This window comes from Falco peregrinus, chromosome Z (genome assembly GCF_023634155.1).
Source record: "Falco peregrinus isolate bFalPer1 chromosome Z, bFalPer1.pri, whole genome shotgun sequence".
NCBI classification, from domain to species: Eukaryota; Metazoa; Chordata; class Aves; order Falconiformes; family Falconidae; genus Falco; species Falco peregrinus.
The window spans coordinates 35,208,616-35,280,704 of record NC_073739.1 but is presented as its reverse complement, the minus strand read 5'-3'; the positions used below and the strand labels follow the sequence as shown (position 1 = coordinate 35,280,704).

At 38.4% G+C, this 72,089-nt stretch overlaps 2 protein-coding genes across 3 annotated transcripts in view; both read right to left on the bottom strand.

The window, feature by feature from the left end:
• ISOC1 (isochorismatase domain containing 1) overlaps positions 1 to 4,258 on the bottom strand; it is a 16,011-nt gene extending 11,753 nt beyond the window's left edge. The window contains exon 1 of the mRNA XM_005241176.4: positions 3,893 to 4,258. Within this exon, the coding sequence (XP_005241233.2) occupies positions 3,893 to 4,192 (300 nt within the window). The 5' untranslated portion in view covers positions 4,193 to 4,258. The remainder of the gene's footprint in view (positions 1 to 3,892) is intronic.
• Positions 4,259 to 24,408: 20,150 nt separating this feature from the next.
• Positions 24,409 to 64,211, bottom strand: SLC27A6 (solute carrier family 27 member 6). 2 transcript variants are annotated; one of them, XM_005241177.3, is made up of 10 exons: positions 63,053 to 64,211; positions 54,712 to 54,918; positions 52,383 to 52,541; positions 51,226 to 51,350; positions 40,325 to 40,519; positions 32,220 to 32,310; positions 30,249 to 30,447; positions 29,622 to 29,719; positions 27,528 to 27,658; positions 24,409 to 25,497 (listed from the first exon to the last, which is right to left on the bottom strand). In XM_005241177.3, exons 1-10 carry the CDS (start codon positions 63,564 to 63,566, stop codon positions 25,321 to 25,323), a joined length of 1,896 nt encoding a protein of 631 aa, XP_005241234.2. In that variant the 5' UTR covers positions 63,567 to 64,211; the 3' UTR covers positions 24,409 to 25,320. The 2 variants fall into 2 exon arrangements, with proteins under 2 accessions (XP_005241234.2, XP_027647864.2); XM_027792063.2 differs by lacking the exon at positions 40,325 to 40,519.
• Between the last annotated feature and the right edge of the window lie 7,878 nt (positions 64,212 to 72,089).

The window sequence follows — 72,089 nt, the reverse complement described above, 5'->3', positions numbered from 1 at the left end:
AGCATTACACACACAAAAAACAATTTTCCCCCCGTATTTGTTATGAACAAGGAAGCAGAGAAATAATCCCATGTGACATCACTAGCCACCCAAACCCTCTTGCCGGGGTTACCCACCAAAAGGGCAGAGCAGAGGACCTCGCAGCTTTGGTATTTCAAGGATGGCATTTAAAACACAACAATGAAAAGCAGCTCGCTATCCTATTTTCTTCTCCTGTATTTCAAGGGAAAAATAGGTTACAAGTGTCTCAGTTTAGAAATATAAATATTTATTTTATGCTAAGCCAAAGTGCAGCCTTTTACATGTAATTCAGCATTTTAAAAGGACAGATTTAGTTAGGTAAGTACATGACGGTCATATAATTAAGACAGTACAAAATTCTTCATCAAAATCCAAAACAATCAAAATGCTTGCTACAGAGTAAAGATATACAAACAAGGAGTCTGGATTTGAAAAAACCTCTCTCAATATTTTCAGTCCTTTTTTCTCCTTCTTTAGGGTTCCCAGTGCTGGTTGTTTTTTGGTTTTTGTTTTGTTTTTTAAATATTTATTTAGAAACACTGTAATGTATCAGAATTTATAATTACACCTTTGGGGGAAAATGTAAACAACTCCCCTCATCTGACTCATATCCTACAATCTACGCTTTGCCTTTTCCTGATTTTCAGAAAATTGATTTAGGCTCCTGAGTTAATGTTACTTCGATTTTCAAAGCATCTGAATGCAGCAATATGGATACATGTAAAAAGACCGAAAATCTGTGTACAAATAGTTCTACTTTATTTACCTGTCTCTCAGCAACAATTAAGTATCATTCTGCAAGCAGCTTTCTGCAAGAACAATATGCTTGAGAGATCAACCTGTCTTTTAAAAACACCCTGAAGCAGAGGTGCTTTAGGCAATGATTTCAGTAATAATAAATTTACCCTTTCAGCTTTAGCATCTTCAGGTTACAAGTTTTTAAAAGCAGAGCACAAGTACTGCTGCAGAGAAGTCACCTTGAAGTTATAACAATGACTGTGAAATAGCCTCTCTCGGGCACATATTCGAATGCTGTCTGAACTCCTCTATTACACAGCTGTAATAAGCATAACTGTCATGTCTTCTAGTATCTCCAAAATGTTTTTTCTTACTGCTTCTCTCCTCCAAAGGCAGCTACAACAGTTACAGCAAAACACAACAGTTTTAACAGCACTATTTAACTGCAATTAGAGTTAGAAGAGGTTAAAGTGGTTCTGCATTTCCCCACCCCCACGATAAATAATATTCTGTTAAAACTTTTAAAACACATAAAATCCACAAAAAGCAGATGGCTCCCTTCTGCTAGCACTCAGTCCCTCAAGTTGCAAGCAAATGCTCTTCTCACCAGTTAGGAGAGGCCAAAGGAAAAGTCCCTCCTCACTGCAAGCCTGTGACTGCGGAGTTTCAAGAGCAGCAGCCAGGCTGAACATCAGGGTTTATACTGCATCCCACCAGCCTGCCTGACCCTGGGTGGCCATTAAAAGTTCAAGTGGCTGTTTCGCACCAGGACAGCTAAACCAAACTAATGTATGTATATGAGCACAGTACAAAGGCCTAAATATAACTAGAAAGCAAGTGCCCCTGCACAGATCGAGCCTTGAACTGAGCTGCGTGGAGTGGCTTTCCAAGGGCAGCATATGGTGCTTTCTCTGTGAGATTACTGCCCCCCTCAACTGCAGGGACAGGAAATCGAAAACAACCCTGTCAAACACCATTTGGCACTGATATTTCTTGAGCTATTGCAACATAAGTCATCCTTCCATGAAAGGTTTGCCCAGGAATCAAAACAGAAGGATCTCGTTCCAGAGACCACGGAACCTACTGCTCTATGGGTTAAAATGACACACCTAATTAAACACATACAGATATTTCATAAAGCACACGCATAAAAAATACTGAAATTACTGTCTAGGGATATGGATGCTAGTATCTGAATCTTAATTTTAAACTAAACATATCTTTCCAAATACACATCTTAATCACATCAGTGAGCAAAGGTCATCCCTCTTGAAAGACACGTCCAAAATGGTATTTCAACTGACTATGCCACACGCAGAGTTGACAAACCTATTTTATATGTAACTGCAGATAAAACACGGGGGAGGGGGGAAGCAGGGAAGGCACACAATAATGGCAGTGCATGAATCAACATACAGAAAGAAAGTATAATCTTCCCATCAGTAAATCCTAAAGGTTTTTAAAAGCCCATCTGTGACTGTACCAGACCAAATGTTCCCCGAACAAGTGATCTCTGAGCACCTGCCGGTGGCTTAAGGCAAGCTGACTGACACTGTTGTGCTGTCTCTAACTCATTCTCAGCTGCTGAAGCAAATCAAGGAGATAACAAAAATAATACACAAGTACCATATTTTTAATATCAAGAGTTGCTATTGTCACGGAATTGCAACAGTATTAATGAAAACGGCTGATCGGTTAGGCAATTAGTGCATTAAATATTGGTTCATCCTGAATCCCTGCAGTCACTTAAAGCTGCATAATGCCTCTGCACCCTGGGATCCTTCCATGTCTCAACACTGACCTTTTACACTGAGATATGTCCTGCTACAATGCTTGGGCTGCATTTATAGTTTCAGAGCAGAAGCCATCTGCAAGAGTCTTTGCAAAACAGTGATCTGCACGCACAAATAAGAAACAAAATTCTGACCTGTGCCACTGTTGCACGCCCCGATTACACAAATTCTGCTTAACACGCATACCAACTCATTTTGCAAGTTGGAGAGACTGTCCTTTCCAGGTTCTCTGGCTGGGCAACCATCCATTCTGTTTGCAATGCACAAAGGAGAAAGATTTTAAACTGAATACGATGAGTGATGAAATGTGTAATAAATTACAAAACAAGTTATTAAACTGGTTTGGTCTTCTTAACCACTCTTTCCACACACAGAGTTCAGGAAAGGCCAAAAGTCTCCAAAAGCATCCTTGAGGTACACTCTAAGTGAAAGGCCACCTTGAGAGTTTATGGGTTCGAGACACTACGATTAAGCAGGGTTTACAAACAGTGTGAATTAGGTTGTTTCTGCAAACATAAAGAGAAGATGAGCAATGTTTCAGTTTTTAGGACATCACTTTGTCAACTTATTAGTAATGCTGGCTCAAAACCCTAAAGCCTCTTAATTATAAGTGAAGAAGAATGTTCTGAATTAAACCAGTAACCGTATTGTGTTTTGGTTTTTTTTCTTTGGTTAGTTGTTTGTACTTTTTAAAAATTGAATTTGTTGCTGGAGAAAGGAAGAAGTGATTTTGCTTTGAGCGTAACTATCACAGCATGACTGACACGAATCTCCAGTGTGCATAAAGATATCTTAGTATGAAACACACGTACTGTATCTGTCTGGCAGTCTGGTTTCCCTGTTCACGGCCACAAAACCTGTGAGTTACGAACGTGTAAATGGGAAAGCACTTTTTGAGGCAAGAAGGGATACAGAAATCTTAGGAACCTACGAGCTGTGTGACCCAGCTCTGGCAGAGCCCACTTCAGGGGCACCCTTTGAGTTTCTACCTAGCAGCATTACCTCCGGCTAAGGCCGCTTGCTTTAAAGGAGAAGCGTTGATTGTCTCAGGCACCAGGCTATCTTCCCGTCGGCGGGGCCACGCAAGCGGTGACTCGCTGCAGCAGAGCCCGGTTACCACCCGCATGCGGCGCGGAGCGCACCTGCCTAGCCGCATCAGTCAAACAAAAGTTTCCCCGAAGAAGAGTCCGTGGGGGCGGGCTGCCCCGGCGGGATCCTTCGGCCGCCGCTTCTCCCGGAGGGCTCCGGGGGAGGCCGGGCAGCCGCGGCCGGCGGCGGGACGGGGCTGCCCGCCCCCACACACACCTGTGGCGGCCAGCGCTACCCGCCTCGGGTCTCACCTGTATCTGCAGCGGCACCAGGCGCACCTTGCAGCGCTCGCTGACCAGGAAGCCCTTCGGCAGGTCTATGTACTGGCTCCACTCCTCGGCGAAGAGCTGCACCACAAACTTACGGTGCATGTCTATCTGGTCCCCGTAGAGGCTGAGGAACTTCTGGATCAGCAGCTCGTAGCCGGCGCCGTGGGGCACGCTGGAGGGCCGCGCAAAGACGGAGAAGCAGAAGAGGACGGGCACCGAGCCGCCGCCCGCCGGCGAGCAACCCCCGCCGCCCAGCGCAGCGGCCGGCTCCGCCGCCGCCATCTTCAGGGGCAGCCGCGCCGATCCCCGCCAGCTCGCTGCGGCCCGCGCCGCCGCTCCTCCCCCCCCCCGCCGCCTCCTCCCCCCGGCTGGGCGGGCGGCGCCGGCCCTTCCCAATCCCGGCCGCGGCTGCCGCCGTTCCTCCTCCTCGCCATGGGGCCCGGCCCTGCCCCGAGAGCCCTCGGAGGTGGGCGCGCCGCCGGGGCGCCGCCGCCGGGCGGGCGTTACTTCTGCCGCCGCTCCCCCTGGGCGGGCGAGTGCCTCCCCCTCGGGCGGGCGGCGCCGGGAGCGGCCCCTCACGCCAGCGCCCGCCCGCGGCCGGAGCGTCCCGGAGCGGCGGAGGCGCCTCCCGCCGGGGGCAGCCCCGCCGCAGCTGTCGCCGCCGCCCGGCAGGGCGTTGCTGGCCGGGGCGCCCCACACCGCCGCCCAGCTGGCGGCAGAGCCTGCTGCGGCGAAGGGGGGGCGTGCGGCCGGGAGCCGCGGCGCTCTGTCGGGCGGGGGGCGGGAGCGGAGCGGGGCAGCCGGGCCGGGCCGCGCCCCGCGGAAGCTGGGGAGGAACCTGTTGACAGGTCCCGGAACACGCCGGGTGGCTGCCGAGTGTGGTACGGCCCAGCTCTGCGCCCGCACGGGGAACGGCTGTTCGCTCTCCCGGTGCCGAAACCGGCTGCAGAGTCGAGCCGGAGCCTTGCTTCGGGAGCGTCGGTCTCCGAGCAGCTGCTGCGCGCCGAGGCTCTCAGCCTGCAGCAGCATCCACAGATGAGAAGCGAGCAGGTTGCAGTGCATGCCCACATTTTATCCTTCCCAGCTTTGTGTTCCCTACAAAATTGCCAGAATCGTTAACCTTTTTTTTTTTTTTCCCCCACCGCAAGTGACTGGCAGCTGGAAGCATTGCCCATATTTTTGCCATAATTAGGAGATTTTCTCTTGCACTTCAGTGTGCTTGGGCGAAGGGATCCCACTGGTGTGTTACACTCATAGAAAGGAAATGCTCTCCGTTAAAAGCAAGTGGATGTTTTCATGTGCCGTCCAAGGCAGTGGCACCACCAGCAAGTTTAATGGATGGCTGCCTGGCTGAATGCCAACAAGCTGAAGCTTAAAGCTGTTCTCATGTCAGAACTCTTGAGCTGTCATGTTAAATGACAGTATTATATTTTCACTAGGTGGTGGTGTGGGTTTTTTTCCCAGAATATACATTGCTGTTACTGATTTCAAAATTCCAAGTGTAAGGAGCCTTTCACAGTTGTACATTTACACGCTTATATATCTATACACATACACACACTCACTAGGCACTGAAGCAGCCTGAAGTGATTATTTTATACACTCCCCAAGAAGCAAATGCGTGATGGCTTCTGCACGTTACAGGGAAAACATGCAAATTTTGCTGTGTCTAGGCAGAAATTACGCAAACTAAGGCCTTAGAAGGCTTCAATTACAAGTCTAAAATACGCATTGATTCTGCCTTCTTGTTCTGCCAGTGGCTTCATACAGAGCTTGCACCTTGTTTCCAAAGGAGGTAGTGGCAATCTGATTGTACTCCGTCTAACTGAACACATCTCTGTGATTAAAAATACTTCCTAAAGAGTGAAAATAACAGAGATCCTTTCCATCTGACTTCGGTTTAAACATTTGATCCTGTCCTGTCTGTGACAAAATTTATCTGAAAAAAAAAAGCAATTTTCACCTCTAGAAATACATATATAAATGTTCAGTGTATATACAACTCTGTTTCACCTGCTAACTATAAAAATATTCAGCAGCCAGGGTTCCGGGCTTATTTTAATTATTTGTCCATGCTTACTGTTCTGCTGATTTAATTTATGAATACAGCTGATCATTAATGCTGTTACAGGACAGGCATACAGGGTGATCAGTTTTATGGCCCAGTCATTAGCTGACTTGAGTTAATTAGTGTTTTCCAAGAGAAAAGTGAGAAATTCCATACTCAATGAATTCTATTTGTTTTCTGGGACTTAAATTGGTTTCCAGTTCTAATTTGTACTTTATTTTAATTAAGCGCAGTTCTAATATTCACTGTATTTTTAATCCATAGCATGGGTAGTGATTTTGTTGATTGATGGTGTCTGAAATGGGCTTCCTTTTTCTATTATAGTAAGATGGGGCTGTCTGTATTAACAGAACATACCATAGCAAGTTCTTACCTTTCTACAGTTGCTGCCTTCAATGAATACATTTGAATACAGATGACTCAGTTATTATGCAGAATACATAACTGATGATTTGGTAAGTTGGCCAGACTCAAGCTTATTTAAGTAACAGAAATATTTTTGCTAACAGGGTTAGATTTATGCAATAGCAAGGAAGTAGTATTTCGATTCATCTAAAATCTGGATTAGGAGGGGCTCTCCTGCAGCTGACTATTGCCCCCCTCTGTCTCAGGTTGAGGGATAAGCAGGTAGATGCGCCCAGGCATGCAGAGTGAGGGCCTTTCTTCCTCCCTCCCTCCCTCCCTCCCTCCCTCCCTAAGGTCTCACAGGCAGAGGAGCACAAGCTCCAGATCCCTGTGCACATATGAAGGTAAAGGCTGATAGCTGCTTTCTTTACCATGCAAACCATCTGTCCTCACCAATTGACACCTAACCTTGGCCTTGATCTGCATCTTAACTCCGCTCATACCATACTATACCACCTTAGATCTTTTTGCATTTCAAATTCTCTGTCTTTCCCCAGCAACTCCACAGTCAGTCTTTTCACATGTCGTTTGATTTTTCTTCTGAAAACACTTAAGTCTTTTTTGAGTAGCTGCCTGCGCTTGAGTGGTATTGTCCATTAGAGAAAGACACTTCTGATTGAAGGAGATCTCAGATTGCTAATTTTTTGTCCCCTGACTTTGGTCATCTGCAGTTTTCTAGGTACCACCCTGAGGAACAGACTTGGGAAGGGAGACTTTCCAAGCGTCACCAGCTGGATAAAAGTTAGATTCACTGAGCTTTTATGCGTCTTTCAATCATCTAGCTCCTGTGGCAATGCCAGGCCAGGCTGCTTTTAATAAAGTTGTAGAGGTATGGCTCCACCACAAATATAAGGCTCTAGCCCACCTAGAAAATCCAGTATAACATTTTTCACTTCACAGAAAGAGAAGAAGGTTTGATGTGCTACATCATACACAGGGAAAATGCCCAATGATCCACATTACATTGGCCTAAAACAAAGATGTACTTTTTACCTGGCTTCAACAACAGAAGTGTGTAAGAGCATTTGTGACACAAATCATTGGCACTTCGCAGTGCAAGTAATGTGTGTTCAGTCCTTGTACACAATAAGAAAAGTCTGTGTTACTGATCTCCGACTGTGATATTTTAAAATGCTGCCAATCTCACACTTAGAAACTCAGCATATGCTGAAGTCATAAAAAATGGGATATAATCGCACTGTATACACATCTTGGGTGATACATACAACAACACACTATAAAAAAAAATTGGTTGAAAACTGCTGAAGTATCAAAGATTTTAAGCAAAGGCCAAATTTCCTTAGCCCAACTCTGAAACATTCTGCTTATATCAAGACTTCCTACTAACAAGTCCATTGGCATTCTGCTCAGACACAAACCTCTGTCTGCCACATGGGACCTTCCTTTCCTGCAGCAGAACTGAACAAGGTCATCTGATCTGTAGCCTCTGGAAACCATTTTTTTTACTTGTTTGTTTTCAGCAGTTAAGCAGCACATCCCTCAAGAGCTAGGATGGATGAGGTGAGAGAGGTGGAAGCTCATTCTGTGTCCACTTTAAAAATAGAGGCATGCATTAGGTTTCAGATTGAAGGCCAGAATTCAGGGCATTAAAATGTGAACTTCTTAGTATGTAAAGAGAAAAGAATTTATATTTTTGTAAGATGAAACCAGTTAAGTATTCTAACTTTCAGATGAGGGTTTATGTTTCTCAATTCAAAGTTTCCAAAGTATATTTTCTGCCTGATTCATTTTACTTGTTTATTTCAGTCTGCCTGAAAGCCTATTATGTGGTCATCTTCTGTAGAATGAAACACAATGTTGAACTGAATCTACTAAAATTACACACTCGCCAAAGTACTCCACTGAAAATTGCAGTAAAATCTTGTATAGAGTAAGCCCCAAAGAAAAATATTTACTGCTCTGGTGATACCCTCTCTATCAGTGAGAAATATGTGAATGGTGAGCCATGTCCTACAGTTAACAGTTTTGTGCTTTGAAAGTCCGAAGTGAGCTGGTAGCTTTAAAATCAGAGAGAACTGACAGATTTCTTATAGTTCAAAATCCTCTTTGGCATAGCAACTGCCTGAAATTTACACAACATCTGCAATAGGAAGAAAGTCAAGGAAAAGGGAACAGTCATACTACTATATTTCATAAATTGGCATACGTAAATGCACTGCCGTTCTGCAGTTTCATTGATTTTCTATTATATCAGTGGTGCTCAGTTTCCCTGGCATATTTCAGAATTATTTTCATCTCATGTCCAAATTATTGCTTTTATTCCCTTCTGAGGGCATGTCACAGATTACATTGTTAAAATAATGGCGTTGCCACAAAAACCTTTGTTAGATCTCATGTCTTGTCCTGCAAACCTGTATTACACTACTTAGTAGCAATGTAACCACATTATCATGCAGCTCAGCACAGATTGCCTAGTTTTGCAGTCTTGGCTTTGCAGTCCCAGCTGAACTCTCTGTTGAGTTTAATATATCTGGTTAGATCTGCATTGCATTTTAAAACTACCCTTGACACTGGTCTTACAGCCAGATTTACTTGCTATCTGTGCTACATACCTGAAATAGTGTCCCTTGTGCTGGCTCTGTAGTAATTCTGCTGATACTGCTGGGGGTAGGACTGTGCAGGTGTGTGCTTTGCACTTCAGAGTCATGCCAACTGCCATGTGGACTTGCCTCAGCACCCCGTATTTGGCACAGCCACTTCCATTTATCTCATCTGCAGTAACATTTCATTAACTTCTGTATTTTTGCTGCAGTTGCCTATAATAGTAATCTGTGTATGGAGGAGTGGAGCCTTCAGGCATTCTGGATGTCAAACTGCCCCTGAGATCAGACAACTCAAGCATTGCCCATATGTGAGCTAATTAGCTTACAACTGTGCTGATGCTGTGTGTTTGAATGACAAACAGGTTTTTGCAGAAGTATGGGTGGATATAGGCGTGACTGGCAAAGAGCTCCTGGAATTTTCTGGAAGAATAAAGCACTCTTTACCTGGCCAGTTTTGCTTCCTTGCAAGGTTTGGGTATGGATTAACACTAACAATATTTTTAGCTTTACTTTTAATGTCATCTATCCCTGTCCTCCCTTTCTCAAGAATTATCAGACTACTTTATTTCTTTATTTTTAAGATTTCCCACTGCATAATGATACCTCAAAGTAGAAAGTACATTACTGGGACAAATCTCTGTCCACCATCTGATTTTGCAGCTTTATAGGTGTTTTAAAGCTCCACTGTTAATAATCAATTCAATACCATGTCATTTACGCTGTATTTTGATATCCTAAGTTCCTTTCATGTATAACAGCATTTGGAACAGCATAGTAAGATGTGACAATAATAACCATATAGATAAAATGTATAAATATAAAAGATAAAATGTGAAAAAAAAGAAGAGCTTACTCACTGAATAACTGTATGATTGTTTTCACTGTGATATGTAAAAATGAAATGTCTTAGATCTTTTTTTCAGATATGGTAGCCCTCACATTTCTACCAATATGATTAATTCATTAGAATAATTCTTCATTGCTGGCAATAAATGCGGTATAATACTTCTGCTAAAGAATGTTCGTAATGATCTGGTTATCTTTTACTTTAGCCTGAATCACAAAGTTCAACAGACACAGTTCTTAATATTAAACAATTATTTCTTCAAGATCAGGTATTTCTACCATATCTTTTCAAGGCACAAAATTACTTGGAATTACACCACAATTTCAGTTGGTCCAAAAATTTGGTTGTTTCCTTCTTAAGACAGGTTTATTACCAAACATTTTTTAAAAATGCTAATGCAAATGTACAAACATATGCTTTGCCAGTCAAACGGAATGTCACCAAATAAGAGAGGGCTTTTTTCATCCTCTGGCTTCAAGCTGGCTAATGACAGTGATAGAGATGACCAGTCATACCTGGTAGAATCCATTTGGTTGACTGAAGGCTGATGAACCTGAAAGCTTGTAGCATTTCCTTTATGATATAATTGATCTGCGTTTGTGGGTTATTTAAAGTTTCTGTTTAATTTTTACTTTGAATCAATAATGTTTGGTCACACGGGGCACCAGCTGCCATAGTGAAGGTAGTTTTGGGTGTTGTCTGTACTGTGCCTTTTGCTTGACCGACTATTTAATTTTATGTCTTTCGTGATTTGCATATTTTTGGGCCAAATAGGCATTAGTCACAAGCTACTCTTGAAAGAATTATCTGTGCAAGTCATCTTCAGGTTGTGTAGTTTGTCTCCAGTTCAGCAGAACTCTTCTAGTTCCTGTAATCCTGTTGTATATTCAGAAGTGATGTCTTTTACTTCTTTTTATTTTTTTATTATTTTTGTTTTGTTATGTTTATAAGGCAGAAACATTTTATAAACAGTTGCATTTGGGGGATCTGTGAAGTTTCCACAATGTCAGAAACCCTTCTGCGTTCATACTTGGAAGAGTTTGTACACTACCCAGCAGGCAATATGTTTTCGTGTAGTCACATGTCTGAAGTGGCACATTTTTTCTCTTCATTAATGATGTTAGCAGTTATGGAGTTTTCCAGTTTGTCTAATTGACCGGACAAAGATCTAGGGAGCTATCAGAGAAGTCTAGGTTCCCCAAGTAACCAGGTTTTTCAAGGTCTGACCATTTTTTGTCCTTCAAATGAACTGTTTGTTCATGAATGAGCAGTTACCAGTTCAGCTTGCTTCCCAGTTTTACTTTCATCTCTGCCGTTACACTCTGCTTTGTTGAATTCATGCTTTGGCATCCTGTCTCTGTCCCTAGCTGTCATGACTTTTGCTTTTTTGCACAGTATATGTAATAAATGTATACATGTATGTTGATATTGCTAATATCTAATAGGACATACTTGATGTAATAATACATATAGCTGCTGATTGTAGCTGTGGTAGGATAGGTACGATTTCCTGAGCAGTCATTTGTGTGGGGTGTGTGAGCCATAAATGTACGGAAGTTCATTCATGACTCTCAGGGACACTAAAGCATCACCCTGGAAGAAGGGCTTCCCCCAGCAGGAGGATGGATTGCAGAAAGAGCAGGTCACATTTAGAGGTGAAGGAGAAGAGTCACGGTTGCTGCCAGAAGGACTGGCCTCTCCCATCAGTACACTGTGGTAGCCTTTCCCACACTGGAAGATGTACATTGTGCTCAAGGACTTTTTGGTAGGGTGTGACACTTCTTCCACAAATGGGAGTAGTTCACTTTTTGAACTGTGCTGTCTAGTTTGTCCTTTGTAAGTGATGTGCATGGAATCACAAATGCTATTTATTTTCTCAGACAAGAACTATTTCATTATGTTAAGACCTACTTTGCTTCTAATTGTAAACTATATGACCTTTTTGTAATAACTAAGGCAGTATTTTACATTTACTGAAAAAAAAGGAAAGCCTTTGATGCATTTTGATAGTCAGGACAATGAAACACTTCTTTAGCTATCAAAGATAAGTTGAAATCATCCTGTGTTTGCAGTAAGTTTCTTTTTCCTCCCTAGTTTTACATAGTTCTTAGTCAGCTCCTCGAAGACATTAAATTAAGCCAATGGCAGTATTTAAATTAAAAGAAGCCTCAAGGAATAGTAACTAACATTATTTTTCTTAATGTACCCTTATGTACATTTATGTGTCTTTATGGACTGTAAAACCCTCTGAGCTGTCTGTTTCAGGATCCTAGAAATAACTGAATGCATGTGAAGCGTTTGCTTTGTATGGGTGGGCTGTTCCACCAAGGAAATACTGCTCAGGAGCTGGTGATGGCAGCAAGCCAGCCCAGAGGCTGTGCTTTCACCATCAAAGACATGGTCCTGCAGCAGTCAGACCAGAAGAGCAGAGCATTCCAGGAACAGCCAAGCCTCCGGTGATGAGGCGGATCCAAGGTCAAGCCAGGAAAGCTGGGACAGCAGGTCAGGGTTAGCATCAGCAGGGTACCTGTCTGGGCTCTGTGATACCCATAACGTGGCTCAAAGGCTTCACACTAGAAGCTGCCCGGGCCCCGCGAGGCTCCTGACAGCTCTTCCCCGCAGGATGGTGCAAGCCCTCGCGTCGTGTAGTGGGGCCGGCTGCCAGCACAGGCTGCTACAGCCCTCGGCGAGCGGCTTGCAGAGTGCATTGGTGCACACAGGGTTTTGACATGAGGCCTGTGGTTGTGTAGCACTAAGCACAAAGCCTACCTTCGGCAGGTACATCATCATGTGAACAAGTTAGCCTTTGACCTTTAAAAATAAGACTGGAATATTTAGAGCTAAACTCTGTAGTATTAATTTAGGTACAACAGAATTCTTGCCCTCTCTGCTTCTTCCTCTGTGTGAATGGCTACCCAAATCAACAACATGCTTCTATCACATTTTGCCTTTGCATTTTCTTTTGACAGGGTTTCCTTTTTGGCGTGCTTTCTGACCTACATTGGAAAGTGTAGCTCCACTCTTAGGAGGTGTATCAGCAAACTGTTACACAGAGGAAACATTTTTAAGGAGAAAAGAAGCATCTTCTGTCTGCTCTTCCACTGTCAGTATTCACTTCCATTGTATCTATTTTTACATCAATCAGCCCAGTCCTCAGCTTCCCAGTTCTAAATATTTTATTTTGACAATGTAATTTGCTAACTCAAGAGCTCTTTCAAAAGCTCTCTGACTTCATTACCGTCATCTGGAACATCTGCCTGACAAACTTCTGCATTAGCAGTTACTGAATCAAATGTGGTTTTCTTTCCTCAGGAGGTTTGTAGGTTTAATTCCAGGAATCCTTAATCCATGAGTGATTTTGTATTAACTAAAGAATTATCCTTTGCCTCCTGTTTCCTTAAAATGAACTTTCTCTTTTTTGTTTGTTTTTATTTTGTTAGAATTTAGAACATAGGAGAAAATTTTGTTAGAAAATAGAACATAGGAGAAAGAAGAGGTCCAGAGCACAGATATTTTTATCTAGAATCTGTGGTCAGTATCTTTGAGACATCACAATGAATAGCCTTATTATCACTCCAGGTCTGGCGACATATACACAGTTTATTATATTCATAAGAGCAAAGCTGAGTGGCAATTGACCCATTTTGCAAACAAATACATAAATGTCTGAGACATTTAGTAGATATAACAGTGTTTCTTGACTTGGGCTTTAATGCCCAAGAAAAGCACAAGATGATAAAAGGCTGAAGTAAAAAAAAAAAAAAAAAAGATACTTTTTGTCTTTTCAGGGATTTCTGCTACGGTAGGGTTTCTGAGACTATTTGTTCAATGATGGGCTGTAAAATGAACAGTTGTTGAAAGCTAGGGCTAAAAAATCAGTAATTTGAACAGGATTTTATTAATATAGAATGATGCAATGGAATATTAAGGGCAAAAATAATTCCCTGTGTGTTTTCAGTTGGTTTGGCTGAATGGCATTGGCAATGTTACTGAGAGTTTGAAATAGCCAAAATCCTTTCCCTTTTCCCTTGGTGTTTACCTCAAATGCAATGACCATGTGTATTATTTGGGATTTAGAAAAGGAAAGGGAAAGTAGAACTCCAGTGCTGACTGCAGGATTATGGCTTTGAGCCATCCATGTTTCTAGGCACAATGCCCCATCCTCTGTAAGGGTCTGCAGTGACAGAAGCTCTGTGGTGACCAGCAGCTGCCAGATGTGTGAATTAGCAGTTGTAATACGAATCCTAATTGTTCAGAAAAACTTGTAGTAGTATTAATAAAACCTGCAGTTTTGGAAACTGGACACAAATTTTTCAAATAGCTGCTTCTGGGTGACTACAGTCTCAATGTTACAGCAAATATATAATTCTCTTAAGCTCAAGAAACATCTATGTAGACCTATTTTTTCAACTGTATGACATCAAAATGAGTCATACATTGTGTTTTAATATTTCATTAAATGCAGCAGGCTCTCTGCTGTCTCATGTGTTGCTTCAGTTGATCTCACTGAGGAGTTTCAAGGTCCTGCCAGATCCTGTACTGAGAACATGTAACAGCTTTATTTATTAAACTGAGACAGGATGGCAGTGACACAAGGTGTACTGTGATTTATGGGATGCAGAAAACATTCTTTTTTTGCCTCAGTCTTCAGTAGTGAGACCAGTTGCCCTCTGGGTACTCAGCCCCCTGAGCTGGAAGACAGGAACAAGAAGGAGCAGAATGAAGTCCCCACAGTCCAGGAAGAAAGAGTTAGTGGCCTGCTGCTCCACTTAGACATGCACAAGTCTGTGGGGCTGGATGGGATCCTCCTGAGGGTACTGAGGGTGCTGGCAGAGGAGCTGGCCAAGCCACTCTCCATCATTTATCCACAGTCCTGGCTAGCTGGAGAGGTCCCAGAAGACTGGAGGTTAGCCAGCGTGATGCCCATCTACAAGACGGGCAGGAAGGAGGATCTGGGGAACTACAGGCCTGTCAGTCTGACCCCAGTGCCAGGGTAGGTTATGGAGCAGATCATGCTGAGCACAATCATGCAGCACATGCAGAACAGCTGGGGGATCAGGCCCAGCCAGCATGGGTTTATGAAAGGCAGGTCCTGCTTGACTAACCTGATCTGTTTCCATGACGATGTGACCCACCTAGTGGATGAGGGAAAGGCTGCAGATGTTGTCTACCTGGACATTAGTAAAGCTTTTGACACGGTCTCCCACAGAATCCTCCTGGAGAAACTGGCTGCTCATGGCTTGGAGGGGTGTACTCTGTGCTGGGTTAAAAGCTGGCTGGACAGCTGAGTCCAAAGGGTGGTAGTAAATGGAGTTATGTCCAGCTGGCAGCTGGTCACAAGTGGTGTTCCCCAGGGCTCAGTACTGGGGCCAGTCCTGTTGAACATCTTTATCAATGACATGGACAAGGGGATTGAGTGTACCATCAGTAAGTTTACAGATGACACCAAGCTGGGTGGAAGTGTTGATCTGCTTGAGGGCAGGAGGCTCTGCAGAGGGATCTGGACAGGCTGAACCAATGGGCCAAGGCCAACACTATGAGGTTCAACAAGGCTCAGTGCTGGGTCCTGCCCTTGGGTCACACCAGCCCCAGGCAGCGCTACAGGCTGGGGCAGAGTGGCTGAAAAGTGCCTGGTGGGAAAGGACCTGGGGGTGCTGGTTGACAGCTGGCTGAACATGAGCCAGCAGTGTGCCCAGGTGGCCAAGAAGCCCAACAGCAGCCAGCAGGATTAATGAAGCGATGGTCCCCCTGTGCTTGGCACTGGTGAGGCCGCACCTCAAATCCTGGGTTCCGTTTGGGCCCCTCACTGCAGGCAAGACACTGAGGTGCTGGAGCATGTCCAGGGAAGGGCAAGAGAGCTGGTGAAGGGTCTAGAGAACAAGTCTTCTGAGAAGTGGCTGTGGGAACTGGGGTTGTTCAGTCTGGAGAGGAGAAGGCTCAGGGGGGACCTTACTGCTCTCTACAGCTCCCTGACAGGAGGCTGTGGGCAGGTGGGGGTCGGTCTCTTCTCCCAGATAACAAGTGACAGGACAAAAGGAAATGGTCTCAAGTTACACCAGGGTAGGTTTAGATTGAATATTAGGAAAAACTTCATCCCTGAAAGGGTGGTCAAGCATTGGAACAGGCTGCCCAGGGAGGTAGTGGAATCACTATCGCTGGAGGTGTTTAAAAAAATGCGTAGGTGCAGTGCTAGGGGACATGGTTTAGTGATGGATTTGGCAGTTCTGGGTTAAGAGTTGAACTTGATGATCTCATAGGTCTTTTCCAGCCTAAATGATTCTATGATTTCTCTTTAAATTCTGCAGACCCCTGAACATACAGGTTCTGAGTTTAATTATGGGAATTGTCAAAAGGACATGTATAGTGCAGCTAACACAAGGTTAATTGTCATCCACTGCCTGGCTGTGTAAATAAGAACTCATCCAAAAAAGCTACTGGTAATTCACTGACAGTTATCATTGAAATGGTTTTTCTCTAGAAAATGTTTTTAGAAACTTTTATGTCCTTTTACAACACTGGTCTTTGCCTACCAAAGCAAGTCAGTGATTACTTTAACTAGGTCACATATTGTCTAAAAACAACAGTACTTGTACCGAACATTATATGAAGCAGTTCAAGAAAAATACAGACTATAGGATCTACATTCTAGTTAAGGAGGGCTTTTCATTTAGTGTTATGAGCTAGCTGAACAGAATGAGTGATCTCAAAAATATTTGATATTCTCCTTCCTTGTATGCCACATTTCTCTAAAGAAATTTAGTTTTACTATAGCACAAGAGGAAGCCAAAAGGTCTTTAAAAATAATCTGTACATCTGGTGAAAATTCACTACCTGAAGCTAGTTTAAAATATACCTGACAAATGGCATAGGGATTCCTCACTGTAGCAGAGATATACAGTATAAAAATGGAATAAAACAATGGTGGGGGTGGGTCATATTAAATGTTGTTTTGATATATGAATTTCCAACAAAACCAGTTTTTTAATGGAAGATTAGAGGTATTTGGGTAGAGGTAAGCTTCTCTTCACAAAAATTGGATTTTTGTGTCCAGCAAAATGGAAATGGAGTCATATTGCTTAGACTCCAAAAGATGTTTTCATCATTTTACAACAGAAATACAGCTTTGTTGCTGTAGTGATATATGACTGATTACAGTGCTTTCACATGATGTAAATAAGTAATTTCCTCTCCTATCTTTATTTTATAATTCTAATGAAATACTTGAATAGAAACTGAGCTAAATGTATATGACTATCTTTTTGCTGACAATCTGTAGCATTACAAGCATTTGCAAAAAATTTGGTTTTGTGTAATTCCAGGAGAGAGCTCAAATATATTTGTGCTCCCAGTCAAATGAGAATTAGATTCCTACATGCTGGCAGGAGACAGATTTAAGACATAATCCTCTTCTCACTCTTTCCCATGAGTCCGTTTAGGCAGTTCTTGTCTTTGAGCTGACTTTTGTGGATCCAATTCTCAGACATGTAACTCTCCCCTTACATTTTTTAAGGTGCTGTCATCCAACGTGATGTCTCTGAATGTCACTAAGCATTTGAGCTCTTGAGCTGGGCACTGAAACAATGCCTGTAGCAACTCCATTTCCTCCAGCTATTCAGCTTCAAAGATGAGCAACATTTGCTCCTAAGCCTGATGGGTTCAAACGAAGCAGAAACTTAGATATATCTTGATGTGTGTATATATATATATATGTGTGTGTGTGTGTGTAAAGATACAGACATGCTTAAAACAATAAAAAAAGATGGTAAAGGTAGAATTTTTTAAGTGGAAGGGCTCCAAGTAGTAGGAGTTCAAAATGTGCCACACCCTTGGATTTAATCTAGACCTTTCCAAAATGCTAGTCTCAGTCTTTTTGTATCCCAGAATTTGATTTGTATTATTACATAAATATGGATCCACTTATAATCTGGAGTACAGTCCAAATTTTCATAGCTAATGTTTTGATTCTTGTTCTTCTAGAGAATTTTCACAAGCTGAGGATTTCATCCCACTTTCTAATGAAACCTTACATTGGCAGGAGTAAATGCTAGTCTGTACCAGAAAATGGCAAGGGGGTTGAAATTTTCTCCTTCGTCACTGTACCTCATTCTATCTGATTGGCTTAAACACCTCAATTTCTCTAAATCGCAGTGGCTAATCTGGGATACTGTGTTTACTACTAATTTGCAATTTCTTTAACCACTTTATTTTAAAGAATGTAGTAAAGGAATCAAAAGTTTGCACCATGAAAGGCAGCTAATGGAGATATTTAAAAGGTGTCTTTCTTCGGCTATATACATAATGTTCATTTCATTAGAACCACAATAGAATTATACTCTGCAAGTGTTGAATTTCATTGTAATGTTAGTGAACTGCCACAAAATCTAAAGCTCCTGTATGCTGTTTGTTAGAATCTGACAGGCATAAATACATTTTAATTGTAAGGCTTTACTTTGACATTTGAATGAATGACATCATTAGCTTTATATGCATCCACTAAAGATGATAGATAGTAGTTCACCTTGAGAAAAAGTTAAATGTCAGAAGACAATTTTGATGTTCATGTCAGCTTTGCTGTCCATGAATATTCTTAAATTACTGAGAAGTCTTATCATCGAAATGTAACTGAAGTACAGATCTGAGAGGGCTCTTATTTACTAATGCAGATGTGTCTGTGTAGCATCCTGTTCCTACACACCTTTCGGACAGGAAGCTGGTAGAATGGGCTGACATTCAGGCATTCCTCTCCGGATATCTGTGTTCAGATTCATGCTTTTACAATACCAGTAAGAATCAATTCTCACACACAGAGAGTACAGTGTGGCTCAAATTAATCCCTCTTCACAGTTTGCTCATGAGCTAGGACTGGTGTGGCACAGGTGTTTCTGCCTGAGCGGGAAAGGCTGTGTAGAAAAGCATGTCCAGTGGGGGGGGGGGGAGGTAGGCAAAAAAAAGGCAATATAATGGTATAGATCAAGTCTTTTACTACTAAAATGTAGTCCACTCAGTGGAGGAAACTGTTACCTTATAAGACAAGACAGGTGTGTTAATACATTGTTAGAAAAGTACTGCAAGGCGCTTAGTAGCAATGACTTCCAAGAAAACAGTTTGGAAATACCTGGGTATTTAGGCAAAGGTTTAATGAACTCATGGCTATCTATGTTTTAATTGATTTTGTTGGCATTCAATACCATTTATTAAAATTGGTGTGGTTATGTTCTGTGTTTAGAGAAAAAATTAAGTAATTCACCAGGTTTTCAAAGGCAGCTATCTGGCAAAGTCTACGTGTTTAATTTCTGTACTCTCAGTGAGGACATGAACCTAACTAGTCTGAATTCTTTAAAAACTCTGAGTACTTTTTCATATATCTAGTACAAAAATGTTTCCAGATTACAAAAGTCAGCACTCATTATTGGGTCCAACATAATTCCATGTAATATGACTAGTTTGAGCATTAGTATGTTTTATTCCTAACTTACTATTACCAATTTAAAACAAAATAAAAAATGCAAGTATACTTTATTATTAGGAAGCAGAAAAGAATCAATGAGAAAGGAAGAATAAAAAGGAAATTGCATGGAATTGTGCTAATCACTACAACATGTTTTTCTTGAATCACAAGTACTGCTCTAGTTGGCATTACTCACAGTCATCAGTCAGTTTCTTTGCCATCCATCACCCCATACAGGCACCTTCTGCTCTTTACATTTGTATTTGTTTAGGTTGAGTAACTTTAATCAGAAAAAATTATCTTAATGCCCATGAACACTTTAGTTTTTAAAACTATAAAGATCTGCACCTGTATATAACCATCCAATAAGTTATTGTTAACATCAATAGTGTCCGTGTCAGAGTTCACCAATTACAGATACCTTCGATGTAAACTAGATTAGATGAGCTTGTCCGATCAGAAAACCAGTGAGTATATTTTGGCCACGTAGAGTTAACAAAGATGCACAAAGACTTAGCAAAGACAGGTGAGTTATGAATTTTACCAGACAAATAACTGTATACCAACATAAGTTGTCTGGTTTTGGATCAAATCTGCTTTTTTAGACAGTATTTTAAAACCGAAAATATGTTAAAAGACTGGAAACTCTCTGCTTATCTGTACTCCACAGGCTGACTGAATGAGCAGGACTCTTCATATTAGAATTCCCATCAAGACATTTACTCCTTTCTTGCCAAATATGCTTCAAATAATTGAGTACTCAGTACTCAATTTGCTATAACGTTCTTTTGTTTTCAAGTGAATTGGGTTATTTCATTGAGTTCTAAACCCAGAACCACCACAAAGAGCAACTTACTTGCTATACTGGTCTGATACCAGTAGTTCTGTCCCTACATACTTGCAAGAACTACTAGTTTTGTCAGCATAGCCGTACCAGTTGCTTGAAGCAAATGAGACAATAATTGGTTTTTTGTCCGGTCTAAGTGCCCTTTTTACAAGTCAGAATTATTCCTGTATATGGTCCACCTGACATAATGCAACCCCCCACACTTCTAATGCATGATGCCTATGTAATAACGGGAACTATGCAAACCTCATGGTGCCAGGAGCAGCTCCAGATGGAAATAGGTGCCCCAGAATGGTCGGGTCTGGGGAGATTCTTTGTGATTCCCAGAGTGAGATTAAGACACAAACGAGGTCAAATGCCATAAAGAAAAGAAGTTTAATGGTACTCGCATAGAGGCAGAAAATGGAGAGAGAGGAAAAATAAAGTAAAGAAAGGTGCAATAGCTACCACTGCACAGAGCTGGGGGTCCCGTCAGCTCAGATCGACTTCACGTCAGGTGGGGAATTCCACTCGATGCTGGTTGTCACAGTTCTTTTATAGATGTTCGAGAGTTGTTCACCCAAAAGTCTCTGCTCCTTCCAAGAGCTGTTTTGTCTAGCCTCACCCCCACTCGGCGGTGGTGCAAGCACCCATACCATCTTTTCAGAGAATTTTGTCATCCTCTGGGGTCTGGGCGTACTTGCTGGGGTGAGGGTACAAAACAGGAGATGTGTGGTTTTCATGGTCAAGCAGATGCAGCGGTGTTTGGGTAAGTGTCCGTGGTCCGCCAAAGCCAGATATAGACAAGTTCTCTACAGGGCCTCTGTGTCCGTTTGCGGTCAGCCAGCAATGTTGAGACAGATAGCACAGTTCTAATAACGTCCTTCACAGTTATCTTCTGCTGCAAGGCAGCAATGCAGACTGCTTTGTTACATTGCAAAAGTAATCCCTGATCATTTGATTTGACCTGTGTCTGATACAGTCTTTGGAGAAAGAAAATGACGGCTATTTTGGTAAAAGACTCTCAAACTGTGGAGAACTTGTGGATTTATTAGGGATACAGGAATTTCATTTCACTCTGATAATGACATAGTTTATTTAAAACTAGCATTGCCATCTACATCTAATCTATTTGTTAATTAAGGATATAATGTGTAAGGTATTATAGCCTGAATACCAGGACACAATCTGATAGTCTTCTGATTTACCCTTATGACAAAATTAGTTATGAGATACTCTGTCAGTTACTGATGGTACTGCTGACAATATACATCACACTAAAATTATTCCTAAAATTACTGCTAGTCATGTGCAACTTTCTTTGGCTGTCTACTGAATCTTTGCCTCTAATTTTACTGTAAATAGCATTTTTTGAGATAGCAAATTTTAAACAGAAGGACATTATTTGCTTGAAATTAGTTTTGACTTAATAAGTTTCATAAATACTGGTATGTGTCTTATAATTTTGCTGTGTGTGAGAATGCACATCAGATTACTAGTTGCATTATTAGCTGTGGACAGGCTAAAGAAAATGAATCACCACTTTTTATTTTGAAGTAGGGGGTCTATTTGTCTATCTTCCCATAGCCATTCAGTATTTTTAATTTTCAAAGCGCCAGCAAGACTGCTCCTCCCTTTACCTCTTTTTTTCACACACACAACCCCACACCCCCACACCAACCCACGCACCCACACACAGCAAAACGAACTGCAGAAGACATTTTCTTTATGTCATCTGCAAGGAATTTGTAGGTCAATCAAAATACACTCTTCACAACGGCTGTTCCAGGTATGGGAATGCTGGTGGGAGTGTGAGGGAGAGCTGAGGTGCTTCATCTGTTGAAAAGCTTACCTGCCTGACTTGGGTGAGGGGGATAAAATTCATGCCATGATCTACTTAAGAACTTTGTCATTTTTTATAATTTCCTGGAGATCCTGAGAAAGATTTATGAAAACTAATCCAGACTATAACTGTATTAACTGTACCAGTTTCACTGTACCAGATAAACTCTTGCAGAATTTTACCTTCCTTAAAATCCAATCTCATTTTTTAAAAATAAATATTTATTTCATCATTGACCATCCTCAGTTGCAGAGGAAAACATCAACATATATACACTAAATCTAAAAAATAATTATTTTAATCTCTCTCTGCTTTTTCTAATACATGAGGTTAGCAGTGCAGCTCTGCATCTACAGCCCAGCCACCCTCAGCTGCCGCTTTAGCCCACCACACATTAAACTTCCCAGGCAATTACTGGGGCATAATTTTGCAGTGACACTCAAGCCCTCAGCCATTCCACATGTTGGTCCAAGTATAAGGGTAGAAAAAAACGGGTTGGTCCTATTTTCTCATTCTTAAAGGAAAACCTGTCCTGGTGTTTGACATGAACATTATTATTATTCAGTCTAACCTCAGTGCCAGTTCCGCAATTTACATATCCACAGGAAATGTAACATTTTGCTCCAACATGGTTCAGTGCATCTGCCTGCACCTAACCTAGCGGCTAAAAGAAAACTGCTGGATTGAAAATAGTACACTTAGAAATTCAGAGCCTGTGGTTCTGTAGATTTTCCCCTTTATTATTTTCTTGATGTCATAAGCATCCTATCTGTTGAGATAGTGGACGGGACAGGACTCTTCTATTAGCCTTTGAAAAGGGCAGATTGCCCAGGCTGTCTTGGTTACAATAAGGCGTTACAGGGGACTAGCTGAAATTCTTTATTTCTCTTGTGGTCACAGCTGGGAAGTAACCCCCTGCAGGCTGCTCACGCCAGCCAAGTTAGGAAGAGACCTGCTGCTACTGCTACTGAAATATACCACAGAGCTCAGAAACACCAACTGGCTGCCACCGCAGTGGACAGAGCCTGAAAGTTCACATACATGTGTCTTTCTTCCTCCAATGCTCGCTCTGTCCTAACCACTCCACGCAGAAGCAATCTTCCTCATCTTAGATAATTTACAAAATAAACCACTGAATGATGACACTCACAAACAGGTATGTGGGGGTTTTGTTGTTGGGTGGGTTTTTTTTTGGTTTTGTTTGGTTTTTATGAAAAGGTATTTACTTGTTTTCTTATCTTTTTTTTTTTTTTAATGTGTTTCCCCCCCATTTCTGTTGCATCTAATTGGTAGAACCTTTTCACTTTTCACTCACAGTACTGTCAGATATTGTAAAGCAAAATAAATCAAAAAAGTGGTGACTGATACCAAACCCGAGCATTTGATTTCATTACATTAATTTATATTGTTAAAAGATTAAAACATGCCACTGTGGATCGCAGGGTACCATTTTTTTGAAAATTATTAAAAATATATTATTTGCTATAGGAACTGCATAATTTTTACTTTTGTAATAAAAGAAAATGGATCCTGAAGTATATTCAGCACACAGAATGAAATGGGTGTAAGAGAGAAAATAGTTTTGATTTGAACAACCAATCCTTTGCTCAAAATTACACTCTAACTTGAAAAACTGGGTGTTAACTTTATGATAAATATTTGCTTTTTAAATTTGCAGTTCTTGACAGGAAAGTGCAACTGTCTGCAGAACACAGCAGTGGTACTTCCATCTCTCTGAGTAAGGACCACCCCACACTCCCCCACCCCAGATTTCTGTCATAGACAGCCATTTGGAGAACTACATAAAGAAAGAGATATAAAAACTGGGACTGCTCAGGAAGTGGGACGCCACAGTGACCCCTTCCATCCTTACCCAGCAGTCCTCTCCTTTCTCCATTACGTACTTAACAATTACATGAACATTTACAAGAAAGCATGATGTTGGTCTAAGCACTGTTTGGTCTTGCTGCTTTTTAAATTTCAAAATTGCAAACTTGCCTACTTATACTGGCAGTCTCATAAAGAATATGGCATTCAGAAATATAAGGAAGCTATGGATCTTTGTATATTTTTACTGCATCCTTGGTTTGGGTTTTTAAAGAAAATCGTTTTAAGTGATAATCAGAGAACCAGAAGTTGATAAAAGTTCTAATGTCCAGTTAAATGAACAAAGTAGAGACAAACACGAAAAGATAGCTAATTTTAAAAATTATTTTGCATCTTACTCTTGTTATGACAGCCTGGTTTCATAACACAGTTATGACAGAAGAGAAACTTATGATGCCCAGTGTTGAAGAAAGTCACCCTTTCAGTATTCTACAATACTGCTTCTGGCTGATCAAAGCTGACATCAAGATCCATTAGAGAAGGACACTGTGCAAGAAGTGTATCAAAACAGGCTACAAAACAGACTTTATGCAGCCAGACTTAAATAAAACTGAGACGGTATGGAATTTAGTTTAAATAATTTTGTGCTTTATTTTAAACCTTTTAAAAAGCAATGCATTAAAACGTATGATTTAGAATTTAAAAATTTCTGCTGTATTTTATACTTGTAAAATAACAATCTCTAGCAATCATTAATAAGTGTAAGGAAGCTATCTGTTAGTCAATATGCATGACATAAAGTGCTGTAATAATTCTTTTTATGCTACATAAGCAATTTTCATCATTAAGTGTGCGCTTTTTCTCTGCCTATTGATGATCTGCTGCTAATGTTTTCAGAGAGGTTTGCTGTCTTCAGAATCTGACACTCCAAAAAGCCAGTTCAACAAATGGAAGAGCATCGATTACGACAAAAAATCTCAGCAGTGATACTAGTATAAACCTCTTTGTCCTGGGTTTGTTTGGAGGGCTTTCTTCTGGTTCACTCTCTTTAATCTTATGTTCCATCAGAAGTCCTCTGCAGAAGAGTTGTTTTTTCTTGCAGTCACGGTGAAGTCTTTATTTCTTAATATATATATTCAGAAGTATATATAAAATAGAAACTATCTTTAAAAAAAAAAAGATGTTGGTGACTATTTTCTCTCTCTAGAAACCACAACTTGTGTCATGATATCTTTATACGTAGGAACTTTTTTTTACTGTTTCATACCATGTAACATTCATGTTCATTTAGTATTAAGAAAAACTACCAGACTCAGCATTTATATTCCAAATTTAAGATAAAATAGATTTCAGTCATGTTTTATGGGTAATTTACTTAGAAATTGGTCTGAACAGGTAAAAACGATTAGGAACAATAATGATCAAGTGAGGAAAGACACATTATATATATGAACGTAAATATAAAGTATTAATAATAAAACCAGTATGATTCTGGATAACTATGTACAAATACTGGTAATGCTACTGTTTTCTCACACAGTAGCTTGTACAGATTGTCCCTTCATAGCTATTATTAGGTTAATTACAGTTTCATTTTCCCAGATAAGATCATCTCATAAACTTCTTTGGTTAACAAGACATATGCTTTCTTAGACTTATCTAAAAAATAAAGAGGATCGGTAATTGTAGATGGATTAAAACCTTCATCCACCAGTCGAAATTTTTGTTGTTTGAATGTGCCAGTGCTTTCCATTTTTTCCTATAGAAGAGAGAGATATTTATTATTCAGTAGAAGAGTTTCTTTTATTTTGCTTACATTGATGTTCATTTTTTATGATCTTACTTGATATAAGATTAATACTGTTTATTCTCATTATGCTGGAAAACTAGAACTTTTGTGCTGCTGTGGGCCATCACCTGGAGACACAGTGGAGAAAAATTACAGCCCATTGCTTTCTGCATCACTTATCATAGCCTTATTTGGTGTAGCCCCTGCCTGACCTAGCTTCTTCATTTGGGTACATTACAGAACTACACATCGTAAAGAATCTGAGAGTAAAAACTGTCATTATCAAGAACTTCCTACTGATAAAGCTCAGGAAATTCTCTATATCTATGGTTATTGCCACCTGAAATAAAGGGTTGAAAGAATCACATACTAAATCAACCATACTCATACTCACCCAGGTCCAAATAAAGGCAGATATTTAACATATATTTTACAATGTTTTCAAGGTCCTCTTCAGTTTCACTGTGTCCCTTGGAAAAAGTAGTGGGAGGCATCTCTAGTGAGACTTTTCTCTGTCCTCCCTGCCTCTTCTGAGACCCATATTATGACCTCTCTCCACTGTGTTCTCCTACGCCTTTACATTTTTACATATATGCAATCACCAAAAACGAAGAATTGTTATCCCAAACAACTCGGAGAGCTACTGTATCTACTCCAGATCTACCTTTCATTTGTATCTACCTGCTTTGGTTGGTCTAAGAGAAGTTCTGACATCTTCTAAAGTATGATTACGTGTCAGATCAAGCTCAATAGGTTTTTAATTTTTTCCCTTTAATTTCTACCCACTACCTTCTTTCTTGGTTAATGACAGCAGTACTAACAGCAACTCATCTGTAATATAGGCATTTAAGTTCTAATGGAAGTTCCAGATACTTGATATCGAGGCTATATCAAGGGTTCAGATTCCTTCTGCTCAGCACAAAGTTTTTTCTGTACATCTGTATAGCAACAAATCTAGACTAGGTTCTCATCATTTCATAAACTGACTACGGCAACATTCTCAAGTGTAATCTTGCATGCTCAGATCAGAATTCTGCTACAAAAGGCATCTTCCTGGATTTATGAGATACAGACATATATATATACATATACATATATTTCAATTTCAAGGTCCTTCACAGGAAAAAAGCTTTCCTTTTTCCCCCTTTATCCTGAATCTCCATTCAATCGCTGAATGGCCGAGGGAACCAACTTACCTTTTCAAACTGATTATTTTTTACATCTCCTGAGACTTAGGAGTCTTCTTTCATAAGCATCTTCAAAAACATTTTTCTGGTTGCCTTTGTCATGATGTTTTCAAAACACTTACCAGAAATGAATGCTCATCAGACTTCACGTATTCTGATGATCAGAATTGCATGTTTTCTATATGTTCTCTTTTTTTCCTAGCCATCTGTAGTCCATTTTATTACATTTACATTTTTAACTCTTTGGGAGAGAGTTTGTATTTTTTTCCAAATTGGACAGTCACTACAGCCAAGTACTAGTATACAACATGGATCACTTTGATGATTATGGTGGTGACAATAATAATGTACATTTTTAATTCACCTTTTCAAATGCTTTAAACTTGTCATTATATTACACAGCAAATAACATTTCTTCTATTGTGCAGTGTCTCCTGCTCTAGCTCTACATCTCTCTTCTCTCCTTTCTACTGAATAAAATGGATTTTAAATTATTTTCTCCAGATAGAATTGTTCACATTTTACTAATCTAAATCTTTTTGTTTTCCATGTTCATGCTTCTAATCTCCCTAAATCCTTTTGTATGATCTCTATCCTTACTCATTTGTACAATTCCTCCCATTTTAACATAATCTGCAAATTTTATTGACTTTTTTTGTAATTCCTTTCCCAGGACTCAATGAAGACAGCAAATAGGACCAGTTCTAAAACTAATCAAGTCATATACGAACAGCATTTTCTGTTATTCATATAGCATTCTCTGTGTTCAAATTATGTAAATGCTATTATGCACTGTGCAATAATGCAGCTTACCTGGACTCTTAAAAAAAGAGGACAAGCATAACTTGGTAGATAGGTCACCACTTGCTTATACATTTGCTCCAAGTCTAATGATGTATTCTGCTTTAAAATAAGAGAGGCCATTCCTGCTTTTCCTTCATGATCTGGGGGAAAGCAAGTGAGATGAGAATTTTGGAACATGAATAAAGTTGACATTTTAGTGATGAACCTTGCAAAAAAGAAGTGCATTAATAAACCTAAGTCATATACCATCTTTTGATTTTCAGCAACGCTGGAAGATTACATTCATATTTTATATGGTATTACATATATTTCAAGATCACTCAAGTGATATTAAGCAATAATGCTGTAAATTAGTTTGTCAGGTAAGAGTAAATGGACTCCCATGATCAATATTAATACATGTGGACAAATATTAACACCATTCCTCTCTCAAAAACAAGAGTGCTGATCCTCCTTCCTGGATTCACCAATTATGTCTTCTCTTCAGTTTTAGGCTTTCTCTTTTGCCAGTACCTTCTCTCAAAACTGTGGATCTGAATGTTGTTAACAGACAGAGAGATTAAGTTCTTACTGGTTTGTCTGGAAAGAGATGCCACTGTGGGCCTACGGGAAAGATCAAAATGAATAAAATGCAAAAGCAATCAAAAATAACTGCACACTTTAACCATCAGCTAGTAATACCAACAGAGACATTCTGCCAACCTTTTATTTTGTCTCCTTTCTATTTTTATTTTTTTTTTTTTTTTTTGCTAATGCTACAAAATCTGCAGGGAACTTGATTTGTGTATGTTTAAGAGCAATTATCCAGACAGTTGCATAAATCTGCAGGTAAATCTGCAGGAAATTAAAAGCTCTCATATTTTGGAGTCTGATTTTCAGTCAGTCTTCTTTATTATGATCTTTTTTGTTGTGTGGCTTCAAAGTAGAGGTAAATGACACCTTTTTCACATTTTAAACTCCTCTGTCATTTTGTGGTAGGTTTACCCTGGCCAACAACCAAACATCCAGCCAGCTTCCCACTCAACTCCCTTCTCCCATGGGACGGAAGGGAACAGAAGAGAACCAAGAAGACTCATGTCATGGATCAAGATAGTGTCAGTTTAATAGGGAAAGCCAAAGCAAAACCGGGACTTCTTTTGTTATTTCCCATCATGAGGCAGATGCCCAGCTACTTCCTACAGGGCAGGGCCTCACTCAGCACATGCTGTGGTTGCTTGGTAAGACAAACACCATAACCTCAAACATCTCATTCTCTTTCTTTCCCCAAGCTTTTATTACTGAGTCTGTCATCATATGACATGGAACATCACTTTGATCAGTTTGGGCCCACTGTCCCATCTATGTCTGCTCCCAGCTCATTGCCCACCTCAGCATATTTGCTGCAGGGGAAGAGTCTTGACACTGTGCAAGCTTTGTTCAGTAACAGCCAAGTGTTGGTAAGTTACCAACACTGGTTTAGCCACCAATGCAAAGCACAGCACCATACAGACTCCCATAAAGAAACTTATCTCTATCCCAGTCAGACCTAGTACACATTTTGAAAAAAGATCTAGCATGAATGGAAATTAAGCCCAGGTGATCTCATGAAAATTAATTAAAAAAAAAACCCAAAAACCCACAAACCATTAAAAAGGAATTAATGCATATTTTTTCATAATATCTTTTTCTCTTTGTTTTTCACTTTGTCCTTATTTTTGTAATATGCGGATGGTTTATGAGGTTAAGTGAAATAAGACAGAAGAATGTCTTCATACACTTTCATTTAGTTTTACTTTAATTCTTACCAAGGCAACATTTTATTTTGACACATGGATGTATGGATTTTCAATGGATGCAAATTTAATAAATCTTTAATCTAGATTATGGGGTTATCACAAATTCATGAAAGATAACTTCAAAAATACATATCACTGCACACATAATGCATGATTCACTGGCTCATTCACAATCGGGTGGTATTTTCATTATCTACATCTACACTTTAGCTAGGTATTAAACAGATGACTCAATCAGAAGTGATTCCTATGTTTAAAACATTAAATAAAAGTTATGAGTGTTAACAACTAACCTAGGGGAAGAAAGATACACAGCTAAAGCTTTTACCTGGCACAGACACACCATACACATTTGCTTCTTGTATAAAGTCCAACATTACAATGACATCAGAAACTTCTGTTGTTGCAACATTCTCCCCTTTCCATCTAAAACAAGTGAAAAAATAATTTAATCCCATGAAAACATGTGGACATGTCGTCTGTAAAAAACATTAACTTTAGTAAGAACTCCATTTCAGACTATCACCCCAAATTTATTCCCACTTATCGTTTTGGTACCTACAATGAAAGCTTATCAACATCTGCTGTAATCGTTTTCAAAATTTTGACATGTATCGAAACGTATCAAAAGTGACCAGTCTACTATTTGATACAGTTTTCTCCACTTCAGTATTCAACTTGCTTGCAGCAAAACCACCACTAGTTAGTATGTTTATTGGAAGAATGGTTCAAAGAGCTGTAATTCCTACAAAACATTCTGGAAATGAGCTATCCAGCTCTACAGCAACACATTTTAAAAAATTAAGCCCCTATAATTCACTTCAAGTTCATTACAAACATTATTGCAATAGTAATAAACTGAACACTTCTGGTTGAAAATTAACAGAACAATATTATTCTATATTGCATGTCCATGTCTTTAATGAAGAAATGTGAAAAGCAACAATGATTATACCTGAAGGTATCTCCAATCCTGTCCCAAAAATAAAGAAAATTCTCATGATCTTGAACCATTAGATCTCCAGTATTAAAATAAAGATCTCCCTTCTTAAATACCCCGCTGAGTAATTTCTTTTCTGTGTGTTTCTTATTGCCAGCATAACCAAAGAAGGGGTTCTTCGCATTGACCTTGGAAATGAGAAGACCAGCCTCACCTATATAGAGAAGTTGAAAGAATGTAAACCTAAGGTATCACTGTACTCTTCATGTACTTTACATTAATAATAATTTGGTACATATGATTTTACAAGACCAAGAACCAAGTTTGGCAGGGTTCAGTACGTAAGACCCAATAACAAAAACTTACCTGTTTCTACTGCTTTACAATTCCTGTGGTCACCTCTACATGCAAAGTGACCATAAAGACACACCACAATATTGTCCACTCACATTCCCAGTCTTTTGTATTTCTTGCTAATGACTCATCAGTTTTCTCCCAGAACTGTCATCTATCAATTGTGAGTTCACTAGTAGGTTTACTACCCTATCAAATTGCACACTTCAAATGAATACTATGTTCCACTCCCCATACCTGACTAAATTTCCAGTCATGTCTCAACTTCATCAGCTTCCTACTGAAAAACTAGTGTCAATAAAAAGCAGGTGTTCAACCTAGGCATTAAATCCCTATTTAGCCTGATTTCAGAAGTTTTGAGAACACTTCTTAAGAATTTTCATTAATATGATATGGCATTATTGCTTTCTTTTTGGATTAGAATATAAAAGTTTAAATATTTTTTTCCTCATAAAATAGGGCAAGATGGGGATAGGCTTAACTGGTTATGCATGCAGAGTATCAGGGGTTTAGTTTGCTTAAAGCAGAATACTTGTATGAACACCTAGCCTTTCTGGAAGCACATTCTGAACAGTAAAGCATAAGGTTACATTACTTTATACCAGAGACAAGAATTATAAGTATGAAAATACATAAAAACATGTCCAAAGGTATACACAATTTGTAATTTAAGACTGCCTCCTCGTAAAAAGGCTGTCTGTTCTCCATCAGATGGTAGTGTTTAAGGTGAAAGCATTTCTTTCACTGACAGTGTCATTGCAGCCGTGATGCTCTGAAGATACAGTTCATGGGTAAGACAAAGTCTACAGATACAGATAATACTTTTTATTAGACTGATTGGTATAATTGGAAAAAATTAGACCAGGTGTCTACTTAGAGCTTGTGTTCCCTTTACAGGTCCATCTGACATTCCTACAGTTAATTTAATGTCACATTTTGAGGACTGTATTTTCCTGAAAGTACCCATCTTTGATTAAGACCTGTTACAGCATCTCTTAACTCCCCTAAAAAATCTGATTCAGCTCCCTGTTAAAGCTGTCTGCTTTTCTGACCTTTTATGAGTTTTTCTCGCTTCAGCTTCCAGGCGTTAACTACAGCTGTTACCTTCCTACAGCACAACAGAGATGCTTCAGTATCTGATGAACAGTTTGAAAACAAATACCAGATAAGTATTTTGAAGACGGCTACAATCAAGCAACCTCTTACAAAAAAAAAAAAATATATATATATATATGCAAAAATTGGTAAGCTTAAGTCACTTAGTCAGGAACACTTACTCTCACACCAAAAAGCATTTGCTCTAATCCACCAGTCTTTCTTTAGGCAACTATTTCACTGTGTTAACCTCCTTTTAAAAAAACAGATTTCATTATCTACATATTCAGAGCTAGTATCACATCATCACTTTTGAACATTGCTCTTCTGTGAATATATCCACAGATCTCCTAAGTTCAGAACTGGTATGTTTAATGTTCTGCCTTAGATCACAGATCATATTGCTTCTGTCAGAGCAAAGAATAGTTGATGTTGGCATAGTACAGTAACACAACAGCAAGTCTCCTCAAAAAAATTCCCTGGAGTATTTGTATTACAAAAAAAAGGTCGTTATATCCTATTAAAATACATACTTACCTTTCTTAACTTTTTCACACCAACCATGCTTATTTCTAATTGGTTCATCTTTTTGGAAATCATACTTGATTAAATCAAATGGGAAAAAAAGCTAAAAAAGGGAAAAAGGGTCATCAGTTATTTGTCTACACAGTGACACCTGGTGGCAGCAAATAAAAGCAAAGGAATCTTTACTCCAGTCTTGCTCATCTAAAAGTAGAACATAGTTTCATTTAACACTAAAAATACTCTGTATGTAAACTTAGACCATTTTCCTGGAGGTAAGCAACATCAAAACATTTTTATATCTTGTAACTTTCAAAAATACTTGGTGAAGACATAGAACCATAATTTTGTTAATTTTCTCACAAGTTATGGGATCCACGTATCAGTGGAAGAGCCTACGTGAGTCAGGGTAACAGAAGCGTACCTGGAATTCAGCTGACATTTAATGGCGGTGGCTCATACAAAAAAGTGTTCTTGGGGTCTTCTAGCACCTAAAACAACTGGCAGAGCAAAGGCCTAAATCTCCTTACAAAGGGAAACCTACTTCCCATTGGCCTATACTCTTGCCTAACTAGCCTCTGTTTTTCCCTTCAGGCTTTCTCACTCTGGCATATGGCCTTACCAGGAGCACCACCAGCAGGATATGTACTCCCATGTCATTTGACATAGTTATGTAGCTGTGCATGTTCCACAGTTATGTGAGTGTCAGTTCTGCATTCTTCTGAAGTACTGTGAACCTTGAGTCCTGACACTGCTGACCTAACTGACCTCCTGGTTATGTTTCACAACTTGACTTCCTCTTGTATAAAGATCACAGAGAATGTGGCTCTGAGTGAGATGAAGGAGAAGGCAAGACACTCTTATCAACACTAGAAATTGCAATACTTTTACTCTCCAATATATATGGTCTGACTCTTATTTCACCTCATTTTTCTACTGTGATATAAATCCAAATAAGAACTTTGAGAGACACTGAAAGATAATTATATGCCTGATACTATACAGATCACTGTGTTTGCAGTTATTATCCTAAGGCTTCAGTCTGCCCAGCTTGGGATTCTGATTTCCCTTTTCATATAGTACATTAGCAATCTATTTAACAACTAGTCAAACCAAAATATATAACCATCTTCTCCTGGAGAAATCTTAGCAATCAGAGAAAACAATGTTAAAAACATACAAATCTACAACTGCACTCCTCACAACAAAGAAATGCAATATAATTTAAGGATGGTGTTATGAAAGTGATTGAAGGGCAGGATGTTAAAACATGCACCTATTTGCTTTTCAGCAGCTAATTTGTGTGAAGGGTTGCATAACTTTTTTATCCTGATTTGAAATGTCGCTGCAGCTGTATCACATCATTTTCTTTTCAAGAAAGTCTGAATAAATAGCAACTTGAATCAAACATGAAGCACACAATTTCAGCCTCATTTGGACAAACTTATTTAACTGAGTCTTTTCAATGTTCATCACTGTGTTTTCCTTCTACCCTAGGTCTGAAACAAAAAGGTATTTTTAACAGTTGATCGAAGGAACAAGGTTAAGAGTGCAAAATCAAGCCATGATCCAAGAATCGAACACTTTTTGAATAAATGGAAGGGTTGTGCGGTTTTTTAATACTTACAGATCTATTTACCAAAGTCAAGAATTTGAGAGCCAAAAAGTTCACCTTAATTAGAAAATAATCGTATTATTCTTGATGAACAGAATGGGAGGTGTTTATAATAAACAGAAGCAATTTTTTAAGAGTATTTTCTTTGGGTGTCTACATTTAATTTTCACTTTCTTTTTTTACATTGGTATTTACTTACTTTAATAGGTTTCATGTGACAGACCAAATGCAATGAAAAATAAAAATAATAAGAATGAAATGGTATAAAATGAAATGTTATTCTGACATTTCTGTGTTTAATTAGAACAGCAGTGTGCCCTGTTCCATTTTTATCTGTTCATTCCTTCTGAGCTCAATAGCTGTAACTTGTCAACATATTAGTCTGTCTGATGCATTAAGTTGTTATAAATACTTAGAAACTTAATATCTGAGAACTTTTAAAAACTGCTGAGACTTTTACTATTTAAGTTGCTACATACATCTTTTTGTGCCTGCAACTTTAGAGTACTAACTATGCCTATTCCAGTTAGCTTTTTGAAATAACAGTTAAGTAAATACATAATTGAAAAGAGAAACCACCACATATTGCATTAGACCTGCGTAATGATACTATGCCAGTGTACATTCTGTGTAAACAGCTGTCTCTGTGCAGTTTTCTTTTCCTAGTAAATACTAGAAAATGAAAGCTCCAGAGCAAAACATTTAGTCTGGGTACAGCTCTATATTTGTTTTATCTCATTATTTAACGTTTATTAGAAAAGAGTACCTGAGCTGTTCAAGCATTACCGTATTATTTTCACAGAGTACTTCATGCAGCATTCGTAATTTTAATCTACATTTTACTCCCTAAAGCATTACCTAAATGTACCAAACAGCAATCATCATTTAGCTAGCTGAAACTTAAAATGAGTTAAACGGCAACATTACTGTCTGTTACTATGCTGCCTGCATGTTATCTAAGAGTAGCATCCCTCCCCCCTTTTTTTAATTGACTGTAAACATAACAGTTTAAATATTGTTTTGAAAATAGTTTTGAAATTCCTGAAGTTTCAACTTACAGTGAATGCTCACAGAACCTTCAGTAGAGAACAAAGATCACAAGCTATTGCTTCTTATTTAATTTGCTTTAGAGATGAGATACTGCTGAATTCTCTAGGAGAATATGTGTTTATAAAACAAAGCATTACATTTATGAGATTTAGTTCCAATCATCTTAAAAAAGTGAAATGCAAGAAAAAAACTCTGGAGCATAGTATCACCATGTCTTATAAATGTTGTTAAAATATACTAGTAATGCCTTATTTATACTCTAAAGAGTAGATGTATAGGTCCTTTGCATAGTTTTGTTAGCCAAATTAAAAAAAAACACAAGAAAAAAACACTTTTAAAGCTATGCTTGTTAATAACTGAATTACCACATATTACAATAAAATACCTTGGAATACACTTGAAGTAGCTTAGATTATTTTAGCTCAAAACAAGACAAAAGAGCAGAAACAACACAAATTTTAACTGCCCAATGAACCTGAGTTTCCACTGCTTGGATTAACGCACGCCAATGATCTTCCTGTGAATCTAGTTTTCCAGGCTTTAAAGATCTGCTTAAACCTAACTTCATTTACTTTTAAACTCAAAAAGTATCTCTTCTACCACTTAAGTTCTATGACTGTATGACAAAAATGTGTATTACTAATTGTGTTGCTGTGTGAAAGAAAAAGTATTTTATGTGTTGAAATTATTTATGATTTAAGGTTTAAATGTTTCTAAGCTCAAAGCAGATTCTGACTCATACAGTTCTGAGTAAGAGATCTTTACATTTCTGTAATAAGGTGTCTTAAAATAATGAAAAAAATACATTTGTAAATAAAGTTTGGGTATTTCTTTTTACATACTGTTTTTTCAGGTGTATTTGCCACAGACTATTTTTAGTCCATCTTACAAGCTCCCTTGGGTCTCATTAGTCCCATTCTCCTATTGCATGTTCTCTGCCACTACTCAGAATTTATTCCTGTGTAAGAAAGATATTTTGATATATATTTATTTGATAGAATGACTAAGAGTCTTAAATTTATACACACACATAACGTATGCCATATATAATAAAATCATTAACTACATACATAGGTATTCCAGATGTAATATTAAACAGTAATTTATTATATTAATATATTGATTTGTATACTATCTTCTTTGTGAAACATTTTAAGTTTTACCAACTAAAAGGCTTCTGCTTTTCTGTTCATTGACTGTATATGAACATCTTTATTGAAGGATTTATTTGTATACCAGTAATGCTTTCAAGCATGTGAACTGATCCCTCTTATATAAAGAGTACAGTATGAAAATAAGTGCAAACAAGAGAACTGCTTCGAGTTACCATCTCACACACAGTGGCTTCTTGGATGTCTGGTAACTGCTGTAATATTCATCTATTTCTTCCCATTAACTTATGTCTTCCAAATTATTTATGAAAATGAATATGTTATGTTGAATTTTAATATTTATCACAAATGTTTTTCCCCAACCCTTGCCAGCTGCTGATAGAAGTTACTCTGTACAATCTGAGAGCTCAATTTCTCTTTTACAGCTCTAACTCGTCTGCATTTTATCTTTAGAAACTGTGCCATTACTATTACCTGCAACAGAAATGCCTTCCTATTTCTTTTACTTTTTCCCTGCTAAAAATATTATCCATTGAACCTACTTGCTATTATTCCCACTATACTCTCATTATCTGTATGCAAGGGGTTTTATACAGCATTTACTTAATTTCGACTGCAACTATGCCAGTAGAAAGAATGTAAGTTTCTTCCTTTTCCTTTATTGTTTCACATATATAAAAATACAAGATTCTTTTCCCCTTTCTCAGTTCTCTTTCTATTCACATTTTAAGACATAGGTTTTCAGGAAATCTCTAGCAAGTATGTCTATCTCATCATATCACCCCATGTGTCAGAAGAATGATGTTCAAAAATTGTTGTAGCATTTCTTTGAAGAAATGAAACTAGGAACTGGATGACTGGTCCTTGTCTGTGCCATTCCCTGCTTTCCAGCAGGAGATACTTTCCCTTTCCAACTTCAGATCATTAATGGGTCATCAAATTGGAATTAAAGCTGCTCTCCTTTACATCTTGCTAGATGTTCAACGGATGTCATTCAGACAGAAATAAAACAAACACAACACCTATACTCAGAATGCGATGTTTAATAATATGTAACCTATATAATGTATTTTAAAAAAAGAAACACAAAAAATGCCTGAAATAAGTTCAAATGAACTTACCTATGCCATTAAAATACATCGTTTGTGTCACAATACTCATAGATTGCAGAGTAATCAAAAACACATATAAAGATCCCCAAAATTATGTATTTGGTTAAATATATTCTTTTTTTAAAAATGGAAAACCACTAAAACATATGTCTCATGATATTTTCAATACTCCTCCTCTCTCTTAACCTCATCTAGACTTTTCTGAAAATCCACTATATCTAAGCCCTTGTTCATGTCAACACTATGTTTCAGCATATGAGGGAGCTAGCTGCTCCTGCAAACAAGTGTCATGAAGCAGACTGAAGGAACTGCCATCCAGAGGAACTGCACTGGTGACAGAAGCAGAACCCCATAGTTAACAGATTGCAGAACTGTTAATTTGAGACGTTTAACTATTGCAGTATTATTAATATGCCATATTGTTCCTCTGACACAAATTCTTTCAGAGAGACTATGTATGGCGCTAAACTATAAAGGCTCTGAATCAAAACTTTATGAAAAAGCTCCTGATAGAGCTTTGGAGTAGTCTCTGAAACCTCCTTGATTTGGAAGAGATTTGGAGCAGTTCTATCTCCCCATAAAATGGGTCATACAATCTACTCACTGACCTGGCTAGACGTAGCATGCCCATGTAATCAAGGCAAAGTAGTTTGCACTGAATCTGGTTTTCAGTGACAACCTTCATTCTTCCTTCAAACTCCACAGCCACACAATGCCGAATGTATATATGTTGGCAGAATGGTTGAGAGCCAGCACATCTAAGGGCCCTTGGGGAACAGTAGCAGCTAAATATTGAGCCTGATCACATATAATGCGCTTTAGCTACTTTCCTTATCACAGAAACGACAGAAATAACTGAACACTTACTGTAGATTTATCTCTAGGGAAAAGAGAGTATTGAAAAAGAATAAAATTGATTTCTGGTTCATAAAGTATCTTAGGGTCTTTCCATAACCATACTCAGTAAGCAAAGGGACAACCCATAATTATCTTAGCTCACTATACTGATATTTCCATAGACTGTAACAGTTTCAGCTTGGAATAGTATATACATTACAGAAGAGGTGTCTAGTAAGATCAAATATTCAGTTACAACTGCATTTGTTTTTTAACTGTGGTTTACATGAGCTATTTTCTGCAGTGACTAACTCAAATCATAAGTTCAATCGTTAAAGAGGAAAAAGTAGCATGTTCCTTCTGCAGAAAAACCCAAAATACTAATCTTCCTTTTGTAAACACAAACAGTTTAAGTAATTGACTTACAAAGTGCCACCATTAATACAAGCAAAACCCCCGTAATACTGGATTAATAATACAGGTAATTAAATCAATAAATATGCAATTTCAAGTCTAATCCTTTATCTGCTGTAACCTTTACATGGTATTTCCAAGAGGTTAATGACTTGTGACAAAACTCTGTCAAAAGTTCTAAAATACTGAAAACAAGTTTATTCAGGTTTGGAAAAAATGTAGAAATTCACAATTTCATATGATTAGAAAAAAGTTTTAAAATAATTAAAGGATGTGGCTTAGAAAAGTCTGAAACAATTAACATCAAAATTAACATCAGCTCTGAGGTTCCTGGTTGACCCACAACTCCCTAAATTCCAGATACCTGGTTTCCTGTAGTGGAACTGTACCCTTCCAGAGACACACACTAGCATCAGATGTCCACCGTGCATACGACAGAGCATCAGTCATGTAGAAGAGAGAATGAGCAGAGTCAGTCTGCTTAAATTCCTGAGCTCTCAACAGTTACTGCAAAACACAGTAGCTCTTGTGGTGTTTTTCTAAGTGTTTCCAGGTTCCTCCCTGCAGTTTGGGTTCCTATCCCAGAACTGAAGAATTCCTCTGGCCCTGAGCTGTAGTCTGCAGTGAGTGTAGTGTGCTGATGCTGTATTGAAGTTGTGGACTGCGGAATGTATGCTGCCTAGAAACCTGTTTCAACCTCATCGGAAGATACCTTCCATATACTCCCAAACAATATTTTTACATCATTCTCTGAAAAAAAAGTTTTGTCAGGACATTTTAGTATCAGTTCTCCTCACAAGCACAAAAGCCATGTAAGTCAGCAGGATCTGTATATTTAAATAGGTATCTCAGTATAGGTAGGTGTCTCAGTTAATTTGCAAATTTTAGGCAATGTGTGTAGTCCTATTTATTACAAGAAGAGTAAATGGAATAAATAACAACATAATGTTAAATATCTAGTCTCCTTGCTAGAACGCCTTGCTAAATAATCTGTCGTATTATTACCTAAAGCCTGGTGCATGTTACTTACTGCCTTCTTAAAACATCTAAGAGATGTTATTCCTAAGACACAAAGGGAAAAATCTATCTGTGAATTTCAAGCTGAAAGAAAGGATGAAGGAAAAGCCACCCTGTGTGGTATAAATAACATGTACTCCTCTTCCCCGAGACATGTAACTTCCATTGTCAAGGCTGATGAAATACAAAAACCAGATTCTTGAATAAGCAGTGAAAAAATGGTATGTTATCCCTAGCTTTGGTAACCTAGAACAAATCAAATAAATACAGCAGACTTGGTAGATAAAGGGGCATAGAATTTTTAAATTAATACTCTTGGCAATTATTGTCTATCCCAATTACTCAACAATGGTTATATTTGTATTGCATTCTCTTTGAAATTTCTGAATAATGATAAAGACTAGATGTAGTTTGAGTCATGTATGTTTACTTGCACCTAAGTATAAAATAACTCTTAAAGGTATATCTGCCTACATGTTACTTTATTACAATCACTATTAATTCCCATTTATGCCAAATATTTACATAGTAATCTGCAATATAAATATACTCTTTGGAAACAGCTCTGCTCTGTAGAACACCAAGTCAGATCAGAACACTTTTATGTTTATTTCACAGATGATGAGTTTTTAGGTATTAAATCCAACTTTCTCTTTTGTTCTTTAATATAGTAGAGATTTGAAATGATACCCAGAACCTACTAAAAACTGTCAGAAGAGGAAAGCCTTTTTGACTCTTGTGAACTTTAAGAAAAATCTAAGTGTTACTGCTGAAATTATAACTGGCTTGCATGTTAAGCACTATCTGCAATACTCTGGCAAGGAAGATTTTGCAAAGGCAATAAATAAGTTAGAAAATTTACCTTGGACTTCAGACTGAAGACCCATGTCCTGTAGTCAAACTAAGAAACACATTTACCTTCAGCACTCCCTTTTATAAATTACAATTTAAATAAATAGTCACCTTATAAAAGAAACTGGTGCGTCCAACAGATCCAATTTTTCCTGTGTGGTTCATGAAACAAATGTTTCCTTCAGTAGCACCATAAAACTCACAGATCTTAACAGTACCAAATCTGTCTAAAAATTCCCTCCATACATCATTTCTCACTCCATTTCCAACTGCTAGTCGGACTTTGTGATTTTTTTCTCCTTCCCTCTGTTAAAAAAAAAAAAAAAAAAAATTGTATTTGATTGTTTCACAGATGGTGGGGAAAATGTACTTTCTTTAAATATGTTAAGTACAAACAACAAAAAGAAAAATAACAATTAAGTTAAAGAAAGCTGGCCTAGCTTGCCTACAGCTACAATGTAGCAAACTGCAGTCAAAAACCTTTTACTTGAACTTTGCTTTTGAACAAGCAAATTATTCATGAATAATGGCTACATTAATTTACATAAATGCTTCCATATTTTAAAAGTTGTATCATCTCAGTCTGTTTCCACTCAGAAGAATCCGAAAACTGGGAAGAACAGAGAAAGGCAGGAATTACTTCTGTCAAGGGATTAAAGTCAGCAGAGATTAATAGCTACAAGAAACAATCAAATTTCACAAAATTGTACTATCTGTTCCTTCCCACACACTGCACATGAGTAATCGTCTGCCTTTCTTCCACTATTAAGACTTGTGAAGTTTTGTTCAATGTTACTGGGAGTACATAATATCTTTGTGACCTTGGGTCTTTACTGTTGTCAACACCCATGTTTTATTACAAGAAGCACAACACTTATGTATTCATCCAGTTCAGTGAGACATTAATTTTATGAATACGTACCCAAACCTTGTAATTGCATGGAGCACCTTTAAAATACAATCAGATTTAAGTTGAAGTATCAGAAGGCAAAAGATCTGAACTATTGGTTCATTGTTGTTTTTAATTTCACCTGTTTTAAAATAAGACTCCCTTTTTAATCATTGCAAGTGGCAATACAGAATGCCCTAGAAGTGAGACAGCAGAAATACAGGTACGTTTTCTTACCATATACCTTTAGAGCCACACAGCACTCTGGCACTCTAATGCTGTCTGTTTATACTTCTACATATGTACATATGTATACAAACACCTTTCTATATACATAATTCCTTATATATGTATGTATGTATATATACACATCTACATACATATGCTACAGAAAAAAGATAGTCCTTATTTTGTGTTCTTCTCTTCTAGTTTCCCCTTGCTGATGCCACTGAGCTATTCAAATGTGTTGCCTCTGCTAAGATACATAAAATAGCACAAGAAATTCTTTCATAGAAATCCTTCGTTCCACAATGAACAGAAGAGACAAATAAGTGTGTATGTACACATGAATTAAGCAGGTCTTTCATCAGACTAGGAACAGTCAAAATCTCTTGAGACCAAGTTAATAAGCAGGTGAGTTTACTTCTGTTCTTTAGACTTTAAGGAAAAAAGAAAGCATTGATATCTGCTTGCTGAAAACACACAAACTAGGATGAACTAGGAAACAGTGACCTACGTGTATTATGTGTTTTTTTTCCAAAAGGACAAATAAAGCATCATTTGTAAGTGCAGTTACCTTCAATTCCTCATGTTATTTCCAAAAGGAGAAATAAAGCATCATGAATCAGTGCAGTTACCTTCAATTCCTCATGTTATTTTGGATGGCTTATATTACTGCAGCACAAAGTTGTTTCTCCAGTGGAAAGGATGCAGAGTAAACCTGACAGGTCAGCATTCTACTGTGCTCAATGTTAACACCTATCAACACCACAATGTATGACTATCAACAATTCCAAATGTATGACTATTTCACTTTAGGAAGTATTCTCTAAAGGCATTCAGCCCTTTTTCAAAAATACCAAGATGTATGATGTCATCAAGAACTGATCACAGAAAGCAAATTTTCTTAAAAGAGAAGGCAGCAATTCACTTCTTCACAACTAAGGTAAATTTTCTGCTAGGCTGCATTGCTGCAGTTGCCATATTTGTGATTTAGTCGGCTCCACCACAGCTGAACCCATCTATTGATACAAGACTCCTAAAAGAGTACTGCAGGGCTTTCTGCAAAAAAAGGGCATTAAACCTGTAAGGCATTTAGCAATCTTTCAACGGTAAGAATGGAAATTATTAATCTCCCAGCAATTTTAGTAAGTATGAAGAAAATTATTACAATCAGGGAAACTTTAAACAGTGATAATTCACATTTGTTTTACATGTGAGTAAATTCATATAGCTATTTTTTACCTAAACTTTTATATAATTAATATACATTAATTCATGCTAGCTTTTTGTGTAGCTAACGTTCAATGGAAACTGAATCACAGTAAATAAAACTGAGTTAATCATTTTAACATCTTTTTCATGACTCTGTCTATATATTCATTATATGTAGAGTACAACTCTAGGGCAGGCATGTTGGTATCCATGGGCACTGTGGCCAAAAAACTTATGCAATAAATAAAATGCAATAAATAAGAGAAGGGAAGTAAAAGGGATGATAATTCCAACAAATTCTAGAAACATGGTTGAGTGGTGCACAGTTTAGAGTGTCCTAATGTATGAAAATTGAAATAAATTAAAATACACAGGAACTTATGCTTTAAACAGACTACAGCATCAAACAGTCATGCTTTGAATTTCTGCCATATTCAGATGGCATTTCATCAACTAGCTTCCTTTCAGTAGACAGAATTACAGAAGTAGGAGGAATTCCAAAGAGCCACCTAGTATACATCTCTTCTGGGACATAAGCTCTGCTGTCCCTGTGCCATTCCTGACACCTGAACTAGCTGTGGCATGTCAGCCAGTTACCCTGCAACACTTGGTGTTCAGCAGCTGTCTGCATGCCTATTAGCCTGCCGCAACAGCACAGTACCTAGTTAACGCTTCCTTCACTAAAAGCTGTATTTACTCACAATACCTCATTTATGAAGGACTCAATGCATTGCCCTGGTCAACTACCACAAATAAGTTCAAATAATGTGATTATGTGCTCATGACTTGTGTTTCTGAATGTGATTAATAGTTCTCTACAGATAATTAGGAAGACAGATTTTAGAATAACAGAATGTTAGAACATCTCTTCAAGGCTTTTAAAAACGTCTATCCATTTATTTTCCTGCATTGTGATTTTCCTTTCTTACAGAGTGATTCAGAAATAAAATGGGGATTCAGTCTATATCCACTTATTTCTAACAGTAAAGGTGAAACATTTTTTTCAATGCCATTTTGGAGCATTAATAAGCAAGAACTGTTCTCACCTTACACTTGGACTTCACTTCATTCTGCTAAGATCTTTGAACTATGCATTTATCAAGTTTCAGCTGTGATAATTTTCTTCTTAGTAGTTAGTACAGTGCTGTGTTTTGGCTATGATGTGAGAACAATGTTGATGGGACACTGATGTTTTCAGTTGTTGCTGGGTGATGTTTATACTAAATCAAGGACTTTTCAGTTCCTTGGGCCCTGCCAGCCAGAGGGCTGGAGGGGCATGGGACACTGGGAGGGGGGACATCCAGGACAGGTAACCCAAGCTAGCCAAAGAGGTATTCCATACCATATGACGCCATGCTGAGTATGTAAACTGGGGAAAGAAGAAGGAAGATGGGGACATTTGGCATTATGGCGTTTGTCCTCTCGAGTAACTGTTAAGTGTGATGGAGCCCGGCTTTCCTGGGGATGGCTGAGCACCTGCCTGCCCATGGGAAGTGGTGAATGAATTCCTTGCTTTGCCTTGCTTGTGTGCATGGCTTTTGCTTTACCTATTAAATTGTTCTTATCTCAACCCCGGAGTTTTACATTCCTTTCCAATCCTCCTCCCCATCCCTCTGGGTGGGGGAGAGTGAGCAAGTGGCTGCGTGGGGCTTGGTTGCTGGCTGGGGATAAACCACAACAACCAAATACCTGCATACATCATGAACCAATTTCTGACACGCTAATTTTCCATTTTGAGTGCTTGTTTCATTTGTATAGTAATTAATTTACAAGTCAGGATCTGCCTTATTACACTGAACACCACATACCTGGGATTTTTAATCTCCCAGCCCTTCCGCCTTAAGTGTTCTTTGTAAACTATGTGGAATATCTACGTGATTAAGTTGTTGATAAAAGATATGCCTTTTAAAGTGCTATCAACAGTACATTAATTGGTGTGGGAAGGATGCATGACTGCAGCTATCTAAAAACGTACTTAGCAGTTGCGTGGAAAGAATATGAGAAAACAGGTTCATTGTCCTACTTTTACTGTTTCTGCAGCAGGAAAAGCCAAATGGAAAGAAGCAAAGGCAACTTAAAGCAAAGGAGGCATGAAATGTCTCCTGTATTATAGCCTTGATGAAACTTAAAGCAATTTCAGGAACAGAAAAACGCAAACATCTCTTAAATATAAAATATGATGGACAGGGTTTACATTCATCTATTTACAAGGCATGCATGTAACACCACATTCACCAGCCTCTACTATTAGCCCTGAAAAAAGGGGCATCAGTAGTTAGTAAAGAGGCTATGAGAGAAACCCCACACCATTACAATGACAGATGTAATAAATTCCTCAAGATGCATGCTTATATTCACTTTTCAGTAACTCTTAATTACAAGTTGCAACTAGATTTTTTGAGCGAAATACATACAAATTTAAAACAAGTAAAAGAAAACAGGAAGTGTACTGAAGAGATGCACTATAAGAAAGGAACAAGAATTCTAGAAAAAGGACACATCTTTCCAGTTCAGGAACTGACATCTTTCCAGTTCAGGAACTGGTTGTTTGCTATTTAGTATAGCTCAATCTCACCACACTTTCATTCATCAATCTGCTGATAATCCAACAGGATTAGATTCTAACAGGAGTTTTCTTCTGTTAGCTCTTCTAATAAGAAATGTTTTCTTTTATCTGTACTTCTATTTCCTCAGAAAATATCTACCAAGATAAAAAGTCACTTTTGTCTCTGTTCCACCAAGTAATACAAAGTAGATTGTTATATTTTTGGCGATTGCCCCAGGAGCCCCCAAGCCAAAACATATCACACAAAACTTTCTAAAGGTCAATTCAGAGAATTAAAGCACACACAGATTATTTCTTGTGCTTTGTACAAAGTTTTCCTTTGTAAAAGTATGATTGTGATTTCTGGGCTTCACTATCAGGATATTTTCTGCATGTCTCTACTAGCTTAATTCAAAAGATTAGTACCTAGGAAGAGAAGCTGGTAAGAAGGAAACTGGTCAAGTTCAATGACCTCTTAAAGGCTCAGAACAGTCTTAAGCCTCCATGTTTGAACCAGTGGCAGATCTTGCAACTGGCTTTCAGTTCTGTTTTGGATATGGAAAACCACTGCTTCCTAGAGGCCAAAGGAACTCTACAAACATTATGGAAGACGTTTTCAGGAAGAAAATCTGAAAAAAATTTCCATTATTAGGGGGAAGAATGAGAAAACAGACACAGAATCATTGTGTGGATGGAATCCAAGATAGGCATGCCAGTAGTAAGTATCACAAGGCAGTAATCAAAATGGATGGGATTACAATCTGCTTTTAAGTTCACTTTTGAAAAATAATACTAATGTTGTAGTCATAGCACTTTAAAGCACTAAGCTGTTGTAATACATTGTACATTTTTTATTAGATCAATTGATACAGTCTGGAGGGGAAAAAATACAAGCTTCCAAATCCCAGGTCCATTTCTAAGCTTCATTTCAGAGGTGCTGACTATGTTCTTAGTCTAAAATTTCTATTTTCTCTAACTGCATGTACAAACAGTGTTCAATTCTCCTTTTAGGTACTGTTAATACTGTAGTAAATCAGTAACAATTTGGATTAAGAATGATGTCTGCTTACAACATACACAAGTGCTTGCACATATTTTTTTTAAAAAAACAGGCTACTGGAAGAACAAATAAATTGCAAAATCCCACCCCCCACCCCCCCAATGAAATTGTAATGACATGTAGAGATTATTCAGAGACTTCAAATGGGAGGTGCAGATGTGGTTGTCTGCAACACATTACTCGTTTGGAGTACTTAATAAAATGTTTATGTTGAAAACCTGCAAGGGGCTTGATAAATTTCCACTCTGCATTTTAATGATGAAGAGAAAGAAACTGAACATAAATTGAGCTAAACTTTAACAGGGAATAAAATGTGATGTCAAGTAAAACCTGCATTGTAGAGAAGTGCCTGATTACTCATTTTCTTTCTTTACCTTCCTATCAAATTCCCTTCCCTCAAAGACACTTTCTAGGCAGGAGACTATCCAACATACACAGACCCCATTTTTACACCCTTTCCCACAGACCTTGAGGAAACAGCTGGGAAATAAGTGTTCATTCTGTTAGCTTATCCCAGCAGCACTGACTTCCTTGTCCCCTTCTAAATTACTACTGTTCTGACAAGGAAAAGTTTTAATAAAATAAATCCTTAAGCATCTTTTCTAAAGTCACTTCAGAGAGCTTAATCCCACCCAAAGAAAACTTGGCCAAACAGCATGTAGTAGAGATTGGCTTTCTTCAGCTTTACGGAAAAAAAAATATGCTGATATACATGGTCTTACACACTTGAGGTAACCCTAATGAAATAGGAAATGTTACTGATGCCAAAGGGTAACATTGGCTTGATACTAATTGAAAGAGTATTTCTAAGCAATGATATAATTAGTTGTGAAATACAGTTTGAATACAAGTAGAAGTGAACTCTGGTTTTAATAGAGAGCTTACCAAGTTCATGAAAAGTATCATAAATCATACAGTTAATGTCATAACGTATGGCAGCTTCTAAGAGTAGAACACAGGACCTGATGAACAATAAAACTGATTTCTAGCCTCTGCCTGTAAACCACTTCAGGATTCAGGTCTCCTTTACAGAAAAGCAGGAAAGAGATGCTGCATTACCATTAATACCTGTCCAAAAGCTTCAGGATGCAATGTATTATTTAAATAGCTCATTACTTCAAATTTGAAATAAATCTGTAAGTGCTTAAGGAAGATTCTGTATACACTTTAAATGCTAGATGCAACCCTCTAAGGAAAATATATCCACAGATAAGTAGAGTACTTCCAGTGCCTCTGTTCAGAGGCAATATAGGGAGCTCTGCTATGCCACACTTCTGAAATTTCATAGAACACCGTTAATAGACATTTTTGAGCAATGTCAGCCAGAAAGACCAAGTTACTAATCTGCTGAATGTTCTCTTTCACTGGTGCAGCCATGCTAATATCTTAGAGCAGGATCCATTTTGTAGCTGCTGATAGCTACTAGCCATCAATGCTAGCTCTTCTACTTTAACTATCATCAAAAGACTGTAGAAAAAAGAGCTTGGAAGAGGGCAGGGAGGAGGACTACTCACGTATTTAGGCGCCCTGCAAAATCTATGAACATCATATAATGCAAGGTCTTTCTACTTAAGGAAAAAAGACAACTTCCCTTTCTAACAAATGTTCTTTCCAGACAATTACTAAACCAAACCGGACTGCAGACCAAGTTTCAGAAAAATTCCATTGCAAAAGTCTTCAAGAACTGTTGCACATGTGAATGGGATGCAGAAAGATCAAACACAAAACTAATAAGGAAAGCTAATCCAAGAGTCTATATGCTACCATAGAGACCTGCCAAAAGTTCTGTTCAAAATCTATGAAATAAGAGGTCATGCTGTGGCCTCCAACTATTAGAAATACACCATTTATTTCAAGTTTAGCATTAAAAAAACAAATGAAGCACTTAAGATAATTGCTATGGGTTTAATCTACATTCATTAGATGGGCTTTATAGTACTCCAACATTGAGAACACTGCCCACATAGTATCTTCACAGAGCTTTAAACTTGTATTAGCCATATCCTTCTCATCCTGCCAGTATAAATAGTACTTCTAAGTTAATGACATTTAAAAAGAGATAACTTGGCAAATTATTTCACCTACTTGAAAAATAGTAATGGATTCCAAAACTTATTTAAACTCCTTCCACTTCTTTGTGCAAACATGTTTGTCTTCCAGTCTTAACATGACAAATACTATTTTTCTTCAAGTACCCAGCTGTCAAACTGATTAATTTCATAATTTTAATTTTTCTTGATAAGGTATATTAGGTTTCTGTTTAGCCAGCTAGAAAAGAAAACCCCAAAACAAAAATAACCTCATAGCCTCACACAGCAAAGAGTTTAGACATGCCAGCTCCTAGAAAGTATGCATGTAAATTAATAAATAGAATAGTTACATAGTTAATGAATAGTTAATGATAGTATAAATAACTTTAGTTGCAAAATTCAAAATTTTACAATGGCTTGTAAGGATTTAAAAATAAAACGGTTTGTTTTAGAAAATGAAGTATATTAATCTATCATTCCTGCTTTAAGATACTCAACAGGGTAAAATGGGTAAAATAAAATGCCATGCTCTAACTGTATAGTTAAAGGACAGAAAAGGGGAACAATCAATATTTGGGAAGTGCTAGAGAAAGGGAGATGACTTTGAGGAAATCATGTTAGCCTACAATGAAGAAAAATCACAATTTATCAAAGCTCAGTCTTTCATAAGTTTTGATTTTCCTTATGGTCTTTAACTTGATTTTTCATTATTCTGTGCTTTTTTTATTTACTTTATTATAAAGTTAAAAACTAAACAAATAAAAAGAATAATTAAAAACCCCAACAAAACTGAAAAAAAAAGAAACAGAGGAAGAAAGGCATCACTATTGTAGTGTTATGTCACAGACAGTGGTCGTCAATGGGACATCAGCCTATGCCCTTTTTAATTCAATAACTTCCTCTTTGCTAAGGCATGTAGGGATAGTGCTGGAGGATCTATGACCCACCACTACATTACTTAAACACTTCTGAAAATTTTCATAGAGGAAAAAAAATTCAATTTGAGATACTAATGCAGATTTTTATTTTGCTGGAAACAACACTGATTTGCATTCTTTTTGAATTATTCGAACATTGCTTAAGGAAAAGCTTATTCTGGAAAACCATAAAATGAGGACTTGGATTAGAAAAGAGTTTTCAGATTAATTAATTTTAATTATTGGCCCCATTTCCTAAGAGATGAGTCATTTCAATAAAATCCACTGAAACGAAAATAAACCATTGATTTTTTTTTTAAATCATGAAATTGAATTATGATAGAGGCAAACAGAGAACCTCCAAAGAGATAACAACTGTATTGCATCCAACTTCTGTACATTTTCCCAAATCTCTTTGTATTCTAAACATTTTGTTAAATTAAAAGAGAATACAGTTCTTTCTGCTTAATGTTATACAGGTACTTGGAAGCTGTTATTTATTTTTATTTAGTATTCAAAATAAAAGCTGTTTATGATTATAAGTAATTGTGTAAAGTCTGTACTCCATACTGGTGGAGCCACAGCTTGAATACTGTGTTCAGCTTTGGGTCCACCCCTCACTACAAGAAAGACATTGACATACTGGAGCATCTCCAAAGAAGAGCAATGAAGCTGGTGATAGGTCTTGAGAACCTGTCTTACAAGAGGCTGAGAGACCTGGGGTTGTTCTGCCTGGAGAAGAGGAGAGACCTTACCGGTCCCTACAAGTACCTGAAAGGAGGCTGTAGTGAGGTGGGTGTCAGTCTCTCATCCCAAGTAACAAGTGATAAGATGACAGGGAACTGCCTCAAGTTGCACCAGGGGAGGTTTAGATTGGATAGTAAGAAAAAATTCTTCACTGAACAGGTTGTCAAGTCTTGGAGCTGGCTGCCCAGCGAAGTGGTTAAGTCACCATCCCTGGAGGAGGTATTTAAGGATGTGGCACTTGAGGACTTGGTTTAGTAGTAGATTTGACAGTGTTAGGTTAATGGCTGGGCTTGATGATCTTAAAAGGTCTTTTCCAACCTAAATGATTCTATGAGTAAAATGCTTAACCAGGTAAGATAATGTATGATGTAACATTTAGGACTTCTTACTGAAACAAAAATGACAATCTGCAGCTCATAAATGGATGGAAATTGCCAGCATTAGTAAGATTGATTTTAGTTTATACTGGACTATGAATGTTTGCTTCATATTCATTTTCACACATGTAGCACAAGCATTTGAGGACAGAAAGTCAGTTGGGTTTGCCACAGGTTATATCCATTCCATCTATACAATTCTATACATCTTAAATTAATTCCAATGAATTATAGGCATTTACCTTACCCTAAACATCTTGGGCTCTCTCTGTCATCAATGGATAAGTACAGAAACCTATCAGAGAATAGCCAGATCACGAGTTAATTCAGTTAACCTGAGTCAACTATACTTGGTAATTACAACAGGTTCAGCATACTTTGTACTTGATACCTTGTAGGCAGACCATACCACCACTGACAGCCAAAGGAAAAGAAATATTTTCAGGTTAGGGCTAACAGTTTCAGAGAGGAATGTCACTTTAACAAAAACAGGTTTGTTGTCTGGAATAGCCTTCTAACTGGAACAAAAGGCATTCTTCCTTTGAGCTGCTCACACCAAACCGCTTCCAAATTTAAAAATACAGTTTAGATGGTCTCAAAACAAGCACATTCCACAAGCCAAAACAGTGCTGAAACACAACCTACAAAACTTGAGACCTCCGATATTTTTATGTGCCCAGAAACAAAGTTTTGAAAATTCTGAAAAGACAATGAATATTAATCCTGGTTTTCCAAACTTACATTGTGAAACTCTGTGAAATAATACTTTTTCACCAAAACTGATTCAGTTTTTAGTCTTAAAATCTTTTAATACTTTTAACATCTTCCTGATTCAAGCCATAACATTTTTTACAGTCCATAGATAACCAAATATTTGAAGAACCTCACATAGAAAGAACAGAGGGACAGGTTCAATGCAGTTTTATTTCCCCTTAACATAACTGCATTTAAGAACAATAACTGTACATATCACTTACTTACAGATGAATAGCCATCATTTTGATTCCACTTACCACTGGCTGGCTGCAAAGGTAACGGCAAAGTTCTCCAATGTATTGGATGACAGTCACATTGTACTTTTTGCAGTCACTCCAAAACTGACTAGCTGAGAACTTCTTTTTTAACACACAGGTTGCACCTTTATGGAAACAGTAGAAAAGGAAATGAAGCATTTTCTTTATATGGCAGCTTACCTAGCTATGTTCACTATTTCTACAAAATAGAACATAAGAGGAACTAAAAGCAGCCTTGTTCAGAGAATTACATAGTGTTCAAGCTGTTTTATTAGAAGATGTGTGTTCAAATCTGGTAGACAAAAAAGGGACATTAAATCAATCTCCTCCTTAGTGAGACTAAACCGATAGGTAAGAGGTTATAAGCAAGAAGCCAGCTTCTCTTTGTTGGTGTTGCAATATTATTCAAAAGAGTGTAACTGAAAATATCTAGAAAAGTCAGCCTGAATTAGCAAATCATTTGCATATCATTGAAATTTTGTTTTTCAACAAAAATAGTATTCATTGATGCAGATTCAATCAATTAATCCATAATCCATTAATCTTTCCCTTGCCCTGACTTCTTGATGCTTCAGGAAAAAGAAGTATTTGCCATAAAGTTCCAAATAAATATTTTATAAGAAAGTCACTGAGGACACCTACATTGTTTCTGTAAAGTATAGATTTTATTGTCCATGCCAGAACTACACAAATTAAATGGAAAAAAGTTATATATCATCTAATGATATATGACAGAGACGAATGGTTACTATAAATCTCTGTCAGTCTTAAAATTCACCAAAATGCATTTTTGTTCTATCTCACAGTACAACACTTAGTCTGTACATAATACTAATGCATTTTAACATTGCCAAAATATTACATGTCTTTAAATCCCTTTTTACCTAAATATAAAAGACAGTAAAAACAATTGTGCACAAATGCCTATAACTAATTCTTCCCCAGTACCACAAAGACAGCTTGTAAGAGATCCTTTGCTAATACAACAGCCCCTGACTCCAAAATACAGAAATATAAAGCTATTCCAAAAAGACTGTTCCATTAGATTTCATCAAAAGCATTAGTTTTCCTAATGGCAGTGAACCTGAGTGTGTTTTATACATTTTTATGTTAATTCATTTTCTATGAACAACATAATTAAGGGAAAAAATCCCTACCTAATTCAATGCATCCACCAATGCCAAGAAGAGATGCTGCACTATGATAAAGAGGCAGAGTAACATAAATGATGTCTTCTGCAGCAGCACCAAAAGCCCACAGTCCAGCAGCTCCTTTAAGAACCTGCATGTGACTGATAACTGCCGCCTTTGGGAGACCTGTAATGAAAATCCAAAACCATGCATGAAGCATCTCTTAAGATAACTATTTTTTCCTGTTAAGGTCTCTAAAATCATAAAAGAATCAATTCTTTCTTCTCTAACTATATTTTCAGCCATCTGTTTAGATGACTGTTAATAGACAGTGAGTTGCTTATTAATACAATATTGCACGTTTGCTCTGTACACGTAGAAACACAAACCAGTTTGTAATCTCGTCTGTTAGTTATTGAATCTGATGTTAAGTCGATTCAAATAGGTGGAAACATGAAGAAACTCCATGGCTAGCATGCTATCAAACGATATAAAGCCAACAAAGGGCCAAAAGCATTTACCATACATATGGACTTCCTTTAACATAAAGAGGCATCACACTAGATCTCTTTCAGGCAAGAGTCATAGTGACTGTAACATAATTAAGAAAGGTATGGGATCTACACAAAGGAAATCATGCAGTGGGTGTATCCAAGATGAGTGTATCTGCCTACCCGTTTATTTTAGGACACTATGAAGGCTATGTAGAATTAAAAAAAAAAAAATAAAATAAAAAAATCCACCAACAATCCACTCCAGTTAGGTTCTTAATGAGTTTCTTCAGGTTCAGCACACAATTTCTGTTTAGCAATACAGACTCACATGCAACGGCTTCCTAGGCTATTACTCTGGTACCCATTATTTTGAGTAGGCCACGTGTTCTTGCTTCATACATGTTCTCACATACACACAAAAATTTCAGGCTGAGTCCTGATGATGAGCAGCGTCAAAAAATTTAATAGTTCAGAAAGTTTTCTTACCTATTCTGGAAAAGCTAGAAAATTAGAAGACCCAACTACAGCTGTTAACTGGAAGTCTAATCCATGGAGATTCTAGCTACAATTCAAAGCTATTCCAAAACCCATCATACTAAAGAGAAAAGGCAATAAGCCTATGTTGCCAATGAATCACTTATCGCAAGAAGTGCTCTACAGTTTCAAGTTTTTTCCTTCTGTCTTTACATAAGCTGCTACACAAGATACTGCCTTCTTATAATTAATTTTACCAGTCATTGATTTTAGGAGCAACACTATGCTCTTGCTTTACCAAAAACCATGAAAAATGCTCAGTTACTTTAGATCAGTATTAATTATTCCACACTCTTGACACTAAACCAACCTTATTCTTTTAGTTACATGGTACATAGAAGAAATCCAGTATAAATAAATGTAATACAAACAAGGCCTCAAAAATATTTTAAATTCTACATAATTAAAATTTGAGACTTCACACAGGTATTTTGAATGCAGTTATAAGAAAAAAATCCTCCTACCTGGAGAACTCTGTAATATTTTTAGCTAAAACTCCTTACTTTTAATGAGCAAGGTCAACCACCTGTACATTAGTGGTATTATAAACATACCTGGCCTCTTAAAAATATTGATACATTCCTAATTTTTTATTTTAGACTGACAGTTTTATTTCATAATTTTTCCCCAGAACCAGAAGCAAACAAATTACTTGTATGAGTGAAAAAAGCCACGAAACACATCTTCATTTTAAATCTTCTTGTGACTAAAGCTTTTCAGCTGAATGAGAATGCCAATCTGCTTATCTTAACAACATCATGCTGCTTTTCATGTCAGTGTCCAGTTTTTTTAAAGTCTTAGCTTCTTAGCTGGTGGAGCACTGGTAATAAATTCAGCCATCTGTTTCTAAACTAAAAGGCTAGTAACTTAATCCTATTTTCTGTCTCTACAGTGACCTGCATAGAACAAGACCTAATGAAGAAAAAATGAATGTTTACATGCTTGTTTTATGATTTGTTTTTTAAATTTCTAGATACAGTTAGGTATATTAGCTAGGCAGTGGCATGTAATCCCACAATATATCATCATTGTAAACCCACTGAAAAAGTAAAACGTTTTATAAACAAACACCTTAGCTGTGATGTAACAGGTAAAGCTTCTCATAGTGTTTGCAGAATGTAGCAGGAAAAAAAAAGAAGAGAAGCCCATAAACCACTGAATGTAAACAGTCACTGCCAAGAAAAATGCTTATTTTCTACCATAATATTTCCAGATAAAAAAATATTATATTCTACTATAAAAAGATGAACAAAAAGATTCGAGATTTGGAAAAGCAAGTTTCTAGATGAAAGCTGAAGGAAAATATAGACTCTTTAGTAGAACAGTACCTGTTGTTCCTGAAGTAAATATATACAAAGCAGATGACTTGAGGTTGTCAGCAGAACGTTGATTAACTGGAACAGGGTCTTCAGATGCTGCCTCTATTTTATCTAAAAGGGTATGCACACTTGGAAAAGCAGAGTCTTTGGTCATTATCCAAACACTAATGTCTTTTTGGAGGTTAGGAAGAATTTCTTCCAGTGTCCCAAGCAAATCTTAAAAATTAACACAAAACAATATTACTTACATTATCTCTTCACAAAACTAGCAAATAAAGCATTTTTCCTTTTAAATTTTACTCTTTGTAACAGAAAGAGGAATGAAAGTAACATGACATAAATATGACAAAAATGACATAAATAAATTCAATAAAATAATGATGAAGTAGAACGAAAATTCACTGAAAACAGGATATAATGTGGTAAAAACACTGCTGACCCCACAAGGTTTGTCAGCTAGCCCTCAAGGCTACGTAGTGAGCCTTCATTAGTAGCTCCTTCTTCCCACCTCATTTTGGATAACCCTTGGTCATTACTAAGGCCAGAAGTGTAGTTAAGCTTCATCTTCAATAAATTCAACAAATCATGAAGTAATCTGTTGAAGATGCAAGGCAAGCATAGACGTGGCTGGTAATTACAATGCAGATTTTCCTGGATGCCTTCAACAGCAATCTCTCATCAAGCACTATTTTTTTCAGAAGCACAGAAGTGACTAATTTAAAAACAAACACAAAACTGTAACACATATGTAGGTACCTAACTTTTACAGAATAGAAATATGATACAGGCCTGTGGCTTATTCAGAGACTGTCGAAGAGCCATGTGCCTATTTATGTAATGCTTTGAGTGTTTCAGATACAAACTCACTTCTAAAAAATAAAAACAGCAGCATAACTAAGATCTATTTTGTTGGCGTATCAGGAAAGAAACCATAAGAGAATCCCAGATTAAACAAAAAGAAAAAAGTCTAAATAGAGGCCAATCCTTAAATAATATATTTGGTATTTATGTAAAAATGTGTAGAAATACAAACAATCTGTCACTTGCTCAGAACACTGCACAGGCATTTAAGTACTAACCCAAGAAAATTCTCACTAATAGGAATAATACTGCTTTTAATAGAACTATTCGTATACTTAAAGACACGTTTACACTTAAGTGTTTTGCTAAATCTCCAGCTATGTAATTAATCTTGCAAATATCCCTGTGGGCATAAATTTATGTAATTATCTCAGTTTTTATAAATGAATAAACAAAGTCGATATGACTGACCCAGAACCTCATAATGAAGGATTGCCAGACCCAGCATTTGAAATCCTAGGGACAACTCCAAGCTCATTTCACAAATACTAAATATGGATACCCTTAATAGAACCTCCTTGCATAAATTTTACACCAAAATAACTGAAGATTTTTAATCTTTCAGAAAATTACTTTCCTAATGACGGTGCTACAGTGCTGTATTTTAATGAATGACATACTAATCTCTGTAACAGAGATACAGCCTGCTGTCACCAGCTAAACATATGACTTACAAACCTAGAGTAAGTAACCCAATGCAGAACTGAGTTCAGGAAGAATCACCCAAATAATTACGAAAATTTAAAAGACAGATAGCCTCCTGTTTGAATCACTGGAGTACAGTTCCCTTCCACTATACATAGCAATAGAATGAAAAAAGTGAATAAAAAATCATATTAAGGACAACAGTGTTAACTGCAGGATAATGAAAAACAGCTATTAATAAACCAAGTGTGACAGAGGAACTATATACTTATTACCTTCTAATACTGATTTTTGTCTTCCTATTATTCCATATATACACATACGTCTCCTAAATATACTAATTATAGTTTGTGTAGGTACAAGTTAGGCTGAGAACCTAGCAATAGAAGTGGCTGCAGCTCCATTTCCTTTCTCAAAATAGTGAAAGAATGTAGCACCCTCTATCATTCCTTATTGGTGCACTAGCTCTAACAACAGTGCCAGCAAAGATTTTAAGGACTCTTAAAGATTGTTAAGAATCTGTTCACTCTCCAGCTTCCAGTAATCATTTGAACCAGACTCAGCTGTCCATCCTCTTTTGTTTAGGACTGCACACAATTCACAAATATTTCAAATTTTTTACTATTCCCAAGTTCTAGGTAAGATGTGCATCAAGTTCTTTGTGTATTTGATTAACATGAACTGCAAATCTGTCAAAAAGAAAAGGACTTGCCTCTTACTCCCCCCCCCCCCTTTTCTTTCCTTACTTCAAAGGAAGAAAAATGGCAACTATTAATACAAACTCTACAGACACAATCATTAAAGATTCAAGAATGACAGGAGGGCAGAGCTCCCTTTTAGTAGATTGAAACATATTTACTCTAATTAAGATCAGTCTTCAAAATAAACACACACTGTTTATTGTTTCTCTAAACACTCATAAGACCTACTTTTTTGTTGTTGCACAGAGGCTTGCTTGTTTTTTTAACTGCTATTGAACTATGAATCAATTATACAATAAAATTTTTCTTCTGTGCTCAGGAATCTAGTACTTGGAACAATATGTGAAGAGCTTGTACTTATACGTTATCTTGAAAGAAAATTCTAGTTAGACAGAGAACAGCAGAAACAATGAAGTGATTGAATGAATAAGAAAGGGTAATTTAAAACAGCTGTATTCAAAGTGCCAGAAACGGAAAATTACTTCTGGAACACACAGGAGCACGGGATGTCTGAAGATTACTCTCAGTTGTACTAACCTATTTCCAAATAATTATTCTGGTGATAGTCAACTATATGTTTTGTTCTCTGAACAAAGAATTTCTGTGCCAAACATTGTGTAGGGCTTATTGGACTTTATATAATCATCTTGTCCATATGTCAGGTAAAGACAGCCCTCTTGGAGGAACCATAGTTTGATTATTTCTAGAGGTACCTGATATGTGTACTTTACCATACAGGAAAGTAATTAACAGTAAAGCAATTTAGCTGTTTAAGCTTGTGGTTTCTCTGAAGTACTTGTTTGCTTTTTACACTATAAAAGTATATTCAGGTTTTGGTGTATTTGTTTTGGAAGACATGAATGTTTATCTGAAGTTTAGCAAAGTAGTCAGCCATTCTGTGTGCATGGTTTACATAGTTTCTATACGAATACACAACATGCGCTAAGTTTGGCTTCTACTGGGAAAAAAAACCCACTGTAATCAGTCCAGATGAATATGCTTCTCCACTTTTTTGCCTCCACCCCTTCCCCCCCGCCTTACTTGTAAAGCATTTCATTATTCAACAAAAAGTTTGTGAAGCTGTTATATTAAATTCACATTAATACATAACTCAGTTACATTTTTTGAGAAAGCGAGGAAAATATGTTTTGATTTTGAACTACTGTCCTAGGTTTCAAGCTGTACAAAAGGGGGTTTATGTTATTTTCTAGCAAAGAAACAATGCAGCCTTTTTGCAAGTACACAGTCCTACAGAGATGAAAGGAATACGTCAGATTACGAGATCAACTTGTACTGAACAGAAAGTTACTCAGAAGGAAAACTGTATAAAATGGTTCTTATGTAACTTTGATGTGTACCCTGGCTGATATGCTTAGCAAGCTATGGCAAGTCCAAACTCCTCCCCACATGGTCTAGCCTCAGAAAATAATTGTTACTTGTACTTGATTCCCCACGTGACTCCTTAGACTCAACATTCATTCTCACTAAGTAATAATAACAGAAATTACAAGTCAGATGTGGCTCAGGTTCAGTGTTGGTATCTTGTAACACTACTGAAGGCAGTAAAGGTAGTAAAACAGAAGCCAGCTTGAGGATTTACAGCTGGCACTGTTTTCCACTCAAAGGCCATCTGGGACACGAGATACTTCAGATCAAGTAAAAGCAACTGATCAAAGAGATACGGTGTCTAACAGCAGGTAACAGTGTCTTCTGTGGGCCTTCTGTGGTTTCCTTGTCCTAATTGTTTATGCTTAAATAGCTTTTCATTCCAAACAGTTAAAAAAAGAGCATTTTAATAAATCCTTTTTTTTTTTTTTTCACTCAGTGACTAACATCTGAAGGACGATACTGCTACTTGTATATAATACCATATGACCTTAATTCACAAATACCAAAAAACTTTGTTTACTCCAGGATGTAGACACACTTCTGTCTGAACTTTACTCCTGCCAGCATAAACCCTGGTTCTGAGCTCAAATAATGAGAAGTGCAGAAAACACTGAGCAGCACCAGAAAGCACTGCCGGTGCCTCAAGAGCAAAGAACCCTGGCCAGGAAAATGCTATACATGCACAGCTAAGAGATGTAAATCTGTACAGAACTGCAGAATCACACAGTGGCTGTGGTTGGAAGGGATGTCTGGAGGTCATCTTGTTCAACCAGGTCCTCAATGAGCTGGCTGCCCATACATGTCCATATGACATATACACTCCCTAAATAGCCTTTCCTATCAGGACTCATGTAAACCAATCTCATGGCGTTTAGTAATGCAATCCTTTTACAGTTGAATCCTTGTTATCAGTGGTCATGATGGCAATCTGGGATGTACTTCTACAACCCGAACACTTCCAAGTAGCAATACGCTATAATACACTGGCAAATTCCATTTGTACCTTTCTGGTGGGTCACTAGATTGTAAGAGTTGTTTAACAGTATTGCTGTTACAAAAGCACTGTCCAAAACATGACATGTAATCCCTTGTTCAAGCAAGACGCCAATGAATAGAAATACGCCCAGCAAGGACAAAGTGCCTTAAAACAGGGGTCCTCAAACTTTTTGACCAGGGGGCCGGCGCAGATGCAGTGGCAGGCAGCCATTTACTCCTTGGTTTAACCAGTAGCTTATAAATGAGTAAGGGTGGCATAATCTGGTAACAACTGTAGTACGGATGAATACCTTTTAAACAGATCTTACTGTTGTTGAAGTAAGCTAATGCTGGCATTGTGACAGAGAGAAGGGCATACAGCTTCTTTTTTTCTCCTTTACAAGTTCCTTGTTTACCTACATGTTAGTTAACTGCTGTTTTATTAAAAATGCTGTTTTAAACTCCAACTTTTGAATCTCTTTCAAAAAACATTCCCCAGAACAGGAGTGGTGGTAGACTGTGTTTCTGGAATGGAAGTGTGAGAACATCACATAACAAATTAAAGCAAGAGCTAAATGCTCTGGAACACAACAGATGAAAGTTGCTAAAGCAAAAACACAAAGGCAAGTGGAAAAACTGGAAAGGAACACAAAGTCTAAATTTTGGCAAATCAGAGAATCTATATTTGCCTTAAAGTCTGCACTTGGATGGGAAGGGAAGAAAAAGTTACTATATTGTGCTAAATGAATAAGAACATCGCTGTCATAGAAAAAATTCAAACTTTTAGAGATTTATATGAAATCATATAAGAAAACAACAATAATGAGAAATGTTTAAGTTATCTGAGGCTAAAGAATAAAATATTCAATTGCAGAGAGTATATAATAGAGAGAAATTAATAGAACACACAAGTCAAAACCAAACCTCCAAAACATAAGTACTATTGGAAGTGTCTGACTGCAAGTGCTGAAAGAAAGACAAAATGATACTAATTGGTCTGGGTTACCAAATCACAATTTCTGAAAAACATGCAGGCACAAAACAAAATTGAAAAGTACAAATTCCACAAATAGAAGTGATCTTGCAATAGGCAGCATGAAAGACCAAACAAGACGTGTAAGAAAACACAACCACAAAGAGTGCCCAGCCTACTTGGATAGAGGTATCACATTTGTAAAAAATAAAAGCATTCTGGAAAAATGACAAGATGCACCAAAAGAAGCTGCAAGGTGCAATCATCTCATACAGAGGAAGGCTACACCACCATTCTGAGCGGGAAAGATTCAGCAATACACAATTATCTGTGGGAACTGTTGCAGGTAGCAGCAGAACGTAGAAGGTTCCCTTCAGCACAACTGAAACTTAATATTAAGTAGATTTGACAAGAGCAGAATTTCAATAACAGATCTGGTCTTGCTAAGATAACAGTTTGATGGTCAAATTGTTAAGGGGGTGACTTCTGCTGTGCTGCAGTATATGAAAAAGACCAAAGATCATCCAAAATATTGAAAAGATAGTTTTGTAACTGTTACAAGGAATTTCTAAGTGAAACCTACATTTGTTTGTGGAGAGTGAAAAGCCTACATGTTTTTGAAAATCAGAATTGTCACTATCCAGAAATAATACCGTTACATACTAATCTGATTAAAAAAAAATCTTATGTTGCGAAACATGATGCCAGACTATGAAAATGATAGGTATTGGACCACAGGTTGATTTTTTTTTTAGTGTAAATAGTTTGAAAGAAAACATACATTTAAGCTGTGCACAATCCTGCAGAAAACTGTGCCGTAAGAGCAAACGCACAAGAAAGTTCAAGTCATGCCTACTGATAAAGAAGAATCCCTTAAAACACCTACTAACACAGGACAAAGAGAAGTTCAACAGACTTCTGAGAATTATCTAACTATAACCTCGGTATTAAATAGTGCCCTGCAATTTTTATAAACATATAGGTAGAAATTATTATTTACAATATGTGCACTATGTTTTTGTTTCAAGAGTAGTAGGAGTTAGTCCTTACAGTCATTGGAGGATATGTGAACCCTGGACTCATTTCAAGAGGTTCCTTTTCCACATGACGTGGCCAATAAACAAGTACACAACCAACTTCTTTCACAGATACAGGTAGAAGAGAGCCTCTAAGTCCCAAAGAAGAATACTATGAAGCCTTGCAGGCTCAATAGATTGACAAATTTAATGCAGAGACTAAAACCCATGAATAAAGTAAGACCAACATATAGAAGATCAGCTTAGAGACTAACTGATTGGTATCTGTGTTGTATTATCTGCCTGCACATAGCTCTTTTGTGAGCAGAGGCAGACTCCTAGAACAAGCTAGTGCAACACAGTCACTCTTAGTAACAGATTAGGAGCGGAGAAACAGGGACTCTGTTCCTCCTTTGCAAATGCTTTTTTCATTCATTAGTTAACCTCTCATTTAATAAAGACTACTCTTAGAAGTTTTGATTCAAAGTTCTCCTTCACTGCAGTCAATGAGCACGAATTTTCTGAACATTAAATCCATTCCTCAATCCATACACTCAAAAGCACGTATTCATGAAAGGGTGTTAAATGAGAACTTTTTTTCTTATTAAGAAGGCAAATTTAAAAACTGTCAGTTCAGAAGCACTGTGATCATGTGTTTTGGGTTTTCTTTCACTAGCTTGTTCTAACTAAAAAATACGCAAGGGACGATATTTAATACATCTTTGAAAGCACAAATTTGCAGCAGCAGAGAACAGATGGAAGGAAATTCCACCATTCAGGTGTCATGGATGCACACACACACACCCCCAGCCTGTGTAATAGGAATAAGGCGAGAAGTTGTGAAATAGAAATAAGGAAGAGTAGACTTGAAATAATAATTTTAGATAGGTAGGAAAACATTAACATTTTGAAATCTCCTCCAACCAAATATCAAGGTTCTGTGTGATCTTTTAGCATTGCAGATTCTCTTGCACTTGATCACAAATTCTGAGGCAAGTTTAGGTTTTGGAACTGTCTTCAGTTTATACAACTTCATCACTGAAGCCAAATTTGAATATAAAATACACAGTATGCCTACATCAAGATTTTACATTCTTTTGAAGCACTTACATAATAAAAATGTAATACTTTGGAAACTTAACGCAACACACACTATTATCTCCTATTCAAACACATCAATTTCTTCTATGATCCAACACCAATAGTAAATTGACTACAAAGCAACCTCCTATGTGCCACTCCTGTAAAAAAACCCCAACTTCCCAATTTTAGTCCCTGGAGGACTATCGTACCTGTGTGAACAGTTGTACAACAGAGGTTGTACATTATGAGCTTAAGACTTTCCAGCTTAAAGTGCTTTTGATCCCTACGAAGATGGGAAGATAGTACAGGAGAATAAAGTACATGACTTAAATAAGATTAAAACTGGCTATTTAAAAAGGAATTGGAAATTATTCTTAGTATATCATTTTAATCTTTCCTGAGACACATTAAGCAACTACTGAAGTGATTAAATGCTTGGAACAGGCTGTACTTAGACGTTGCAAACGTTTCTGCAATGCACATTTTTTCTCAAAAGGTTAAATGGATGTCCCCAAAACATGGATATACTTGGTTCTGCCTGAGAGGCTTAAGCTTTATGATCTCCTGAAGCCTGTTCTAGCTCTAGGTTTGTTTCATTCTATGAACATATGAAAACCAGGTTTTCAGTAAAGGAGCTGGAGAGACACACACAGGGGAGATGTCACATTAAAAGCTCTGGATGTACAAACCAGGCGTGTATACTCTACCTGCTCCCACAACCAGTATCTTGGGCTCACAGCTCATGACACAGTGCAGGAGGGATCTGGAGCGGACGTTGAAGTTGAGAAAAGCCACCACACAGCCCAGCTTGGCCAGCCCAAACCACACATGGATGAAATCTGGCTCGTTGCCCATCAGCAGGGCCACCGTGTCGCCCTTCTTCAGAGCCCCGTGGTGTAGGAAGACCTGTGCTACCCTGTTACTCCTCCTGTCCACATCCTGGTAGGTGTGCACCTTCCCTTCGTAAATGAGGAATGGCTTGTGGGGCTGCTTCTCAGCCAGCTTCACAAACTTGTCCAGAACTGTGACGATCTTTCCTTGCAGCCGGTACATCTCCAGTCTCAGCCCACACATCAAGACTTTCATCAGGTATCTCAGGTCAGCCCAGAAGTAGGGGAAGAGGAGTTTCTGGATAAGGTGCAAGGAGATGATCCCAGCGGCAGCGCCCGGTACCCAGGAGGGCAGCATTGGGAGTGGATAAAGGTCGTCCCAGCCACTCATTTCCCCGCGGCCAGGCGGCTTGACACACGGAGCTGGACGCGAGGAGCGTCCAGGCAGGCTGCGGGCTCTGAGGAGACAGCCGGCAGTGGCTGAGGCTTTTCCCGCCTTCCCCCCCTGCGGAGGTGCACCGCCGCCCCGGGAAGCTGCCGGCGACTCCCGGCCGGTCAGGCAACGGCAGGACAGGGGAAACCCAGCAGCCAAGCGCGAACGCCGGCTGCACACCTCGGCCCCGCCGCCCCCGCACAGCCGCCGCCCCGAGCCGCCCGCCCGCCTCAGCCTCCCACGGCGCGGCGGACCCCGCACCTGCGGGACGGCACGCCCCGGCGGGGCAGGCCCGGGCAGGCAGGGCTAGCGCTCCCGCCCTCACCACGCACGGCTGAGACCACAGTGCGTCCGCCTCCCCTCCCCGCGCCCCCGGGACTCACGGACACCACCGAGCTGCTGGCGGGGCGGCGGCTGCTCCCTGAGCCGGTTGCATAAGGCGCGATCAGCCTTACCCCACCCCCGGCGGCGAGAGCCCGGGAGGCTGGGTCCCGGGGTGAGGCCGCGGGCGAAGGCTGGGAGCCTCGCCCCGGGATGGTCCTCGCTGCGGCGGGCGGCGGTGGAGCGAGGGCCGGGGCGCTGGGCGCTGGGAAGGCGGTGGGGCTGACGGTGCGGCAGGTGCTCCCCGCTTGGCGCTTCTCTCGTTACGCGTGGCAGCGGTGCGGCCCCGGGAAGGCAGTTACCGCCGCTGGTCCCGGGGCTTGGCTCTGCGCCGAGGCGCTGAGGCATGCGGGCAGCGTCACCCCAGGGGTGCAGGGCTGCCTGCTGCCCGCCCTCACACACCACTGCGGCCTTGGGAGCGGTTTTAGGCCAAGGCGACCGGCGGCGCAGCTAGCCTGGGGCAGAAGCGCCTTCGGGCCTGGTTCGGTCTGCCAGGAAACGGGGCTGCGCCAAGGCTGTGGGTCAGCGCACCACGGAATGTCTCCTTCGCGCAGGAGAGGTGCCACTGGTAAGAAGCAGTCACACCTGGGCATGGTCCTGGCCCTGCAGCTGCTGAGGTCTGTCACCCCAAGCACTTTGACACACTGATGGCTCCCTGCTATCCAAAGTCGTCCACAGCTGTTGCCCTTGGTGAGACACGTAATGTGGTGTTCATGTGTTTCCAGTGCAGTGGAGTCCGGAGTTACATGGGCCCCATGAAGCTGAGGTCATTCTATGAGTGACACATTTTCTGTTGTGTTGGCTACAAACAGTTTGAATTAATGACTGTAGTGTGTATCGTGACAAAAACTCAGCAGGTACTTATTTTAAAACTGGAGCTTACAGTAAATGCATTTTTTTACAGGGTATGAGTATGCTTTTGAATAACTGTGAATTTTCCAAAGTCATAAGACTGTGAGTACGGGTAGTTTACAGTACAAACTCCTCTATCTGCCTGTTGCCAATATCACATCAGAATAACCTAGCCTTTTGTCATGTTCCACACCCCATCCTATTGTTTACCTCATGTACTGGCCAAGTGGTCCAGAGTGTTGACTAGTGCTCCAGAGTGTTACTGCAGTACCTGCAGGAATATACTTATTATCCACCCAATTGGCACTTGATACTAAAATATTTTTCCTCCCCAGAATGGTACATCTTAATCATGAGATCCAAGTGCTAACAGTGTAGTCCTGGCTTCCATCGTCTCCTTCAGATACCAGGCCAGCTTGCTGTGTCACTTGTGCACGTTGGAGTCAGTAAGAGATGTCTTCCTTCTCTGGACAAAGAAGAGATTTATTTATCAAAGCATACTTCTTCTGGGGTCATCTTGAATTTTATTAATAGCATAGAGCAAATCCCATATTTGAAAAGATATGTTAGCTACTACCTTGAAACTGTCTAGCACAAGTCTAAGTAGAAACCCTGAACAGAGTAGTGAAGCCAGAACAGTAAAAGCAGCTCATCATTCACTTCTTTCTAGAATCTTCCCTTGCTACATCTAGACAACATCTCACAATTTCTGCTCTGCAGGTCTTCCAGGCACTGCCTGTGCTTCGGTGCTCAGAGCTCAAAAGCCCTGAAAGACTTTTGCTTCTCTTTAAAACACTTCTCTGGTAAGTGTATTCAACCAGACTGCACCTAGCCCATTGGCCCTGCCTCTTGTTCTGCTAAACCCCCAGCCATTCTCCTTTGCTACCATTTTAGAGCTTCCCCCCCTGCCCCCCATCCTTTTTCCTTTCTTTCCTGCCCTGAATATCAGTCACTCTTTCAGCCTGTAAACCATCCTATACTATACAGCTCTTCTTTCTAGGGCAGAGGCAGTTTGCATGTGGCAATTTTAAATGCTTGAATATTGGAAATAATGTAACAGTTATAGTTTAAGCATTTCATACATTAAGCAAATGACCTAAATTTGTCCTTACAAAGGTTATAACTTATACTGAACCAGAGCATTTTTCCTGCAAAGCTTGCTTTGTCTGACTTTGGTGGGTTTCTTAGCTAGCCTCAGCAAGAGACTCCTGTCAGCTTTTTCCCCTCTTCTGCCCAAGTCTTCCTCCTTATGTCTAAGGATCTTTCAGATCAAGCCTCTTTCATACCCTTGTGACAAAAGCAAGAAAACTGGTATCAATGAAGTGTGAATGGAAATATCTATGGCTGAAGAAGCTATACTTGCAAAAGAGCTGAAAGAATGATCCGTACTGATAACGAACAACGCAGCTTCCAGGCAATCAAGTTGAGGAGTGTATTGCTTCTGGCAGGCCCAGGAGGCCTGCGCTTTGATTAAACCACAGTGCAAATGAGTCATTGAGGGACAAAGCTGTCACCAGAGGATGACAACAAGGTTGCAGCATTTCACATGTGCCATTGCTCTCCTGTTAACCAATAGGCTGTAGTAAAACAAGGAACTAATGAAAAACTCAAGAGATGTAATTAAAATGCTGCAAATAGATTCCTCAAATTATCATGTTATAGCAAGAAGACTTTTGTCTCCATGGTAAATGTGATATAGATTTCTGTTCTTCAACTCAAAAACTTGTAAGTCACTCTAAATCAAAGTGCACACTGCCATCCTCAGTGTTTGAAATAATTACTACAGAAGGATAAGAACAGAAACGATAGGTCATAAATTTCTCAGACTTCAATTTCTATAATGTATGCATTGTACTTCAGTAATTTTCTTCTTTCTTACAAAAATGGATAAGTTGAGGCAAGAAATTTCAGTAGACAATGAAAGAATCACAGAATTCAGGTGAAGCAATGCAGGAACTGTATTTGATTCCTGCCTGTGCCAGAATTCTGTCTGATGCTGGATAAGTCACTTATGCCCTCCCCAAACTGGGTAATAGTGGAACTATATGCCTAACCTTAGACTTTAAGACCTGCTTAGACTCTTGATTTGGTGGTTACTTAAACAACAATAGATTAAGACATGGGAAGCCATGCTTTGTACACTGTGCTAAGTGGAACAGTGAAAAATGGAACCCTTAGAAATTACCAGACACATTTGACTAGTTTTTTGAAGTCAGATTCAGCTCCTAGGTATCTGTGAGGTAGATGAGTGTCTATGAGCATTGGTTACAAGAGCTTGCATCAAAGAAGGCTGAGTATGACTAAAGGAAATTAGAGTCGCTCGTCTGACCAAATGCTGATGTCTAAATTGGGATGAGTTGAATTGCTTGCTTGACTGCCGTACAAGGTCTCAACTTAACTGTAACAGCAGTGTAAGAATGTGGCTTATATGCAGGTATTGCCTATACCTTGGGCTTGAACCTGTTGCCCTTGGCTAAGGATCATCATTATGGATTTGGTGCTATTCTGGATTCCTTGGCAATAAATGCCTGACCTTTAGGTGCTTACGCAGAAGGTGCTTAGCTTTTGAGTCATAGCTGCCAGTCTCATGCATCCCAAACAGCACTTACATGCCTCAGTTTAGGTAGCCGGTCTAGCTTCTAAAGTGAGGAGAGCTAAATTAATCTTCAGTATTTTTGCTCCCTATGGTTTTGGGGTTTTATCCAATGGAGATGTATGCACCCTTATTAATACTTCTTAAAGTAAATAGTACAGAATTTGAAAGTCTTACAAAGAAATTAATAATTTTATTTCACACAAACTAGTTAATATTGGCCGTGACTAAAATTTTGTGCATGCATTGGTCAGTGAGTGTAACAAACTGCTGAACTATTGTTAAGTAAATAAGAGCTTCTGTGTGCATTGAATAAAACCGTAGTTGTCTGGGAAAAGCTGGATGTTATGAGACTAAAATTACTAACATAACACATACTTGCAAGTGGTAAATTCATATTGTGAAGAAAACTTAATTAAGGCTATTTCAAAGTTTAACTCTAAAAAAACCTGTAAAAACTGTTATATTTTAAATGTGATATTTCTTTTTAAGTAGATAAACCCTCAGAAGTATAGCAAGAAATTTACCTGTTAACTGGCTTCTACATGTCACGAGCTGTAATCTATTTTACTGTTGATATTATGCAGAACTCACAAACTCATACCACAGACAAACCACTGAGCCCTGAATTATTTAGTACACTGAAATTATTCTGCTCAATTTCCTTTCAATAGAAAATATTTTGACGCCTAAGGGTATGGTATGACCCAATAGTGAAATAAAAAGGAGTTTAGTTTTCTTCTGGTGGAACTCTGAGGAAAAATTTCAAATTTGAAAAATTTGAAAAAAACATTTTCCTGTAACATCTCAATGTAGCAAGAAAATGTACACAAATTACTGAAATGCTTCTGTAGTGCAAAAAACGTAGTTTTGATATTACCATTTTGATACATTATGCCTTTTAGTATCCAGATAACACAATGTAGTGCTCTATGTATATTTGCATTAGCTCTGAACCTCGCTAATATGTCTAAGGGAACTGGCTTGTTTGATTTCAGTAGCATAAACATCAACAAAGCGAAATACTTCAATTTGGGGAGGGTGGGGGAAAAAGGTTCTTTTAAATAAGGTATTTTATAGGTATGATGTTGGTTTTTTTTTTCCCCCAGGGAAGGTAATAGCATAAATTTTGAAGTGTCAGCTATTTAATTCAGATTTTATTAAAGTATTTGTAAATTAGTGACTTTTCTTCTGGAATAGAAGTTTTGAATTTTACAACACAATAAATCAAAATAGAAATTCCTAGAGGAAAAGAGTGTCTATGACTTAAAAATAGACACTATTTTTCATGCTAGCTTTTCAGATTGTCAGATAATGTTGTAATATGGAAAATTAGGAAAACAGCTTCACAGTCTGAAGATTATCTTGCACATTGTCCCCCACTATTGAATTCTTCCTTAGTATCTGTTAAATCCTATTCTGTATTCTAAGAAGTGGAAACATAATCTAGAAAATCTATATAAAAATAAATGTACCTGAAAATGCAATTCTAGCTCTTCACACCTCACTATTGAACTGCATCCCCATTAAAGTAAAATAATTATATTTAAACTGTTAATTTCCACAGTTTATCTGTGAAACTTGCATCTAGCAAAGTCTAAAATCTTAAACCTAAAAATAGACAAGTAATAAGCAAAGCAGGAATGGCTGGCTGAGTGGCCAGTGAGCAAATTATAGCCCTGACAGAAAACTAACTCTGGGTTAATGTCACATGAGTGTTTGGGGAATGAGTGCTGTAGTCATACTAAAGTTATAGGAAATGAAAAATATTTTTTTATATTTTGGAATGCTTCTTTATTCTATAGTTCTGTGAGGACATTAATTTAAAATACATTACATGAAATGTCTGGTCTCAAGTCATTCATTACAACATGTCAATGCTATGGACTTGTGTCAGCCTTTCAAGGATGCAGACAAGTATCATTTCTAGTAGATGTAATCTTATTAATAGAAATCTTTACTGTTAATGTATTAGACCATTAAAAAAAAACCCAAAACAAAACAAAAAAAAAACCCCAAACCAAAACACTTTACTGTTGTCCATGATTTGCTTTGAGTAAGGTCTGTGGGTAAATCTGTATTTTTGCCTGAGTTCATGAAACTGTGTTCATACTAGGAGCCATTTGCCTGTATGTTATGCCAATGCATTAGTACTCCAGAAAATTTAGCTGTAACTTCCCAGAGAAACAAACTGAAAGATTCAGATTTTCTCCCTCCTTGAACAACTTTGTTGACTGCTGATGGAAGAAGCTCACAACAGTGAGTTTTTTGGATCCTGCAAAGACAGAATTGGGGTTCAGTCACACTGTCACCCAGAAGTGATCTGAATTTCTGAATTCAGATCTGAATTCTGATAGCAATCTGCAATTATAAACCCCACCTTTTTTAAAATTTATTTAGTTGCCAGTTTATACATTTGAAATTAAATATAATAATGGTATGGCAGAGTTTCACAGTTTACTCTGATAGACCCAAGCCAAGGATTTTACTCCTTACACAGCTTCTTCCTTGCTATATCAGGTATAGAAAATGGCACTGACCTGTCAAAACGACATTTATGTTACCTGATCCTTGAGAATAGTTAGTCAGTTGTAGAGGCCGATCAAAAGCACCTCTTAAATAAGAGGCAAATGAAACCTGAATCTGAATATAAATCCTTTAGAAAGGATATTCTGGTGCAGTCTTAGGTGTAAGGTACGCAAGATGACTAAGTCTTTAAAACGTGAGGAAAACCCAGACAGGATGTGAACTGGATGGAGAAGGAAACAGACTTCTTAGTATGAAGTGCCATTATTTTCACATCCTTTCAATAGGTATTTGATTGACCACTAGTTTAACTTTACTTGAGTTATAGGTGATTTGAGAGTACCTAACATATAGGTATCCCACACCTTAATTTTTGGTTATTTTTATAATTGTTGTTCTACACTACTAATGCAAAGCATAGTATCCCAGTTACTTTTTAAAAAGATGTCAAATCATAAAAACATACCTCTACGTAATCTTACCTTGGCTTGGAATAGGGTAACATGGGAGTCTAGCAGAAAGTCTTCCAGTGATCACCAGGGAAATTTTCTGGCATGTTGGCCTCTGTCAAAACAGCAGAGTACATCTGAGGCATGAAGGTCTTGAGCAATACTGCAACAATGAGTAAATACAACAAACTATGTCTAAGAAATTGTCTCTAAATGCCAAGTATTTCCATTCTGTTTGCTTCTGCTTTGTGGGTATGTGCTAGAGAGACCAAAGTTAGTTTAAAATAAAATAAGAATAAAAAACACCCACGAAAACATCTTTCTAATCAGGGTGTTTTGAATAGCTACCAGTTGGAAGTATTCAGTCTTTTTATTATCCTGTTGAATTTCTAGGTGAAAGAGCTGCCAGAATCATCCTTCAAAGGATTAGAACAGGGTGTTTGCTGTCTGTGCCTTCAGGCATGCCTAAGATATTTTCCAACTTGCCTCTGTATTCTGAGCCTTCATGTTTCCATCACAGAGTTAAACAGTATGCCAGGGAACATTTGTCCCTTATTTGTGCTTTCATTATTTTGTACTTTAATTGCATTAGAAATTTTACCTGTGACTCTGAAGATAGTATTATCAATGTTAGCTAATAAAATGATTTATAACTGTGGCCTCTTCTTGCTAGCAGTACTTCCCTGTACTTGTACTCCCGTTTCTGAATCGGTCCTTCTGTTCTAAAAAATTTTATGTTCTGTATGGAAAACCACTTTCAGAAATACTTTGTCATCTGGTATAACTGGCTGTATGTTAAAATACTGGTTTCTTTAAAATCAGTTGCAAACACTTTTGCTCATTTTCTTAATTTTCCTTCTCACATACTCCTTTTCTGTTTTAAGAAATCAGAGGGGAAACAACTCTCTTGCAAGCCCAAGAACCAACTTACAATGAGCAAGGGAGAAAAGAATTTTACGTGCTTAAGAATTACAGGTACTTTTACTTCTCTGCACATGTTTGGGCCATTTCTTCTGAATCCTGAAACCACAGTCATTTTGTGGTGCAAGAGACACATTCCTCAAGCATCTTCCACCTAGATCCTGGTATATGTGATTGTAAACCAAATTGTTCTTGTATTAAGTCTCCTGTGTTGAGTTGGAGTGTTTTTTTACAGCTAATAACAGTTTCTAGCATACATGAAGTTCAGGCTTGCTTGAAGCAATATCTGACATGCTCTACATGCTCCTCTTTTTTCCAGGTATTCTCCTTTCTGCCTTCACACGGCATCTTACTCTGAGAGATGACTGAAAACTCCCACTTCATATTCCTGTGGCTCCATTTCACATAGTTACTGTCACCAAGCAGCAACACCAAGGCTACTCAACAAGTTGGGGGACAAAAGAGATGCCGAGGATGTCAACACAGGCAGTAGTACCCTCCCTGACCAGAGGGCAGTCCTGCTGCACCTCAACACACCAAGGTCTGGGATACTTCAACATAAGGGCTGTCAGCAATTCCAGACAAGGCACAGGGATGAATCACATCCAGGGTCCATCTAGTGAGTCCAGACAGGAGACAAGACCAGAGATAGGACTAGAGACAAGAATACAGCAAAGTCCATCCACAGGACAGAACAATATAGCTCAGGTAGAAGTACCTGCCCAGGCTGGAGCTTAAATAGAGGTCTTGCAGCTTTTG

Coding starts and splice junctions, on each gene's coding strand:
- SLC27A6 (XM_005241177.3), bottom strand. CDS start 63,566: ATGAGTGGCTGGGACGACCTTTATCCACTCCCAATGCTGCCCTCCTGG. Junction 52,542..54,711: donor ATTTACTTCAGGAACAACAG/GTACTGTTCTAC, acceptor TTTTCATTACAG/GTCTCCCAAAGGCGGCAGTT. Junction 40,520..51,225: donor ACCTTTGCAGCCAGCCAGTG/GTAAGTGGAATC, acceptor TTTTTTTAACAG/AGGGAAGGAGAAAAAAATCA.